This window comes from Oreochromis niloticus, linkage group LG12 (genome assembly GCF_001858045.2).
Source record: "Oreochromis niloticus isolate F11D_XX linkage group LG12, O_niloticus_UMD_NMBU, whole genome shotgun sequence".
Taxonomy (NCBI): Eukaryota; Metazoa; Chordata; class Actinopteri; order Cichliformes; family Cichlidae; genus Oreochromis; species Oreochromis niloticus.
The window spans coordinates 29,501,567-29,571,861 of record NC_031977.2 but is presented as its reverse complement, the minus strand read 5'-3'; the positions used below and the strand labels follow the sequence as shown (position 1 = coordinate 29,571,861).

Below are 70,295 nucleotides of genomic sequence, written 5' to 3'. Positions count from 1 at the left end.
AATGCTCTGAGGAACTCTTTAATCTAGCTTGACAAGCCATCTATAGACAAAGCAGAGTCTGGAGATGAGGGGAATGATTTGCCCATTACTGAGTGCGAGGTCAATGCTTCAAACAATTCCTTGATGACCAGGTACCTGGAGTGTAGAAGGTTCACCTGGAGTTACTGAGAGGTCTGGATATCGTAGGGCTGTGTTGGGTAAAATTACTTCGCAACATCATGTGGAGATGTTGGGTGATGCCTCTGGATTGGCCTCCCCAGGGAAAGGCCATGCCAGCATACTGGAAAGGAGAGTTTATCTGTTAGTTGGCCCTTGGATGCAATAGGAACAATGCGGTTTTCATCCTGGTCATAGAGCACTGAACCCGGTCTTTAGCCTCTCAAAGATATTTTAGGGTGTGTGGGAGTTATCCCAACCAGTCTACATGTGTTTTGTGGACATTCATCTGCATCCCTTGGAGTGTCCTGTCGAGGGGTGCTTCAAGACTATGGGGTGTCTGGCGTGTTGCTACATGCCTTTCAGGCTCTGTACAACCATTGCAAGAGATTAGTTCGCATTTCCAGCAATAATTCAGACTCATTTCTGCTGGTTGTTAGACTCCACTGGGGCTGCCCTATGACACCAATTCTGTTCATAATTTTTATGGGCAGAATTTCTAGACATAATCGGGTGGAAGTTGGAAAAGGTTTCCACTTTGGTGGCCTCAGAATTTCAACTCTTGCTCATAGGGTGTCATCTTATTGTTGTCTTATTGTTGTTCTTATTGGGTTTCTCTGTATTGCTGTAGGGTCCTTACCTTACAATGTTAAGTGCCTCCAGGCAACTGTTGTTGTTTTTTGGAACTTGCAAATAAAATTGAATTAAATGGATGGATGGAAAATTGTTCAGTTCATAAATTTGTCTATAGTCTTTTTTGTTGGGTGTTATCAGCAATGCAGATTAAAATTCAAGCACTAAGCTCATTGGTGCTCTTTGTTCAGAATATTAGAAGACCAGTTGCTCGTTCAGAGATTATGTTAGTGTGAGTAAAAGTCCCTATTTCTCTTAGATAACTACATTGTATATTGTATTTGTTTTGTCTGTTGTAAAATGCCAGCTGGAGTCACTAACATTTTAAATCTCTCCTATAAAAAATATCCTTAACTCACCCTCTCCGTAGAGTGTGCCAACCAAATTGAGATCCCTGGGGCTAAACCCCTTGTGATTTTCTATCGATTTCATAGGCAAAGCTGGAAAAGTGGGCAGATGTGTCATGCCATGCTCAGGGCTACCCAGCTTCCTCTTTCATTTCCTGTTGAGGGCTACTTTGAAGCCCCTTGTAGATGTGCAAGTTCCTTCAAATGAAATTGACTGCCTTATCTGAAATTCATTTGGACAGAGTACCTGTAAAATGGATAAGGAAGATCTGCACTGTATTTCTGGGGGGGGGGAGAGACAAAAGATGTATATTTATATGTTCCAGTAAGAGGCTTTTCTCTTTTTTGATTGGAAGAGAAGATTTCTGAAGGAAATGAATAGTTCAGCCTAGACTGGTAGATTACAAACAATCAGAGAAATACAGCATGTTTTGTTTTATTTTTTATTTTTTAGGTTAATCACTGTACAAGGGCCATTCTTTCATGGGCCAGCAATCTTAATGCTCATGTATTATCTTTAAGCTTAAAGAAGAAAGATCTTGATTCTATGCAAGATTGATTATACTCTTTCACAAACTTTCAATATCCTACAGAAAACTGTTATTATGAAAGAATTAGAAACAGACCAGATTTAAAGTGGAACATGACACATTGGACACGCCATCAGGCAGTCAATCTAGGTCTGTACCACACATACTGATGCTGTACTATGATACCATCTATATATATCTAGAGAGTAAAAAGATCTCATTATATGATTTCACCTTATAAACTTAGTAACTGAGTAACACTCAAATTTTAATTTTCGACTGAGATGGATTGAGAGACTTTGACTGATAAAGCATACTGAAATAACTTTGTGGTATATTGTGTTACATTTACTGAAAAGAAATGACTTTAGATGGTAATTGTCTTGAGAAATACATGAAATCTGATTGTGCTGGAAAAAGCACTGCATCATTGTACTCCTTGTGATGCTTTTCCTCAGACAAATACAATGAGAGAGAAGAGAGAGAGAAAGAAAAGATTAAGGTCCTAATCCAATCTGATTCAGACAATGACATCTCAGCTTGTGAACAACAGAAGCTTCAAAACCGCTTGGAATTTAGTGGCAAATCTGAACACCCTTAATATTTTGATTCGGAAATGAGTTAACATTTGTGTCTTAACCATTTCCTCTATGCCAGCTGAGGTAGAATCTTAGTGGGATTTACACATTTAAAAAGGAAAGGTGTCTTAGTTACCTAAAATGCCATAATCTGAACATGTCATAAACAGTTTTTTGTGGTTCAGCACAGGTAATATCCAATAGAAGCAGAAAGCAGTTGGCATAATGCTGGTAATAGAGATTCCACTGAGGGAAATGAGGCAAATTGCTTAATTCAATTTAGAGATTTGTCTAATTGACTTTATCTATGATGGAATCATATCAGATTTAGAAATAATCAGGAATGAGAGGGACTTTAAAAAAGAATTAAGAAAACTTGTTTGTCAGCTGACCTTGTAGTTTTTTAATCCGACCTATATTTACTTGCAATCCAAAGGAGAACAATGTGGCATCTTTACGTAACACTGACTTGCTGCTTTTCAAGGGCAAGTCAGGACAATTTGTCCTGCTGAGTGACTGTTATACAGTAAAACAAAAAGGCAACATAAAAAGACATGTGTTTGATCTCAAGGGTGGTTGAGTAGGTTGTATGCAGTGACCCTGCACTGTTATATATGACTAAGAATAAATCTCTGTCCTTTATGAATAAAATATGCTGAATAAGTCAGCCTGAGACAAAGTTCTCAGTAAGTACAGGACAGAGCTACTGTATGTGCTCATGTACATTTAGGAGTGACGGCAATTTAAAAAAAACAACATTTAATTGTACACCTTCCTTTTTGGATAACACATTACAAGGTCAATGAGTCATTCAACAACATTGACAGAGAGACACACAGAGATCTTTTGAGTGAAGTCCTTCAAACCTTATTGGATGGATTTTTGTACAAATAATACATTTATGATAACTATAAGAATATTAGTTACACCTGACTTGTTTAATAGTAAAATCACCAGTTCACAATTATTTCTTCCAGTCCTTTGATTCATGACTCACTACCTACAACATTTATGACGCTTCCATCTGCTTCAGTCGCACGTTGGTAGTAATAAGCAAATACTAGCATGTTAACATTTCCTCATAGTCCCACCTCTGTGAGCTCTGAGGGAGTGTTACATATTCAATCTTTTCTTTGCTATCGATGCTATATGCCCGATCTGTGTCTCTTTTGCTGGCTTTCTGCCTTTGATAAAAAGAGGTGTCTTCTGTGGGCTGCTGCTGTGAACACTTTCTCACTACTGACTGCCTTTGTGTTGCAAAGTTGTTACCTCTGAGGACTGTGAGCAGCATGTTTTCCAAGTACCCCAACATCTCATGGAGAGCTGGTAGTTCTGAAGGCAGAAAAGTGCCAATTTCACACCCATTTTGTCTTCCCAAAAGGTTACATTTGCTAAAGGTGAAGCGAGGATAGATCCTATCAAATTCCTGCCAGTGAGAGATTGAACCCACTCCCTGAGCTGGAAGGAGCCATAGTGGGCCCTTAGATTTTCAAACTTTTATAGCAGCCAGGCTACAGCAAGGTATTGTGACCTCTGATAGCTCTTACCTTAAGCTTTAAGTGGTCCTATGAGGTTGGATCTCATTTCTTCAGAACCCATCCTGAATTCTACTAACACCTCTTACCAGTTTGCGGTTATGTTTGATACTTTACTCAGAGTCATATCATGATATTGGGAACAGAGATTTACATAAGCAGCTTTGATTAAATGGGCCTGATGATTGTTTTATTGTTTTATTGTGTGAAGTAAACACAGGAACCTAGAAGGAACCTTATTAGGATGTCTAAAAGATTTTAGTATGAGAGAGTTAAACTTGGTACTTTACTATAGGCCTACCTCAAAGAATGGTAAGCCAGACGGGCAAAGAATGATGAGCCTATATATATATATATTTTTTAATGTTGGCTATGTAACCTTTGATATAGAAAGTCTTAGAGTCACCTTTAGCAGTCAGACCCGGGCAACAACACCCCCCCCAAGACAGTATTTTTGGAACATTCCAAAAGGTCCTGTGCTGGAGGGGTAGCACACAACAAAGGTTACCTGTCACCCTGGGATACCTTGGGTACCTTTCCTGGTGGCTGACAATGGAGCGGGACACCAGAGCGTTTGTCACAGCCTACCCAGTGAGAGGAAAGCAAGTGACCCATTCAAACTAACGCTGCTTTACCTTTCCCCTTGTGAAAAAAGTAGCACATCACTGTTCATGACCAGCTTTCCAGTAACTGAGGTAATGACATAGCTGAAGTTTGGATCAGAAGAGGTGCTCTGGCTTCATGTCTTGGCGGCTGCAATGCTGTGGGCTTCAGTTTATCTCTCCTTTTTTTCTGTGAAGGGCCTTCTGTTCACCCATCGGTTCCTACACTCACAGACTTATGTACAGCCTGAGAGGGAATAAAAACTGGATTCTTCTCCTTGGTGTTTTGTCTCCCAGACTCCTGTATATACTCCACACACTTGGAGTAAGCCCACATTGCTCAGCTCTGCTTAAGGTGTATTGCAGTTATTCTATTGTTATCATTGTCAGGCACCTGTGCCCCTTTCCCAGGAGCATGGTCTGAAAGGTACTTAATTCCTAATCATATATGTGGAGGTGGAATTGTACATGATAATGTGCTAAAATGGCCCTAGCATGAGAGACTTGGCAACCACCATTAATCAGCCACATTTATTTACAAGGCTGTCCAAAAGGGACCTACTACTGTGAGTACTGGCTCATTCCCTGTGGTAAAGGTGCTTAACCTTGTGGCTTCCAGAGTCTGAGGGACTATCCTGTGTTCCATGTGTCTTGTGTTGATCCAGTTTTCTGTCATCCCCTCGTTTTCCTCTTTCTTTGCCACCACTTGCGTGGATCATTGATGACGCGCCTTCTTACTTGTACTTTCCTACATCTTTGATGCTCATTTCAGGAAAGAGGTATGCAATGCCTGGAAAAGTTGAAGACTTATGTTCTAGATGATGTATTCTCATTTCCCCAATGCAACATCTTAAATTCTGCATTTAAACTTTCACCATCCTGTGAAACCTGGCAGGAGCCTAAAGGTGCTGGATATCTGGTAGTATTGCACTAAGACAGTGTTTTTCTGTCATCCCAGAATTTTTGTATAAATGCCATTTGCCTGGTTTATTTTGGATCTCTCATTCTCTCACTCTTACTGCCTAGGGCTGCATACAAACAGCCATTTTTGCTTGAGAAGAATGCTAGCAATAATAAAACCCGGAAATTCTATAAATCCTTGTGAAAGTTGCTTTAGTAACTTCCTTTTTTTCACCTTCCTTAGCAGAGAATTAACTTGAGCATTCTTTATAAAAGGAAAAGAAATAATACTGTTATTTCAGCGTCCTTGAGCCCAGGGTTCAAGTGAGTCTTAGATTCGATTTATCATGTTCTCTATTTGGTTCCTGCTTTGTTTATATTTTTCCAGTTTGACTTTTCATTAATATCTTGAACAAGTAATTTTTAGTTCCAGCATTTTTTTTTTGTAATTAGAGTTCCCGAGACTGTGATTAGACTTTATTATTTTCATTTACTTTGTTTTCTTTTTCAGCTATTCCCAGTGTTCTACTGTGTCAAGTTCTTTTTAATTGCTTCCTGATTTACTTTCTTACTTCCTGTTTCCTGGGCCCTAGTTTTATATTTACTTCCTGTCTACCATTGACTCAATTAGTTTCACCTCTGTTTCATTCCTCTGAATAAACTTCAGTATGACTGTGACCATTTAAAACACTGTCTTCTCTTTGTTGGAGTATCTGTTTGTCCTCCTTGTTTATTTCTTTTTGCCTTTTTACCTTTGTATTGGTTTATTTGATAGATTTATTTATAACCTGGGCAGAGGTTCATTTCCTGTTAATTAACGTTTTGTTGTTAATTAATGAGTTTGCATTTGGGTCTTCCTTTTAAGATTTATTGCATGTTCACAAAAATATACTGATAGCAATATCTAGGGTGCTACCACAGATTCTTGGAGCATGTGTCAAATTCATGCTACATACTGATACCACAAAAATACACAATGATTTTCACAGTGATCTCATTTAGTACACAAGTGTTATGATAGAGTTTATCTTGGCTAGTGTGAGAAAGTCATGTTCATTAGCTTATTCAAAAATTGGCCCTCACTATTTCACGTGCTGCATGCTTACAGTATGATTGACTTTATATCAATTTATTTTTACATATTTGTCAATATGAAAACCATTTCATACTCATAACCTGCCTAAAATTATTATATAGTATAAATGGCATGCAAGCCAGCCTTGTCCTACTACACATTTATCCTGTAAAGGAATTCATGCTCTTCATTCCGTATTTAGTGGTGAGTTAAACAAAATTACAATTACAAATTACAAAATTACATCCTGGATACATATTTTGGGGACCGTAAAGTTAATTAGGGGTGACAAACAGATAATGTAATATTGCATTCACAGGGGGTGATTAAAACGAAAAGAAAAAGAATTTGGATATATAATAAATCTCTTTCTTTTAAACATTCAGATGACAGTAATCACTGTATGTGTGACAATGTTTGTGCAAAGTTTCGTTGAGATTGGCTAACTTCTTAAGGAGGAGATAAGGAGGAAAAGTTTGTGTAGATACAGGTTCCTACAGAAGTGAAAAAGGTCATTTCACATGTGCAAATATAATTAATTAAGCAAAAGCTTCTTTTTTTCATGCCCATGCAGTTAGATTACTGTGCATAGAGAAATGCAGGAGGAAAAACCCATGGCTCACATCTGCTATCTTTGCTTATATCACAGTAGACAAGCTCAAATTCACACGAGAGAGATGCACCAAGCCTGTGTTCATTCAAGCATCACTTTTTCTTTCTGTATCTATCCCCCCAACCCCCCTCCTGGCTATCAATTGAAAAAGAGACAAAATCAAGGTCATGCAACGAAGCACGTGGAGTTGTAGGAGAATAAATTTCCCCGTTCTTATGCTTTCTCGACCCACTGACAGTCTCAAGGAATGTAGCCTTGTCATGCCAGGTAATATATGACTAGTGAAGACACATGGCATGTTTGCACGGAGACCTCCTTCATTTTCACACTCCTTTCTTGTGCATCTCACACATGACACTCAAATAATATCAGAAATGATGAGTCGGTGGGTGCTTAATTCAGGAGTCAAAAGCACGTCCAAATTGTCAATGTTTGAGCAGAGGAGAATCTAATTAAAACTGAAAATGGAACGAGAAGAGAGAGAGTGACTGAGAGAGGGAGGAAGTGAGTGAATCTGTATAATTACAGCTTAATGCAAACAACTCCACATTGTCTTTATTCCAATGAGTTAATGAGGTTACACACTAAAAAAAAAAGAAGAAAAAAAAACAATTCCATCACCGCTATTGTCTTCTACAGGCCACCAAGGAAAATGAGCTGTCACTCGATCTTAATGGCAACAGGGTTTTCACTCGGGCCAGAATTAATATCTGACTCCAAGGCCTAATGAGCAAGAGCAGGGGTGCAGCACAAACTCTTTGTCCTGCAAGTTTGGAGAAGGAAAGAAGAGAAAGCAAAAAACATAAAAATAAGGAATGAATGGTGCAGAATCTAATGGCAGTAGCGAGGGAATACATTGCTGTGATTGAATTCTTCTCCTCAAGGGCAATTTCAATTCAAATGTGCCTCATCAGCATGAGGATCAGAGAATTAACAGCATTCTCGAAGTGATTCACTTCACACTGCAAAACTGACATAATTATGTGGTAGTTGTAATAAAGTTGATTACAGTTCATTTCAGTGTTGGTGTCCAGCATCTGTGACTACTGTCCATCAGTCACGTGTGATATACAGTACATCATTATTGACTGTCTTTTGACATTTTAGTAATATATGCTTAAACATATTTCTTAGTGATAAACAGCTATTGCTTAAGCAAGCATGTATATACTGTGCACACACTAAATAACAACCTTTATTTATGGTTTCTGGTTTTGGCATGGTGTCTGCAGACAGCTGTTTCATCTCCGAGCAGCTGGGAATGTAATCTACAAATGTATAACCCCAATTCCAAAAAAGCTGGTAAGCTGTTTAAAATGTAAATAAAAACAGAATGCAATGATTTGGAAATCTCATGTTTTGTTCACTGCAGAACACAGAAAACATATCAAATGTTTAAACTTTTACTATTTCATTAAAACTATTTGCTGATTTTGAATTTGACACGAGCAATACATCTCAAAAAAGTTGGGAGAGAGAAACAAAAGGTTGAAAAAGTGTCGACTGAACTTAACCAATCAGCAAAAAAATGCCCCTACCCATTGTAAAATAATTTCATAATTATGTTAGTTAATGTAAAATTGTGAGAACTCTGACTATCTCCCCATCTACAGTGCATAACGTTGTCAAAGTCTCTTTGCGCAAGAGCAAGCCTGAAAATCAGTATCTGATGCCCTTCAGGCCCTCGGGCAGCACTGCATTAAGAACAGGCATAATTCTGCTGTGGAAATCACTATGCGTGATTGCCATTCACAAATTCGGGTTTTAGCTCTATCGTCTAAAGAAAAAGTCTTACGTGAATATGATCCAGAAACTGAAGCAAAGTTGAAAACTGTTCTGATGTTAGACAAATGCCAATTTGAAATTCTTTGTATGTACGCTGCCTCCCTGACTAATGAGAAGAGACCATCCGGTTTGTTGTCAGCGCTCAGTTTAAAAGTATGTATCTCTGATGGTACGGGGGTGCAGTAGTGCCTGTGGCCTGCAACCATCTGGAAGGGCACTATCATTCCTGAAAAGTATATAGCGCAACATATGCTCCCATCCAGATGATGTCTTTTCAGGGAAGACATCATCTGGATGCTAAATGGCATACTGCATCTATTACAACAGCATGACTACATAATAGAAATATTCAGGTACTGAACTGACCAGACTTTTCACCAAATGAAAACATTTGGTACATGATGAAACCAAAATACAACAAAGAAGACAAAAGTGACCTGCTAGAATCCTTTAGCCGAGAAGAATGGGAACATTCCTCTCCCAAAAATCCAACAACTGGTCTCCTCAGTTTGTAAGCACTTGCAGACTGTGCTGTTAAAAGAAGAGGAGGAGTTATACATCGGTAAACATGGCCCTGTCCCAACTTTTTTGAGATGTGTCATTGGCATCAAAGTCAAAATAAGCTAATATATTTAATGAAATAGTAAAATGTCTCAATTTATACATTCGATAGCTTTTCTGCTTCTATAGTGAATAAAACACAAGAACTGGGTTTGTATTTATTTTATATTATCATCACCTTGCTTTTATTTCTACTTTTTAGTTTAGTTTTTTTTGGCTAATTTGCTAAATAGAGTTCCCTAAATATATGAAACAAAGTCTGTTGCTATTTCTTATATTGTAGTATTTGAAAGAAAGATGTACAAGTAAATCATCTCTTCAAAACGCAAATTTCTTTTAAAAGTCAGTATATAAGGTAATTCAAGGGTTAAATTTTATATAACACCAATTCAGTCATTTTTCCAAGGAACGGAACCAGAACTTTCTTATTCATAATATTTTTCACATACTGCTTTTCAAAGTTAAAATGTGTATTTTTAATGTGAAATACACCAGTGACCAATTTCAGGATTATGAGACACTTAAAATAACTCACATTCAACAATTGGCTAAAAAAAAGGCAGAATTGCCTTGGATTTTCTTTACCTATCATATTTCACAGACTCATACTGTGAAACTCAGCCAGCAGGGATTCTCACCCCGAGGAGGATTTACATTTTCATTCCTTTTCTTTGCACATTTTATTTCTTTTTTAGTAAATCCAAGCATTTTTACCCTTCCTAACCCTATGCTGTTGGTTTGGGAAACTTTTAAAAAGCGTTATTGCCTACAGTGACAAATGTACTATTCCAGCTCACATTTAGACTAGCAATGGACAGATAAGGCAAAGAATATTTCATGAAGGTAACCACCTACATCTTTATAACTATTGTAGAATATTTACATAGTGTGGAAAATGTGGAAAACATAAGGAAGCGTTATCAGGCAGGGGAATGTATGAGCCATGGGGTGCCCTAAGGAACCTCCATGACCTTTTTCAAACTCAAACGTAACTTAACAAAAGTATCTTCAAACTGTTCATTCTGTAATCCAAAGTGTGTAAAGGGAATACGCTTTAGCTGTCATTCATATACTGTGATTAACACTGGCCCTGCTGTAGTTCCTGTGGCAGTGGAACACAACTAACTTTCCTATTACCAAAGGAAGTCATTTATGCCCCTGTTCTCCTTTTGATCTGTCAGACTTGGGATGAAAAGAATAGTAGAGTCTCAGCCTAGGGATCCACTGCCTTTGAGACTCAACAGCTTGACTCATTTCATTACTGTCATGAATTAAAGATCCCCAATCTCCTTTTTTTTCTATTCGCATGGCAATGATCCACCCTTAGTTAATTTACAGTCACTCGTTGTGCAAGGCCTCCAGCCTCAAAGCTCCCACGACAATTTACCTGCGTCCTTTTCACTTGCTGGTGCATATCATTGTGATATACTGTAATAGGGTTGGCAGAGGACTCAGTAGTAAGCGTGCATGTTGTATAATGAGCAGGGGAAGTGAGAATAATCACTTGCACAGCATCCCTAAGTTTGTAGCACGAGAAGACGTCATGACAACTGAACCAAAATAATGTTTTTACTGGAAATAAAATTGACTGGGGTTATACTATGGAAATGTCTTGTGACCAAGTCAACATTAAATGCTGTGACTTAATTAAGATCTCATTTCATGTGCAACTCATGTCTGTTTCATGATATTTTGGTTTGAAGACCTAACACACACTCAACATTCTTGCAGTTCCTGTTGCTGTTAATACTGGGAAATGTAACTTTTTGTCTGCTCATCGTGATTAGTATTATTTTTCTCTGAAAAGCTTCCAAAACAGCACATGAAAAAACAGCACACAAAGAGCATTTTGTTACCATTCACTCAAGGACACAAAATGCATAACGTAGAAGTGCATGGCAGGATTATCCACAAACATGTGTTTGTCCACATGGATGCATTAGGATAAAGCATGAGAGGCAGAGACGACTGTGAAAGGTGACAGCACTTCCTTTCTGGCAGGGTGACCTGGTTCTCAGCGGGTTGCTGAGGCGGCTTTGGACTGTCTCTACTGGCCATCTGGCCCTGCCGGTCTCCACTGTGAGCAAATACCAGGCTAGTGGCTCACTGACATATTCTGATAGTGTGATTCAATATTGGTGGTAGTTGTAAGCTTGGGATTAGCCTGCTGCATTCTCCATTACACTCAGCTAAACCACCCACCTGGCTGTGGTTTCCATTCACCTGCTCCCCATGGTAATCTTGTATCTTTTATGTCCCCATGTACGTACTATATTGTAATATGCAATGTTTAATCTTGCGCCTGTATGTGCTACGAATCAACAGTTAAACTGCTTTTCCAAATACAAATCTGAGATTGGTATGTGTAATTTGGAAATTATTATCTTTTATCAATATTAATTCCAGAATTTCTTAGTGAAAACTAAATATAAGAAATGTACCTTCTACTTTAATTTCAATAGCTTCTGTGCCTGTGCTTACAAATACATTGCCAGTGTTATTGCGTGCTGTATCTAAGGCGAGGTGGGACACATCATCTCGAGATGAGGTTTCTCTTTCTCTTTCTGTGATGGTGAAAATCAATTTTTGTGTCTGTCGGTAGGGGGCGTGTGATACCTATAGATAATAGCCCGCTGCTGCTTCTTCAATCCTCCAGGGTTTCAGCAAAACCCATCAAAGGTGCAGGCCAAAGACAAGGTGAATTGGTCTTCGAGCCAATCAGCGTTAACAGTGCAGTAGTTAAGTAGTTTAATCCTTCGTAAAAATAGAGGTTATCACATCCGATACACTGAAAAGGAAATTATAATCTTGGATTCTGTTGAAAGTATGAAGACATGAAAAAATATTTTAATTGGGTTTTCAATAGACATTTTCACTTAGCACAGTTTTGTTTTCATTGTTCTTTTTCTATATACAAAAGAAAACATTTCCAGAAGTAGTTAAGGGTCTCAGGTGAGCCTCAGGATTACAAATGTTATTCTAACGGTTCAGTTAACCAAGCAGATCTGAGATCTTTGTTTCTCTCGGCTTTAACAACTACACCTACGTCAGGACAGCCATACTGTGAAGTCCTCAGGAGGAAGCTTGGGTCCCGCCAGGAGGCCTGGCTCTCAGCCTGTCTTTTGGGGGTGTTTTCGTATGCATGTGCGTGCCTGGCCATGTCCGATCCAAATAGATTCGCCTCACGTCACCTTCCTACCCACCACCAGCCCACCACCCCTGCACATAAAACATTCATTAGTGCACAGCCTAGCACTGTAAGAAATGTCTCTCCGAATAAGTCATGAAGTATCAGATTCACTCTTTAATTCTAGCAATGACACCAGTTACCTAAAATTATGATTATTATTGTTATTTTCAGTTCAGTTTTGTTTGTGTCCAGTATTTTCTATAAATAGCCTCGGACATAAAATCTAGTCTTTCTTTTATTTGCCATGATTAATAGCCCATGCACTCAGAATTAGGAGGGATATTTTTTGCAGCGTGATACAGACCCATAAAACATTCATCTTCGAATTCTCTCTCTCCCTCTTTCTGTCTCTTTCCGCCAAACGCCCCTTGCTGCCCCGCCCTCCCTTTCCACCTCCCCGTGGTAAACGCACACTGGCGCGCACCAGTGCGGCCGACATCCGTGCTCATACCACACACTTTTTTTTCAGTGTACTTGGGAAATACAGAGGGGCAAGTAATCAGACTGGATATGTGCTGCGATTTCAAAAGATGGATTCAATACTCGGTTTTCGCTTGTGCCGTTGATTCTCCACTTCTGCGTTAACACTTTGAGCTCTTCTCCCGAGCTGTTTGCGCGTCCTATATTTGGGGAGGTGTCGACTGGTGCGTCGAGTCTACTGATCCCAAATTGGATGTTTATTGCTGACTGTTTTTGAATCTCTCGTCCACATGACTGAGCCAGGGTGCAGCTGGAGACGTGGCTCCCCACTCGGGAAGACCTACGGCTAAAGTTTGAAGGGTGCAGGGGTGCTTTAGTCTGCCTGTTTCCCGTCTTGCACTGGATTTGCAATAACCCATAAATTGCAATAATTAGCGGATTTCCTATCTATCTCCGTATACGTGGGATTCATTCTTGGAATTATAAAGCCTCTGGATTTCACTTTCATCTGAATCATGAAGACCGTTATTATTGATGGTGAGTACATGTCAGACAGCTGGACACCTTTGTAAAGTTTTCACATATATCAGACAGTAGGATCCCGCTGGGTTACTGCGCACTGATAAAATCCACAACGGTGCAGTGTCACCGCTCTGTGGAGGACAGACAGAAAGATAAACCAGGTGTCCTAATTGGAGTTTACTCCGTTCAACACCCCCGAGGTTTGATTAAAATAAGGTATGGCTATCAGCATGACAATAAAAAAGAATAGAAAGAAATCGAAAAATAAAGCCTTTATATACAATCAAATATAATTTTATTGTTGAAACGGAAGAAATAAAACTAGAAACAGAAGTATCGTTTCGGCTGTGGATGTTGCGGCTGTAAACGACCTTGAATCAGTGGCTCTTAATTGAGTCATAATTCGGATCTTATCTTGTTCGTGTCTTGCTTTCCCTTTTTGTATGCGTGTGTCAGTGAGAGTGCGCATGAGAGAGCGAGAGGCCGTGTATTGTTTGCAGTGGTCAATATGCTCTGCATGATATCGCAACTTAAACCGGGCATCCGCTTCAGCCCGTCTGGACGCTGTGGGCTGAGCGTTTGATGAAGTCTGCAGATGGTCCGCTTGGCGGCCCAGTAATACCGCTTCATTCCCCAGCTCCTTGGCTTATAATTGGTGTTTTGGTGGCATCGTCCCACTCAGGGTGCCGCCAAAGTGACAGGAAATTGGGCCTTGTAGCTTTCATGACTGGACTTGGAGCTATTCTAATGAGGGCAAGAATGCTTTCCCATTCCCGCCAGAAATGGTTAAGAATTTAATTTCTTGTCAGTTGTTTGAGTGTGTGTTTGTGTGCGTGAGGACACTCACTGAGAGCTAGAGGGAGGGTGGGAAGGGAAGGAGGATGTAGCACCTGGCCTGTCATTGTGTGTCTTCCTGCACCTGACTGTAACCCTGTGTTTCGTTTTGTTTTTGGGTTGTTTTTTGTTTTTTGTGGCTTTTTTTGTTTGTTTTGTTTTAGTGATCTAGTCATGTTTACTGCAGTGCAGAGTGAATAACACAGATATGACATGTGCTGTTTGGTCAGCAGCACCGAGGCTGTAGCATCCACTTGGTTCAAATAAGATATTGTGGAAAATCTTCATTTCCACTTCGCCCCACCCGTGCATACACTGCCCCAGCACTGTCACATGCAAACACCACTGCCACGGTGCTTATGCAAAATGCTGTACACACACCATCTTCCTCATGTTCATGACTTGGCTAAAACTGCAAGAATGGGGTAAGAAAGCTGTAGATTATTGTGGGGATAAGGAATAACTTTGCTTTTCACAAGTAGCAAAATCAAAGAGGCACATCTGCTTGTGCATTCTCTTTGATATGTCACAGGGTGATGCAAATTCAAGTGCACACCCCTTCATTGGCACAGAATGGCTCTGGGTCCCTCAGACCCTACAGGCAACTTTTCATTACCCAACTGCTGGCATGATTTAGCACCAGGCTTCTGACACACACCTATGTCTGATTTTTTTTTTTTTTAATTTATTTATTTATTTTTGTTTCTGCTGCAATTATAATTGGTATCCATCTCTCAGGCTCCTGATTTGGCTGGGAAAATATGGCCTGCCTTGTCTTGTGTTTAAAGTGTCACAGTGAGGAGGGACTTTAATTTACACTCTTTTTCACCCAGTCAGCATATGATCAAATGCCTCTGTGGGAAAGCTGTTGCTTGGGGGTGCCGTCGCTCCCTGTCTACTGCCAGGCAAAGCCAATGAAGCCCAAATGAATGGATAAAACCATTATAGTGGAACCCAACGCTTTCTCTTTGAAACCACTAAACATTTGGGGCATTTTTTTTCCTAATTAGTTAACTCTGTTATTTTTTGGCAATGCCTCGCCAAAAGCTCTGCCCCATTTTCAAAAATAGGCCACAAGATGCATCATCTGAGGTGGCAAGATGATTGTTCTGAATGCATTAAGCTATAAGAAAGTGGTGCTAAAAAACAAAACAAATAAACAACAAAAAACCAAAGCTGATTTGCATTGCAGCATTAGGGGAATCCAACATCATGATATAAACTGACAATAAGGCAAGGCATCTTCCGCACCCTGAAAGGGAATGTGAAATTGATCCATCTTTGTGTTTGTATGGATGTTTATACAAGCACAGGGGGAGGGCTGGAAGGGATAATGTGTGTGTGGGTGTAGTGTTCAGTTAGTTTATGGGGAGGTCTGGAGAAAGGAGAGGAAGTTAAGAAAATGAAATAAATGTGGGGTTTTTTTTGGTGTCTTTCATAATGTACTATATGGATGGTGTGGCAAATGAGAGAAAAATAATTAGGGATGTTATTTTGAATGCTGTTTACATCTGTGTGAGTTATAGAGTTACAATTTTTCTTTTTTGTCATATTAGTCATTCATGGTCAGCAATGAAACCAAACAACACTGTTGTTCTCTTGAGGTATTAAATGAGAAATGTGCACTGCAAAATCACAATACACCCACTGGTTACATTAGTGGTGCACTTTGCTAGTACTGGGTTCTACCCCCTTTTTCATTCACAACTTAATCAGGATGTAGATTCAGCAAGGTGCTGGAAACAGCCCCCAGAGATTTTGGTTGATATTGAATTGATAGCGTCATCCATTTGGTGCAGATTTGTCAGCTGCTCCATGATACAGATCTCCCGTTTCACCACTTTCCAAAGATGCTCCATCAAATTAAGATGATGTTTTTAGAGGCCATTTAAGTTAATTTAACTAACTACTGTGTTTAAGAAACTAGTTTGAGATGATTTAAACTTTGTGACACGATGTGTTATCCTGCTGGTCTCCAGAAGGATACTCTGTAGTCATAAAAGGACAGACATGGTAAGCAACAATACTCAGGTAGGCTGTGGCATTTAAATGATGTTCATGCCCAAATGGGAAAACATTACACCACCACTACGATAGGATGGACCCATGCTTGATGCCAAATCCTGATCCAATGATCTAGATGTCACAGCAGAAATCAATCAGTGTTTTTCCAGTCTTTCATTGACCAAATTTAGAGATAGAGTAAAAAGTCTCAGATTCCTCTTCTTAGCTAAATGGGGGTTGTACCTGGTGTGATCTTCTGCTGCTATGGCCCAATGTGTTCCAAAGTTCAGAGTGCTGTGCATTCAGAGATCCTCTTCTGTATACCTTGGTTGTAATGAGTGGTTATTTGAGTTACTGTTACTTTCCTATCAATTTGAACCAGTCTGGCCATTCTCCTCTGACCTCTCAGGTCAACATGGTGTTTTTTGTCAGCATAGCTGCTGCTCACTAGATATTTGTTCTATTTTACAGACTATTCTCTGTAAATCCTAGAAATGTTAGTACGGAAAAATCCCGTTAGATCAGTAATTTCTGAAATATTCAGATTTATATTTATTAAATATTCTTATTTTGATGTTTTGATGATACACCGGTCCAGAATCTCTCATTTTCGTTCTCTCAGTTGAGATGTGGTGACAGGGATGACCCATAGACAGGGGTGATAAGTTAATTCAAACCACTGTAACAGAATGTCCCCCAACATCATAAAAGAGCCAACTACCCCCTCACTGTAGGCGTGAAACATTGAAGGGTTTTTTCCTTGAATTCCTCACCTGTTAGAATAGGAGTCAGAACAGGGATAATAGATCAAGTTTTCATGAATATCTCCACGTCTACAAAATGTTTATGCTTGAAAAAAAGTAGGATGAAGTTGACACTTTTCCTGTTCCTACACCCTTATTTCAAATTCCATTATTTACAAATCAATATTCAGAATTCGACATTATATGATCTATACATGTTTAACTATATACAAGTCTACACTCATATACAATACACACATAAAACAATTTAAGCTCATAAACCAAAACAACAGCAAACTACATTTTTACATAAACTAAGCATAACTGGCAAAATCTCTGAGCTCCTTCAAAATAATCTCACAAAGCTCAGGTATGTATATGATAATGATGCATGCAAGAAGTCACTGATTTACCTCAACTGAAGGAGGTAAACAGAAGGTGTTGTTAGACTCACTTGTGCTGCCATCCCTCCCCCTTCTTTCCCTTCCTGCGTTACCCCTTCCCCAGCTATTTCAACATATCTCAAGTCGGACATGAAAAGCTGGAGCTCCCCCAGAGCAGAAATGCTTTAGCAGGGCGTGCTGATGTTGTTGTTGTAATCAGCTGTTTCGTCAGTGGTGTATTTTTGTAACAGCAGCTGTTTGTGATATGTGTGCTTTTTTTTTTAGTGTTCTTGCCACTTCTTTCACATAGTGACCTCTGGATTGCCACTGCACACAGGGTTTGTGGTTAAATACACTGGTGTCACCCGTTTAGTCATGGTTCCATGTATTTTGGTTGCAACCTTTAGTTTCATCACAAACAAATGTTTCATTCAAAGTAAATGAAATTTCAACATTCACCTGTTCAGCCAGATGCATATTTAAATGTCTTAGCAAAATATACTGTGTTAACTTTTTAATAATAGCTATTTAAATCTTGTTGAAAAGACTTTTAATCTCTCTAATTATGACTAAAATTGAGTTGTTCTCTTCATGTAACGCACTGCTGGGTGATGTAATGACATCTTTGGCAGAGTTGCTGAATTAAAATAATAACAAGATTTCACATGCAATTATAAATTTCTATAAGATCTGAGTTTGTGAAACGTTACAATAGATCAATTTTATCATCCAGTTTCTCAGCGTCAAAGGATAAAGATGTCAAAGTTTTATGCTACGGAGCTCGGTGGTATTAATGCCTTAGTTACAGTGACAGATTCCAGCAGGCTATCTGAAAGTGGATCTGCTATGTTCACTGCATCCTGATGAGCATGCTCCTTGAGGGGCTTCTTTTAATTGGCCGCGCCCTTCAAGTAGATCCGCATTTGTTTATACAGTACATGCACACACACATTCAGACTCCCACTGATGCGCACACGGGCATGCTGGCCTAAGATATCCTTGGAACCATCCGCTCTAGGTTATCCCAGTCTCACAGCCTTTCACTAATCTGAAAGACAGAGAAACTAAGTGGATAAATGAGCAAAATTCTATTTGTTTATACAGAGGAAGCTAAGGGGCAAAAATATAAAAAAGCAGTTGAAATGAAATACACTATTCCCCCAGATTACCAGTTCTTAATCCTCTCTGTGGGTTATTATTGTACTGTCAGAATATTTGGAGAGAGAACCAGCAAGAGAAATGCTGCAGTTTTTAACCCCCCACTCCCTACAAGTCTTTTTTTCACATTAAAAAAAAATAAATGAAAGAAATCACAATAAATGTAAGTGTTGGCTCTTGTCTTGAAGATGGTGTGGGGGAAGAAGGAGGGCCAAATGAATTAATGTTATGCGCGTATATGGTGTTGACGCAGGTGGAGTCTTTATGAAGGGATTTAGTTACATCTTTTTACAAAAAATAGAAATCCACTTTGACACCGTATTATAATCCTTTCAAGGTGCTTACGCATAACAGACCAGATCACACCTTCCACTTTTACTTTACACAACACTTTATAAAATGACAAGTGAAATTTGCACACAATATTCAGTTGTGTTGACCCAGCAGTGGTACATACTGATGGGAACCCTTTTTTCCCTGAACATTATATGGATGAAGGTCCTATGCACAAACCGAGCTGCCTAATTTGTTGAACACAGTGCCCATCTCACTCTGCTGCAGTGTCATCTTTCATTCTGTGGTGTCACAGTAGTTCTCGCTGCATCTTTGGAACACACAGTGCCCACTTTTCTGTTTGTGTACTGATGAAAGTTGCATGGATGCGCTAATCCTATTGCAGATGCGAAAGGGTGCGATGAGCTGCTTGAACGTCAGTGACGCTGATTATACCACAATGGGGAGGCTGACTGATGGCCTAGTAAATTGTTAATTAGACAGAGCAGAAGCCGCTCTTAAATTAGACGCATGAATGGAGCCGTTGTCAGCCTTATAAGTCAACCCTGCTCTGCTCCTTTTCTTGCAGGCTACAGTGACATTCAGATAAAGCAGCTGGCTGATCCAAGATGTGAGCAGTGTAAGGCGAAGGGTTAGCATAACAGATCAACACCATAGTGCATATATAGCTAGAATCAGGGTTTTCAGGTTCAATTTTTGAATATCATAGTTTTGAGCTGTAAAAATAACTACAAGGATTGGAGATATAAGTAAAAACATGATAAATCCTATGGTGAGTGATTCCTGCATGCACAGGTATTGCTAAATGACAAATTCCAGCTCCTATAGATCAACAGTTTAGAGCTTAATTGCTGCAGAGAAGGAGTTCTATCAGTAGGTGTCTTCAGTAAACATAAACCGACATATAATTAGCAATATAGTGCTTTCATATATGATATGCAATCTGCACACATTCATTACTGGCTGCTGTGCATTTCTACAAAATGTTAAACTCAAGTTTTAGAGAGAGAGGAAGAACTTCACTTTTTTTTTAATATCCTGAAAGAATAGATACATTCTTATTTTTCACCATATTCATTTCATAAGCGAGGTCCTTAAATTACCTCTCATCATCCTGATCGAGTCAGCCTGTGTTTGTCATTAGATTGCAAATTTAACAGATGGGAGCTGGTGTTTTGATGCAGAGTCTTACTGAATCTCTGGTACCACATTGTTGAGATGCTTAAGCTAGCGGGGTCACCTTTCTCTCCCTTTATGTTGGATTCTGTTCTTCCTTTATTTATCTTCATTCAAAGCAAAGTTCTTAACAGTCACTCCAGGGTGTTGTATGTGAAGGACAAATACTTTATAAGACTGCATATATTAGCTTTCTAAGGTGTTTGTTAGCAGTAAATACGCACCTTGATCCATCTATCACAGTCAGTGATAGATAGATAGATAGATAGATAGATAGATAGATAGATAGATAAATAGATAGATACTTCTGTTTGAGATAGTGGTAGAACAAAGGCTTTCAGAAATTCTGTGACATATTGTTCTTTACCTCATATTGCAAAACCTTCACAACAGTAATGCGTCTGCCTGTGAGCATGGTAGTTCACCACTGAAATATGTATGGGGAGCCCTTCAAAAGAAATAGGTCATTACTCCCCGACTCAGGGGAAATTGATCTGTTATAGATGTGAAAGCTCATTCTGTAGGTGCTAAACATATATAATGTGTACCTGTTCTGGCAGCTTTATACAAGAATTCCACAGTTGGGTTTTTTTTTTTCGCGTCTGATAACTTTCTTTCATACACAAATCGGTGTCCTCAATGTCTGGTGGGAGTAAAAGGATTTGTAGAGCAGGAAATGCATAATCCTGCAACTGCGGCAGAAGGAAAGAGTTTCTAAACATACTCACAAGCATAACAGTGGAATCAATGAAGATCCCACTCATCTGCTCCAAGAAGAGCACCCTATAACCTTCACTTAGAAAGAACAACACGACTCTTTATCTGCATGTAATTGGACAGGGCTGACCTCACAAAGCAAAGCAAAGTATGATGGAGAGGCACCTCTCTCCAAGCTAAGATGTAAGGTCTGTGTTGAAGAATGTTGACAAAGATTTAGGTTTTGCTCTCAAGTCATTTTAAGTCCAAAGTAGATTATTCTTATTAAAATGCAAATCTTACAAGTGTGCTACACTTCACCTTTTGTTGTTTAGCATTGTGTGCTGAATACATATACCTTTCTATTCCCTTACCTTATGTCTTTCTTTTACTTTCTCCCGCTTTTCTCGCAGTGTCTTGGTCATTCTTCTGTCTCTAACTCGATGTCTTTACCACGTACACACTGTGGCTTATATTTCTGTCTTCACTCTCAGGTGTAAATGCTGATTATCTCGTGTAGATATCAGGCCATGGCAAATTAAATGTGACCGCAGCTGGCCTGCCAGGACGTCCATTATAATGATATCTGTAATCTGCTGGGTTCAGGGGAAGCGGTGTCGAGGGGTTGGAAGATAGAGGGATGATGATGGAGGGGGATTCAGTATGGTTCCAATGGCTGGCAGGAAAATAGAGCACATGGATTTCCACCACTGATGAGGTTCAAATTGACCATATGTCATCCATGGGTTTTAAGTCCTATGATCAGAATAGCATCCAAGCCTGGAAACACACTGTAAGCTGAGGTTGTGTACAGTATGTTGAATTCATTATACTCTTTTATTTGGTCTAAACATTGTACCATCTAATAAATAAATAAATGGTGGTTTCAACTTTTAAACTTTGAATTTCCTGTCATATCTGTCAAGAGTGTATGGAGCTCTTTGTTTAACCAAGTGATCCAAATCCTGATAACTAATTGATTCCTTAGATTATATTAAAAAATACAGCATAAAATCTGCATTCTCTGACAGTCAATAGGGAGCAACACCTAGGGCTGAAAAATAACTAAAGATGTATAAATATATAAACGTAAACTTCATAACCTACGATCTCAGTTTCTAATTTCAAGTTTAAGTTAATTCAACATGATGGTTATTTCGTAAATAGATGATAAAACAGGTTATGCCTCAGGGCATTTACACTTTGTGACTGGAAAATTGGTAACATCATGAAATTGCCTAACTGGAGTCCAAAAATTGCTTTAAGTAAATTCATTTTTATGTACATACCATTATTTATTCCAGTTAGAGCTGCTGATAAAATGAAAAAACAAACAAACAAAAAAAACCCAAACAAGCATATTTTTCAAAGATTTTAGGAACTGCAAATATTTTCCCTCTACTATATTATCAGTCGGTGAGCTTTTGAATGGAAATTTATCCATTTGAAGGTAGTCTTGTTGATCATACTTGGGCACTGTGCAAAATTGAAATAACAGTATTTAAATCCCTCAGTGTTGCATTTTGACACAACTCTAAGTGTAGAATAGTGATTAGATAAGTGTGAAAAAAGCATGGAGTCCTTTGACATTGAGCATCAGACAGCACAAAGCAAGAATTGATCTGATGAGCGAACCAGAGATATGTCACTTTTGCGGCCACATCAGCTTGGCTGGCTTTCCAAACCCTCTAATCTAAAATGGTGCATGTTTTCACATGCCTGTACGTGTTCCCAGCAAAGCCTATCATCACAGCAATTATTCCGGGGGGAGAGATGAGAACTGCCAACACTCAATCTCCGAGCTGTAAACAAATTATGCCGAGGGGTCTTGATGATGGCTGTGTGAGAAACAAAATAGTCTAAAACCACTTTTGATGGTCCCACTGTGCCGTCTTGTGTCTTCAACCAGCAAGACTGTGCCATCGCTAGAAGGAAACTGGCTGGTTATAGCACTGCCTTCGGAGGTATGGTGTATCTGTGTAGTATTTTTTTTTCCACGATGTATTTTGCATCACTCATCAGAAGTACAGAACCCCTCCACTTGCTTGGATAATGAGTTTTGACAGATCAGTCCTTTCCTTTGTTAACATAAATCAAAGCTTGAAATTTGCACCTAGCAGTTTCAAGAAGTAATTAATAGAGATACAAATTGCCATATGCTTCCTTAAACATAATTTATTTTGACACAATGGCAATAAGTCAGAGAAGGCTCACATCACTTTATAATTAGTTAAACAGGTGGTGCCTTGTATTTTGATCTGTCATGTTTAAGCTCTTTTGTCATGTGGAATTTTCTGGTTTTCAATAAATCTTTCTGCGGTTTTGCTATAGGTAATTGACAGGTTATGTTTTCTCCCCCTCCAAAGCTCCCTAGGAAGGCATTAGCATATTGAGTTTCGTGCCTGACTATGAAGTGATTCCCACCATGCCTTTAAAAGGCATCGCATGAACAGGCAGCACATTATACCAAAGAGAAATATGAGACAAGAGAGAGAGCATTCTCTTCCTCCACTTTTTCTCTCAGCTCATACACACTTTAGCGATACAAGTTCAACACTTGCACACATACATAGCACATACTTGCATGTTTGCTGCTTGAATCCCCCCTCCCGCCCCCGTTACTTGCTGACTCACACAAGGTTTAGCAAACGGACCATATTTTCGGGAAGGGTGAGTGGTACATGTTACATTTCCATTTCCCACAGTTAACTCTGGAGAAAAAGCCATGAAATAGTTTCACCTTCCTCTCCAAGTTAAAGACACCTGAGCCCTCCCAGGTTTTTCCTTTGTTTATTGTTGTTTACTCTACCATGACACGGAAATTAGAGCTGGAAACTCTATAGACTCTATCAGCAGTTCACAATCACTCAGGATTTATAATACTTGGCTACTGGAAATGCACAGAAATTAAAGTGCTGTAGTACTTTCCGAAAGTCAATATCACAGTTAAAATCTAATGTCAACAGCCCACAGTGTCACAAAATACATTATTGAGCAAGGTAAATACATTATTTCTAAGTGCATGCAGTGTTGGGTTTTTTTAAAGCTTAAGAGTGGGACTTTTCCATTTTACACATTCATATTAATGAATGTTCTTTACATTTAAAGCATTGCACAATTAGTACATACAATGCTGATTGAGTCTGTCAACACCAATAAATCTCTAAACCTTCTCACGCTCAGTCTAAAAAAGAAAGTAACAGATAACAAAGAGAAATGTGGGCTTTTCCACATTATAAAAACACTTTATTAGCATTTATTTAGAACTCACACTGCCAGGAGCAGAAGGGGGTGATAAAAAATTCCAAACTTTTAGGATGTCAAGATGCTTTTCAGGGTTTTCACTCACATTAACATGAAGAAAAAAAGAGCTGTACTCTTAAGACGGAATTATACTTTCCATGTCCGCGAGGGTCTGCTCAGGTCCTAGTTACGTAAGTTTAGTCAACAGACAGTGCAAGGGTTTGTGCAGATGTCCACGTGCCTGCCTTTTTTTTGTGATCTCGCTTACTTGAATTGCATTACAGTTCCCAACTACGCATGCTCCCTAGGCAGCTGACTTCCAGCAGACACCAAAGAAGTATAACAGGAATGAATGCCTGGCTGTCGAGTTTTCACCTGTCCATGTCCAAAATGGAATATTATCTAGGCTTTGCTTCAAATGCAGTTATCCTTTCTGTAAATATATTCTTCTGGAAAACTATGGGATTTCTTTTTTTTTACATTAAATGTAATGTAATACATTACATAAAAATAACAGTGTGAATTGAAACCATGAATGCAACAACAGAAATAAGCTGTGAATAGTTTTCTATTTAAGCGTTTTAGTTGGGGGGAATCATAGCTATGGGCCCTCATAATAACATGTGTCCTGCTACATTTGTGATTAGTTCCTTTGTGAGATTTTTTGCTCTGTCTTGCATTTAAAAAAATTAATAAATAATTTTCAGTTCATGTAAATTACCCTCCATGCTTTGGCTAGCAGCTTTTTATTATCGCACAGGAAACTAGGTATTTAGCTTTGGTCTTCCAGGTTTTATGCTGAGCCTATCCCAGCTACCATAGGGTGAGAGGTAGGGTAATCCCTGGACTTTTTCCCAGTATGTATGTATGGCTAACACAGACAGTCACAAATACAGCCCACATGTACAGCCAAGTTAGAATCACCAATGAACATAACCCCACTAACTGCCTGTCTTTTGACTGAAGGAGGAAACCAAAGTTCCAGGAAGAACCCACATACACACAGGGGGAATTAAATTTCAATTCAGTTCAGTTTTATTTATATAGCGCCAAATCACAACAGTTGCCTCAAGGTGCTTTATTTTGTAAGGTAAAGACCCTACAATATTACCAAACAAGCATACTCCACACAGAAAGGCCCCGGCCAAATGGTGGATTCTAACCCAGAATCATCTTGTTGTGCGGCGCTAATCACCGCACCACCGTACTGCCCAATAGAAGTAATCTGAATACTTTTTATTCATATTGCACCAATTCAAGTTAACTCAGGGCATTTTGAAGCATCATAATACTTTACATAATTATAAAGGAACCCAACTATTCCCTTTGAGCAAGCTCTTGACAACAGATTAAAAAGTAGAGACCTCCATCAGACCAAGACTTAGGTAGGGTGGCCATCTGTCTTGATTGGTTGAGTTTAGGGGAAAGCAAAGAGAGAAATGATGAGCACAAGCAAATTATTAAAAAATCAAATAGCAACCAGTCCCCAGATTGGGGAGGCCTATAACTGCAGATTAGGAACATGCAGCTTCAGAGCCAGACACAGTTACAGAAGGGTACAGGGAGACAGAGGAAAGCACTACAGAAGAGTTAATAACACGCAATAGTGGTAATTAAGGGTTTTTAAGGGTTTTTATATAGGTTCAATAAGAAAGATCTATTCTGTCATATTCTATCTCCATTCCTTTTTGTAATATTGACCATTTTTGCTGCTGTTTTTTAACTCCCATTTTTCCATTTAAATGAGGTTGAATTAACCTCATTGAAAATGTCAACATGATACCAGGTATTGAACAATCTATCTGCCCTTGTTCTCTCAGCCCATCAGCTAGGCCCTAGTCTCTGTTAAATTCATTGTTATCTGCTGTGCTCCCTTTCTAGCCATCTGTCATGCAACCTTGCTGTAGTGTTGAAAAGATACATTTCATAGTATGTTCTTTTCCTCCCAGTCATGTTACCCAGCTATATTTTCAGTAAACCAGAGATATTTGAGGAAAACACTGGGGCATCTATCTACTAAACTCTTGAATACTGGAATATTACTTCAGATCACTGGCAGATTTTCCACTCTTCAGCAGCTAGTAGTTAGTGTTATTAATCTAGCTCGTAGTCTGCATTGTCAGTTCTCAGTTCATTCTCAGATTCTGTCAATTCTCCAGTCCTGCAAGAGCCCAGCAGTTGTGTTGAACTAGCTCAGAGTTCCCAAACTAGATTTCTTAGCATCAAAGAAGACTGAAAAATTCACCCCAGCCAAAGCACAAATGCCAAAGTTTGAACCACCCAACGTCCTGGGCTACCCTTGTCCTTCCACCAGTAAAGCTGGCATGGCATTGTCTGTCTAGACTGTAATGGCATCTGCCCCACTCATCTGGTGATTCTTATGTATGATGTATGATTTCTAAAACATTTCAATAATAAAGGGCTTTCTGTCTTATCTTTCAATGTTATCATTTTTAAACTCTATCTCAGACCTTTTATCACCATCTAATCACCATTTGTCCAAATCTTAGTTTATCAGGATTCAGGCTGCTCCATCAGCATAGGTGCTGCTACAGTAGCAGCTACACAGGAAATGTTATCCTAATCTCTTAAACATCTGGGTCACTGCTGGTCATCTGCTGCTAACATTTCACGACTCCTGATTCTGATATCAGCCTCTAATCACAAGAGCTTTCAGGTCTTAAGATTCCTGGGGTAAGATCAGCAGTTATTTAGTTGATGTTTATTGGTCACATTTGTCTATTTTCATCATATTTATTTTTGTTTGGTTCACCTGTTTCTCACTGTCTTACAGTCCTTTAATGACTAACCAGTTACAGCCTCTTGTTCTTCTATCTGCTGAGAACCTCTGGGCAAAGGCTGTCATTTCTTTTTCTCTGGCCTCCGACAGTCAATCAGAAAGCTTAATTTTTTACCCTCTGCCTCCTGACATCCTCTAACCAATCAATGGCCTCTTTTCTAGCCTCCAATGGCCACCAGCCAATTAAAGGCTCTAATTTCTCGCTTTCTTTGACCTTAAACAGCCTCTGGATGATCAAAGGCTCTATTTTTTTTCTTTCTGGTTTCCAACATCCTCAAGCCAATCAAATGCCCTCATTCTCTCTCTGGCTTCTTTTCAATCAAAGGCTCTTATTTCTTTCTTTCTCTGTCCTCCAATGACTGCCAACCAATCAGAAACCTACGTTCTTCATCTCTCTCTCTCTCTCTTTCTTTAGCAGCCTCTAGCCAATCAACGACTCCCAGTCCTCTGCCTGTGACCTAGTCAGCTAGCCTTCTTTGCAAGATTTCATCTTCGCAGTCTTTAATCTATTTCTGACTTCTTCTCTCATCATAATTGTAACTGTTCTTTAACTGTCATTTCTCTTGACTTTGCCCATTTCATATCTTTTCTACTCTGGAGATGAGATTTCCATGCTATGTTAAGATTGCCCCTGCTGTTCTCTTTCAGGTCCCGTTATAATCTCCTACCTTCTTCTGGGATTTTACACTATGATCTATCAAATTGTCAGTAATACTTAAAATTTTGAATTTTCACATTTTTGCTGTTAATATTGCTCTTTTCTTCCAAATGAGCCCCCTTTGCTGAAATTAAGTTTTTATCTATCTTAATTGAGGAAGACCTGTACTCTCACATATCTCTTGGTCATATCTACAATGCTTCATGGCTTTTTTCTCCAATACCTCTCTTTTCCCACAAATTTGAATTGAGCTCTAAATTTTAATGTCACTACTTGTATCCAAAAAACAAATCTATCTGTGAGCTCTGAGCCAATCAGCCCCTACTCCCACTCAATGCTCCTCCTCATTTCCACCTTATCAATTGTCAAATGTGCGCTGTCCAAGTCACCATCAGCCATCTGCTTACTCTGCTCCACCACCCCCGTTTGTTGGACTCTCAGGGTTCCAGTCTCCATTGCCTGTCTTCATCTGGGATTTGACTGCAGGATGTCACTTCTCATTGAAGTATAAAATTTTGCATGCTCATATTTTTGCGGCGAGGAAGGGAGGTGGTAAACGAGTTATGAGTAAATGTAAATGAACAGCCAAATTTAATGTAGGGACACTAGTCCCTTAAAGACTCATAAGCAGGTAAGAGAGCAAGTATACGTTCAGAAATTCTTTGGAGGTCAATTGTAGCATCACAGCATTTCCTGATGACAAATTCTATCCACACACAACATTATAATAGAGAACGTTTTATTTCAAAAGCTATAGCATCATGCATTAGAAACCATAAACAGCCATTAGCTTCTTCCAGTGTGAAAGCACTGCACCTCACCACTGGCTATTCAAGGCATTACTCAGCAAATGGAAACTGGAGACTGGAAACTTTATTGCAGATGAGTGGATGAAAGGAGAAATAGTTTACTGACATGAACTTTATGGGGCTCTTTTCTTCAAGGCTGCCTCGTTTACTGAATCTGCAGGGTTTTTACAGGGGAGAGCTTTTATTGGGCAAACATTGTCAAGCAAAGCTGAAATTATGTTGACGTGTTTGAGTTCGCAGTGTTACTTTAGATATCTTTCCCTCTTAAAATACTGAAAATATAGGCTCTTATCAGGTTTTGTTTAATTCTAACACTTCTGCTAAACCCGTTTTTTTGTCTTTCAAATCATTCCAAGGATATGTTTACTTTATAATTACATGAAGATGGCTCATTTTTTTCTCCTGATAACAGACCCTTTCAATGTTTCATCTGCACCAGTAAAAACTTCCACATTATGTAAGTGACATTGAAACAGCTCTTCTGTAATGATTTCTCTGCCAGTACAGCAACACACTAATTGTCGTTTTCATATCAGTTCAGTGATTGGGCGCTGTCACTATGTGATTTTTTTTAACCTCACAATGGGTTTATCCAGCCCACTGCCATTACTATGCAAACTATCCTCCTGTGCACCACCTTCTCAGTGAGATAAAGTTGGAGCCGTGCATACTGGGACTATATTACATTATCGACTCCTCATCCACTTAACAGGAGAATCAACTCCGTTTACAACTAATTAAAGCCATTAAAAGGGGCACACAATAATGCATTTTTTGCTCAGATAACAGAAGCACGGGTGGCAGTGGCAGCTGGGCTCATTCTACCGGCAGGTCAAGATGAGAACAATTAACTGCATATTAAAGTCGCAGCGTGACATGTTTGAGACAAGTGAAGATGGTGAATTGGGTACGGAGTGCTGATATGGGTGTCATCAAAACTGTAACTGATTGCTTCTCTACTTAGCACCTTTTAGCTCAAAAGCCCTATGTTAGGATCCATTAAAGAGATTCTATATCTGTAAAGAAACAGCATTAAATGTTTTGCCAATCACAGCATAAGATTTGTGGCTCGCTGTGTAACGTCAGTGTTAGTTAGTTTCCAAGCATTAGCAGCCATACTTGAGGAACACTCAGATACTACTGCTGCTTTTGTAGCAGTACTTTGGAGCACGAATAGCTCTTGGGACAAATTATAGGTTACATCATTAACATTTCCATAAAAATCCTTGGCAAGTTTTACCATGCATTATATGTTTCTACTTTATAACATTTTCATTATCTACAATTCTAATGGAGGCTTATGCAGGTTAAATGCACGAAAGACTTGCATAATAGCTGTGACTGTCCACAGACAGATGCTACTTTTCAGCCATTACAACAGCCTGCAGCCTATGGGCAAAAAGTGTTCTATATAACCTACTTTATATATACAGTACATATTCCCATCATAAAAAACTGTGGTGAAGGTCAACATTTTTTAAGATCCAGTGAGAAAGGTAGAGTGTGTGTCTCTTTACAGGGTGGGATGTAGGAATAAGCAGAAATTACATAAGTAAATATTCAGCGTCCAGATGTCGATTAAAAAGACAAAACAAAACCTGGTTTCTAACATAAGGAGCAAGATGAAAGGAGAGGCTTTAAGAGTTCCTCCACCTAAGGTAAGCTGTTACAAAGCTGAGTCTGCAGTTATCTCATATCCACTGTGCTCAATACAGGAAGAGAGGAAAGGGAAGGGAAAATAAGGGCTCGGCATTCTGTTGCCAGATTGACTCCATCTTCAAAGAGATATTAACATAGCACCAGTTTCCTTTTATCTTCCTTTAATTTCAATGATGCCAACCCAAATTAACATGACTGAAACTCAAAATATCACAAACACAAACAATGGAGAGAAAGATTAGGAATAACAAAGAGAAAGGTATGCATTTTGAAGACAGACTGCCTGCCAAACAGTGTCTTACTCCATCACTGAGCAATCATAGGTCATATTGTCTGAAATTCTTCATTTCGTTGACCTAGTCATGTCAAATGATGTGTCTATGATGACATATGAACTATTATTGGGCAAATACTTTGGTATTAGTAAATTCCAGAGGTTCTAGTTTTTTTAATAGGATACCCTGGTGACAGTACTGTTTTATTGGTAAGGAAAATGTGCTACAAAAACACTCCAAGTAACTGCTTTAATGACTGTTTACCATGTTGGCGACAAAGACTCCAGTCTTGCAGCTATTCTCTACACAGTTTGTTGAAAAATTATCTTCTGATGAGGCAATGTTTCATTCCAAATGTGGTGTGGAAATTAAAAAAGACTTAAGCAGCTTGTTTGGAATACCAAATAGAGATTTTAAAGAAAATTGAAATAAATCAGTGCAGTGTTCCTATAGGCTGCTTAGATCAGTGGAGAAAAGGAAATAGCCTATTCTGCATCAACTTTCATTGCACATGAAAACATGTCTGCAAGACAAACAATCTCACTGTCACTCCCACTCCTTATAGATTTAATTGGCCTTATGTGTCTTGGAAAATGTCCTTGCACATTCTGTTTGCATCTCAAAACTTGCAGTAAATTTTAAACATGTCATCTCAGCAGGACCAAATGTCCTCCTTCCCTCACTGCGGAGCTACCCAGCAGCATAATGTTAGAGATCGAGTGCCACAGCAGCTTCCTAAGCCTCTCAAAAGAAGATTTCGGCTGCTCGTACCCCATGCTACATTGCTGTCGCAGACATTGCATGTTTAAGATAAAAATAGGGAATAGAGGATCTTGGAAGATGATGTAGTAGGGCTGGCGATGGCACAGAAGATCAGACTGCAGTGGAGAACTCTGGGAACTGAGAAAGACGGAGTGAGGAAAAGCATGCATACTAATATAGCCCTCAGCATTCTTGTCTCTCTTTCACTACTTTGCATAGAGGTCTTTACTTCAACTTTATATTTCATGGTTTTCATTTAATGATGCCTCCTACACTATATTCCTCCTTTTGTATAACTTCCCCACTGAAGCAGTCATGAATCACAGAGCTGAGGCTTTTTTCCATTCTATGTCATCAATATGTCATCCTAATTCCTATACAACTACCTATACCATAGTGTCAACCTGACAGAGATGTTGGTACTGCATAGAAGTAATTTACCTAAGGTATAATGTGGGTAATAACTGACACAGCATATTGGCTAGGGTAATTAACTTAGAAATGATGGTAGTCACAAGATAAATGACAGTGTGTCTGTGGTATTTCTATCATTAGTTGCATACTGTACTATAGTGACAGTCTGAGAATGTGCTTAGCGTGGCTCATCTATCTGAGAAATGATGATGAAAGCAGATGAAAGTGATGGACGCTGGCTCCTCTGTCAGCTTGAAGGAGAATGATGTAAAGTTCAAATGCTCCTATGGTCATATATAGGCTTAGAATTTTTAGATAAACTCTTTTTTTTTTTTTTAGTAATGCCAATATTATCCACCCAGCCATTTTTAGCCACACTGGGACTAAACTGAGATTCCCAGACCTCCCTGTCCCCAGGTACCTCCTCCTCCAGTTCTTCCAGGGGAATACTAAGGCCTTCCTACACTAGAAAATAGAAGTTGAGCATGCATTGAGTCTCCTAGTCGGTCACATAATACATCACCGAGGATGTATCCAATAGGCATTGTGGTCAAATACTCGAACGACCATAGCTAACAGCTTTAAGTGTGGAGAAACATTGAAAGAGCTCTCTCTAGATGACTGCACTCCTTATCTTATCTCTAACTTTGAGCCCAGACACTTTCAGAGGAAGCTCATTTTTGACGCTTGTATCTATGATCTTATACTTGCCATCACTAACAGCAGCCTGTGACCAAAGGTGAGGTTAGCAAAGCAAAGAAAACCGTAAACTGACAGCTGTCAATGACATATGAACTATTATTGGGCAAATACTTTGGCATTAGTAAATTCCAGAGGTTCTAGTTTTTTTTAATAGGATACCCTGGTGACAGTACTATTTTACTGGTGAGGAAAATGTGCTACAAAAACACTCCAAGTAACTGCTGTAATGACTGTTTTCCATGTTGGCGACATAGACTCCAGTCTTGCAGCTGTTCTCTACACAGTGTGTTGAAAAATTATCTTCTGATGACGCAATGTTTCATTCCAAATGTGATGTGGAAATTAAAAAAGAATTAAGCAACTTGTTTAGAAGAGATTTTAAAGAAAATTGAAATACAGCTTTAAGTGTGGAGAAACATTGAAAGAGCTCTCTCTAGATGACTGCACTCCTTATCTTATCTCTAACTTTGAGCCCAGACACTTTCTGAGGAAGCTCATTTTTGACGCTTGTATCTATGATCTTATACTTTCCATCACTAACAGCAGCCTGTGACCAAAGGTGAGGTTAGCAAAGCAAAGAAAACCTTAAACCGATAGCTATCAAATGATGTTTCTATGATGAACTGACAGCTCTGCTTTATGTTTGGCATTCTCGTTACCAAGTGCCATGCCAATTCATATGTCAGTCTTCCATACTGCTCTTCTCCCACTTGAGACAGGAACTCTTCCGCAATCCAAAATGGACAATCCACATAATGTTGATGAATAATAGATAGTCCATAAAACTGATAACAATACACCCATCACAATATTTCGAGTAAAAGCTTTGAAAAAAACCCCACTAGAACTGGCAAACATAAAATATACAGTAAGGAACTTCTAACCTAGCAGTATAGCTGTAGCCTGTCGCTTTTTATAGCTGTTTAAGTTTTAAATAAAAAAGTTGTTTCCAGCTGTCGATGCCGTTCTTTATGATATCATTAGATAAACTGCAGTTTTGGCTATCGATCTTTAATAGTAAGATGTTAATACATATATTAATAATGTTGTAATTCATATTTTTTAAATGAATTTCATAATTTTGTTTTCTAAACAAGCAAAATTAATTAAAAAAGAATATACACTTTTGTAGAGCCCAAGGTGGCCTTTTTGTCAATTAACAGGTGAAAGCTGAACTATATAAATATAGTTCTGTTATTAAGGAAATATGCAGACTCTTCAGAAAATTAGTTTATAATTAGTGTGCCATTGCTCATAATGGTTCATATGTTTCCAATTACTCAAATTCAGCCTGTAACAAATGTATTTTGAAAGCCAAGTAGAAATAATCCCGATGACAACATTTGTGAGTTTTCCATAGACTTTGGAGCAAAGCCAGTTCAACTGTTTGGACACGCTGAGTCATTTCTCAATTTGGTATCAAATGCCCATCTGGAGGATAATCATACACACAAAGTCCATATACAAGATAACAGTAACGTTTTACAATTGGCCTTGTTAGCAATGAATTACTTTCACTTTGTTTAGCCATTCTTCAGTATATATGATTTGTTATATTCTAATGACTAATAAGCTCTAGTAAAAGCAAAATTAGTGGAATGCACCTTTATGTTCAGAAGACTCACTTCTCTTTGACACACCTTTCAGGACTCACAAAGTCCCATAAAAGCACTGAGTAAAACAGCAATACTTTACTATGTTTACTTGTAACTTTCATATTAAAATGCTTTGCCTATTTACAAGTAGAAAGAAACCCAGCCTGTGAAAGAAGGATGGTAGTTTTGAAATGATTACAGTGTGACAAGATTTGACTTGACTTGTTTAGGAAAAATAGCAAAATCCAAATGGCAGTACTTAACTATTGGGTTTGATGTTGGATAGAAAATGTCAAAATATGGCCCTGAAAAAGAAAGTAAGTCAGAAGATGGCATGGTATCTCAGGCTAAATATGTTCACACCACCAACACACAGTTCCAGAGTTTCCCAACATCATAAGGCAGGCTTTTAGGTCACTCACAGACACATATTCAGATTTTGGTTGACATGCGTAGTCAACAGGTGCAAGAACGCAACAGCTGCTGCTTGCCTGCAATGATGCTGCCCTGGGGAGCCCACTGCCAGAGCTGGTTTGGGTTCATCACACATGCTTTTTTTCCCCTTCTCTTTTCTTTTTTTTTAACCGACTGTAGAAGCCATGATTTTAAAAAGGGAAAGCAATAGTTCTGTTCCCAAAGATGGGGTAAGTGAACTGATCGTTTGTTACTTTCCTTTATTATTCAGGCATCTACATGGCATTTGTTTCCCGAAGGCATGAGCTGATATTGGTTTTTGTAAGTGATTAAAAAAAACCCAACTGAAATAAAAGAGTAAATGGCAGAATTCAGCAGATTTTTGGTTTTCAGTAGCAATGGAAAACCCAAACATTAACACCTCTTGACCTCTTCAAATAAGACAGATGGATAAGTTCTCCACTTAGCTCCTTTGGTGCCTATTTAAGAAGCCGCCAGTCTGTGCTCCCTGTTTCATCTGAGCCACGGAGGGACAATGGCTATTGGAGTTCAAATGATTGATGTGGTCTCATCTCTCAGACTGTCACACGCTCCTGATGAGCAGATACTTTATCGACTTCGTATTGGGGAGTGTGTCTAGCCTTACTCTTTTAAAGACCAGAATCCAAACGGTGACCTCAACCCTGATCTTCAAGGTGTTGATTTAAGTGTAAGGTCGCATCAGATAAGTTCTCCTTGTAGGAGAACATAGTCTCGAGGATAAGGTAGAAATCATAAGAAATAGTCCTGTGCTCTGTACAAGATGACTGACAGAAAAAGAGATACTAGCGTTTGAATAATAGCATTAGCTAAGGTGACAAGATTGCACTGATATTTGCTTTTGATGTGGCATCTTATTTTCTTTTTGGCTCCTTTCTGCTGTAAAATATATCTTGGTCAGCTTACACTGAACAGCAAGCTTCTTATAGAAATTGCTCTCTTCTTGTATGCACATCTGAAAAAGCCAAAGTAGAAGCTATTTCAAACACAAACAGGCCTGATATTACATTTAAATATACAAGAGGATTTCCTGCTGTTGTTTGCTTATCCTTGCTTTGTGATTCAGTTTAGGAAAAAAAAATTAAAAACTGTAATCCACAAAGTCTCTCTTTCCTTGCAATAAGGTGATGGCTTTGCATTTTCACTCTTAAGCTCTGTCGGCTGTATCAGAGAGTGGCCTCTACAGAGGAAATTGTACAAACCCGTGTAATAGCCCACTTCGCTTATAAAGGGCAGGTGCTTATCTTGTCCGTATAAGATCCTGGTCAGCCTCGTCTGTTGTACAGAAAATAGGTCATAACCTGCATGTTCAGCTCTGTGTCAACCAGCCATCTCTAGGTTGGCACAAGCTCTCAGGTGGAAAAAAAAAGAAAAAAAACTGAGGGAATACTGTGGCAAAATCATTAAATTCAGTCCTTTTTAATATGAGTATCATTCTTTTCTTTTGGTGGCTTTTTCTCCCTTTAGTATCACGTACAGCGTGAGAGAGTTATAGCTGAGACAACCAGTTTATTCCACTAAGAGATGCAGAAAATACTTAGATAATAGGTCTAGTATCAGGGTATTGTCAAAAAAAAGACTAAAAATTGAAGGAGCAAGGCAGCAATCAGCAACTTTTGATCAGCATTGATTAAGAATTTTGGTACACTGTGCTACCAAAGCATTCGGTTTGTATTTCCGTTACTATGAAGATCTCTCATATTCCTTCCTCTATTTGTGGCATTTCTTTTCTTGTCATTTTAAATAATCTCTTTCATTTTGGCATTTAACCTAACACAACTCTGAATCGTAGAATTTTAATTGTGAAATTATACAACCGGAATAAGCAGCTTGTTTTAACACAGGCTGTTATTGCATGTAGGTGTTTCCTGCCATAAACCAAGAATTGGCCCTCGTGAAACAAGAGTTTTGATTGGAAGCCAGCATAAACAGTCAGGGTTTCCAGTGTATTTATTCACAGACTGCAGAGCCTTGGGAGAAAAAGGAAGAAGAACTATTAAAAACACCACAGAGTAACATGGCAATAAGATTGCACCATTTAGGCCCAAAGGCATATATATTAATAATCAGAAGAATTATGACATTCTGAAACAAGTGACACGAGCAACATGGTAAGGAAATGAGGCAAAGAGCAATGCAGAATTGTATCCGCGCTAGAGATTATCACAGCGCTGTGCTGATATGTTATATGATGCCTATTTTGTTCAATTATATTTCAGTGATTTCTAATGTAGTGCTTTATGGTAGTTGAGTCACATTAATCTTACAGTGTCTCAATCTAATTTTGTTTTTATTAAACAACAGTATGTCATTTCTGTAGTCGGAGCATGTTCAGTATGAATGGTTTTGTGTGTTTTCTTTCTTGATGCTGGCATTTCAGTGTTGAATCATCGCACCTTATTAAATCAAATCTGCTGCTGGCAATACAAAATGGAGAATTTCGAAAGACGAGAGGAAGAAGGTCTCATTAATGGATTGCATTCTTTTTTTATCTTTCAAATAATGAATCTTTCTATTAATGTAGTGCTGACTTTGATGTCGATCCACAAGCGTATACACCATTAGTCATGAAACTGTCTACTTCTCACCATATTTTGCCTTTTTTTCCCACTGTTGCACATAGTTTTTTCATGGCTTTGATTCCAGACTGCTTTATTATTTATTAACATACATAAACCCATTAAAGAAAATGTCCAGAACGTTGGAGTCGAACTGTAACAGCATGTGTGCCTGTATGCATCTATGCAGACAATTCCAGTGGCTGCGACTACAGTACATCTAGAACCAAGAAAGAAAAAGGCACAAAACAGTAATCGAAACAAAAGAATGTTTCTTTGTTAAATAAGCATCTTGAAACAATATCTGTTAAAACAAATTAATGATAATAAAATAATATTTTTAAATTGTATTTTAGTGGGTTTAAGAAACTGAATGTCTTGCTGTGATTTTCTAATACTTTCCAGTGTGTTGTTCTGATGTCATAAGGGAGTGGAATGAACACTAGGGGGCAAGCTTAAGCCTTTCTCACATGTCCAGAGCATATTTAGGCATTTGAGTCTCTTCTTTTCTCGTCCATCCTTTAACACCTCATAGTTGTGTGTGTCCACCACGTACGTGTTTGCTTCACAGAAGAATGTGCTTGTGACAGTCCGTGAACTCATGTTTGTTTGTGTGTTCGTGTGTGGTGAGCCAGCCACATTAATCTTAATCCAAAACTAACGTTCGTTAGGCCACTTAGTATTCTGATTGAGGGACATTGTTCGAACGTCTGGCATCTTGGATTAAAAATGAATTGCATTCCCAAATCTTTCCTTCTCTCTTTCTTTCTGTGTGACCACACACAATGTCAAATCTCTGTTGTTGCCGGCTGTGTCTACAGACGTTCTAGTGTTTCCCTCCTTATTCTCCTCTGCTTGGATAGTCTGTCTTTGGTCTTTTCCGTTGCATAGTGGCTACAATCTTTCTTTCTCTCCCTCATCTGCTGCCTCATCCCACTGGCTTCCTTTCTCCTGCTCCTTTGCTATGAAGAGTCTCTCTTATTGCACGGCAGCTCCTTTGCAGTGTCTGCCTCAATTTGCATCATTCTTTGATGTGCAGTGTCAGCTCAGGCCTCCTGATCAAATTCTAACAGCTGATGACTGCTTTCATCCCCTGTTTAGCTGCCCTGCATTTGTGAAGCAGCCTCCCTGTTTCCCACAATTCTTTGCTAGTGCAGGAGTGGTGGCCGCCTGTGTCTGCTGGTCTGTCTGCTGTGTTGGTCTGTCTCTTGTTTGTTGCCAGGGATTGGGGAACAGATGGTGTGCTACGTTTTCCCCTGCAGAGGGTGAGTTCTACAAAGTGCATCATTGTGCAAAATGGGTTTTGCTGCACAAATTTCTTCTACACCGTGTCATATTTGAAAAAAAAAAAATCATTACTACTCTATTATACACTATATACAACTTTCTCTTTTGGTTTCTTTACAGTGTAGTCTTTTTAACTTGTTTATCCTATTTATTGTATTAAGAAACATTTATATATATGTCTATGAACATCAAACAGCAACATTTTTTGAAGTCTTTGAGTGAAACCTTAAAGAGCTGAACATCCGATAAAAACTCAAGAGAGGCTTGGGAATTTCTTTGTGCTAAAGTAATGTTGGATCTACAGTTATTTGACAAAGTTCTTTAGAGATTATATACTTCAGATGATCTCCCATGACAATACTGTGTAGCAAGAAATAGATTTACAGGAAACCAGCACCAGTTCAATCATGTAGGCAGGACTCCCCTCTGGGAGGATGAGTGGGTTTAGTATGGATGGTAACTCTCAGGAGGCAGCTCTTCCTTAATACTACCAAGGTAGATTCATTCATTTCCTACTAATGATTGTCGCCACTGATATTACCAAAGCACACAAATGGCAGTGATTGGCAGATTGGGTGATGTAACCTGTAAGCCCTATCATACAGGCCAGCTGAACAGTGTCACTCATAGCAGAGTGCGTTTTTACGACAAAAAAAAAAAAAGGTGTCTGGGCTAGTGCCAGCCACTGTGAAGCAAAGATTAAAACTGCTTTTGCTAATCATAACAAAAACCATGGGATTAGTCATTGGAGATAGAGTCAAGGTCCTTGCCCACACAGCTAATTGAGCTCTTATCTTGGCATAGACAGTAATACCATTAATCACACATAGCATGTCATGTTCACATGGATATGTGGAAACTCCATAAGCTCCCAGTGAGCTCTGAAAGTCCACAATGCTTTGTTTTTAAAAGCCCCAACAGCTTTGTGAATGTTGTGAATGTGTATGAAGATTAGCATTTTGGTTAAGTTGAGTTGCTGTAAAATCGGAGAACCAACATTGACACATTAAGATTTGTTGATTTGTGTTTATATTTTCAATTCATTGCAGCGCTCTTGCATTTTGCTTTGCTAGCCAAACTAAAGGCAATCTCATAATTTCTTTCTTAGAAAGACACGGAGCATCTATTTTCCTGTTTACTCTGCTTCACTGGAGGTCATTTACCTTAGTTGCAGCAGAAGTGAAAGCACAAACATAATCTATTGTTAACCACTGCAGTTGCTGCACAGCTGCTATTTATAGATGCCCTGGAGAAATGCACTGCATACCTGTGAAGATGAATGTAGTTACAGTACTTTTCTTTCCCCTCTGTCATACCTGATTCAAAACTATTTTGTTCTTTGGAAAACGTGCATAACCATCTTCCATTGTCTTGTCAAATTTTCCCCAGGAGAGTGCAAAGTTGTTCTTGTTTCTATTTCTTTCCTTTTCCAAATTACACAAAACTTTAATTGCCAGCCAATGATGGGGTCTGTGAGAAAGCCCTAAAACATGAGTGCTCACATCAGTGTGGACTAGTAAATTAGCATGACAGTGGCAGGTGGCTGCGTTGGGAATATGGGGGTGGTGGTGGTGGAGGAAATACAGATATGAGGCGAGCACAATGATTGAAATCCCGGCTGTCAGGCGATGTGGCACCGTGCTGAAGCTCCTCTAAGCAGAATGCAGTCAGTAGGAGAGTCGACTTTAGAGGTTTTCAGATGAGAGGGGATCAAGCGGTATTTTGTCCAGCGTCGTCTGTCTTTCTCTTTTTTCTTCTTGTTTTTCTAACAGGGCCACATGCTCAGCAGCATGCATATGTGAACAGCATGTTAAACTACCAGCTAATACAATTGCATAACATGAACAGAACCTGTGTATGTAAACACAAGCAATCAAAGAATGTTAAATAGAAAAGAGGATTAACTTAAGAGACTTGATGGCTTCTTAGGAGTAGTTTCTGGGATGTAGAAATGCCAAAAGAGCATCTTAGAGCCACAGTTCTCACAGTTTGGCCCAAGGACCACTGGCAGCACTTTGTATCATTTTTCGTGACCCTTGACTGTGACAAGCAAGAATGCAGTATGTAAATTATAGTCATCTGCAGTTCATATTCGTGCCTTTCAACACACATAAAAAAGATATAACAAACACTGTGCTAAAGTATGTGTGCATTATTGTACATCATTATCACATCTTGCACCAGTTGATCTCAACAAGTCACATGATAGGGTGAGGAAAGGTCTATGGTAAATTAATATCGGAGAATATGAGAGACACGGTTTGGTTGATCTCCGTCGGGCGTCTTCTGGTTAGAGCAGTAGTTCAGTGGAGCTGTTATATCACCACTAAGGAATGTCCAATGTCACAATGTGTCAAAGATGAAACCTTGCAACACCTCCTGTTATCCTGCTATAGAACGGTAGAGATTAGACAGCAAATGGCTAAAGTGGGCTTTGATATTGACAATAATATAAAAGCTATAAAGTATGGACTGTTTAAGGAAAAGATGCATGATAATAAAAGACGTCTTTTTTGGCTGATCATGTGCATTATCAACACCCACATTTGGAAAACAAGAGCCAAGGTGATCCTTGAACAAAAGATGATTGGCAGTGTGGCTGTTTGCAAGAATATTTTTGCAGATTTGAGAAGGAGGAAAACTCTAGAATGGAAGAATAATAGTCCTTTAGCTTGGGATCTTTTAAGGATATGATTAATTTTGAAAAGGCTTGAGTATGGTTTTGGTGTTATTAATTGATATTTATATCTATGTATTCTTGTAAATTTTCATGTGTATTGGCATATACTTTTTAAGTAAATACTGTGTGTTGTTTTTTTGATATGTATTCCCATGAATTTGGAAAATAAAGGCTTTAAAAAAAAAAAAAAAAGAAAGGTCTCACAATGGTTTCACCCCAAACCTCAGCTGATAATGACCCACACCTCGGCTCATGGGGAGCCACATGATCAATAGTGGGTCAACGACCTTCTTAAGGGAAAACTCCGACTAGGGCTTAAATACCTGGGGCTCTCCACCATTTAGACTTAGAACTGAAGAAGCTTCTCAGATGGGGAGGTGAAACTGGTCCAGCTGCTTTTCTTTCCAAGCTCCTTAAAACTCACGGATCATAAGCAATTTATTTTCACACACATCAAATTCCCTTAAAGATAACATGTTGTATTTAGTGAGTTTTACAGCAACTTACTAATAATTGTTTGTCATCTTTGGTGAAGTGACTCAAAAAACTAAAGTAAATTTGCAGGTGTCAGCTGGTAAGATATATGGTGTGAGACAAACACGGACCTGGGATTGAGGTGGCTTTTGAGTTTTGCATATATACAAATTGAACCTACTGAACCTACAATGTGATGCAACTAATCAGATAAATCTCAACACAACACAACGGGCACATAACATAAAACAATATGAAAATTTTTCTCACTAAAATCAACTTCTAAAATAATTTACCAGCTACATTCAAAGACACTCAACATTTGTAGTATTCTTGCAGTGGTAGATCAATTAATTTTAATCTAAATATTTGTGCACTGTTTAATTTTGGGACGTATTGGCCATCTCATTTTTATTTTATCCAACAGTTGCCTCGAACTCATATTCTTATATTTCGGTGCTGTGTGATTCTAAAACTGAGACTAGCATACTTTCTAAAATTTATGTAACACATAGTGATTGCCTCGCTTTTAACATTCAAAAACGCTGGAGTGTTATAACCTGAAAAAACGCTAATAGCACTGGACTACTGATTAAATGGTAATCTCACATTTTGCTGCATTGTGTAGAGCATTAATCAAAATTGTTGGGGCATGGATGTACCAAGAGTACCATTAAAAGGTCTGCAATGCATTTCTATTATTCAGACATATCAGGCCCATTAGCACAAGAACTACAAATGGCATTCATATTACAAGCCACCGAGAGCTTACAAGATGGAGCTCGAGGGAGAAAGGAACAGCTGAAGGATGCAGTTTAAAAATACCAGATTGTTTTTCTCCAGGGCTGGAATGACTCATTACCCAGGCAGCAAAGCAGGAAGTCTTGTCAGTTGGGTCATCCCACACTACAGTGACACGCAAATTGCGCCAGCGCATCATTTATAGTGTTACAGTTATTTTGGAACTGTGACAGCAACAACAATACACACATATACTTGTATGCAATCTCATATAAACAGATACACACACACATACACACCTGTGTTGGAATCCGGTTAAGTGATGTGTGCAAATTGCTTTAGGTTTTTGGATTCTGGGAGGTAAGCTAAGGTCTCAGGTGGCCGCCATATGCTGGCGTGTTTATCCACTCTTCTCAACTCGTGACTGTTTTGTTCAGAAGGGAGGGGTGTAGGCTGACCAACCCATTGCTCGGACACTGCAGCATCACTGTGAGCCACTAGTGGTTCCTCACTCTGGTCTTATTGGATAGTGTGATGCGATGCAAACCTGTGTGCATATAACCAACTTTCCACTTCCTCTCTCTATCTCTGGGAGCAGCCCAGAAATTGAAGAGGTTAGAGGGCGTATTGGGGGCATACTGACATGGCACTCAGCCTTGGATCATCCCTCACCTGGGAGATAAAGAGCAGGAATGATGAGTTCCCAGCATGAACTGAGCTTTGGGCCAATGCTCGACCTTTTCAGTAAAAAAGGTTACTGATCCGTGGAGGCCTCTGATGTAAAGAACTGCCCTTATCAGGCCAACAGGGAGGATGAGGTGGAGATAGTAGACAGGCTGATGTGAAGAAATTTAACTGATTCTGGGTTTGGCTAATGTCTCTCTGTTTTCACCCCTTTTTTTGTTTTCTGTCCTTCCTTCCCTCTATACTTCTTATCTGAGCTCCCCTGCAGGAAAATCCATTTTCCTGCACTAGGCCGCTTTGTCTATGCAGGGTGCGGCGGTACTGAGGCGGGTGGTAAATAATGCACATCTCTTTCCCCTTTCATTATTCCAAAGGAGCGAGTGCTCGCTTTAAGACGCTCTGTGAAGTGCGCTTATTAAACGAACCAGGCTACAGCCATTTCTTTTTGTTTTTAGGGGTCGAGGTGAGGAAAAAATGTCCCTAAAAAATATCTGTTGGAAAGGCCCATAATCCCATTTTTTCCTACTCATTGAAACTAAAGAAGATTCTAGATCAAGGCCTTTGCAGAAGTTGAGATCCTAGAACGGGGTGGGCAATCTCAGTCCACGAGGGCCGGTGTCCCTGCAGGTTTTAGATGTGTCCTCGAACCAACACAGCTGATTCAAATGGCTAAATTAGCTCCTCAACATGTCCTGAAGTTCTCCAGAGGCCTGGTAACAAACTAATCATGTGATTCAGGTGTGTTGACCCAAGGTGAGATCTAAAACCTGCAGGGACACCAGCCCTCGTGGACTGAGATCGCCCACCCCTGGCATAGAATCAACAAATACCTGATCTGTTTCAGAACAATAAGATGGTTAACTCAGTGTTTTGTGTTATGACATTTACATCAGAAAGTTTGAAAGGCTTACTTATCCTTTGTCTATTTTGCTTTCTCACAAGCAAAATATTCACTTTGAAATGAAACACTAAGAATTTATTAGAGAATGCCCCTTTTAAGCCATTCCAATCATTCTGTTCATATGCAAACAAATGTGGTTTTATTATTCACCTCTTATTTTCATGAAGGCCTGCAACTCCACTCCATTTGTATTCCATTTTCAAGCAAATTGCCAGTGGTTGTCATTTTTCTTTTAAGCACAGTGAGTTTTCTAGCGTCTGCTTTGCCTCAGCATATACTGTAAATGGCGAGTCGACGGATGCTGGCCAAATTCCGCTTCAAATCTCCAGTTTTCACATGCTTTGGGTTTAAGTGGAAGGTCTAGGATGAAGAATGAATCAGATGTATGCGGAGGCAGGGGAAGATATGAGATCCTATACCTCACAAATGTCAAAATCCACCTACATCTGCTCACAGACAGCATTGCTGCCTCCACAATTATTTACCGGGTTCTCAATAGTTTTCATTGCGCATCTAGATTCCAGTGCATTCCTCTGACAACACTATTTTTGAAAGTATGGCCAGTAAAAATCCAATGCGATAGGTGCAAAACATTGCTAAGAACACTGCTCTTGTTACAGGGCAGAACAGCAGAAGTAGGCCTCATGATATTGGCCGTAATACATTTGCTTGCAGGAACTGACTCAGAAGATGAAAGGAAGGGAGAGGTTTGTCTTTTTCAGGTCAACATGCCTCCAGGGCTGCCTACACATCCAAAATAGATGGATCTACAAGGAAGCTGGACAGAATTAGTTAATGCTTGCAGTCATCCACCAAATTTATGTATTTTATCTTTTTCATTTTCCCGTGATTTCTTATAGATCATGGCAGACATCTCTGTAGTTCCTTTACTGTGTGTCTGATGAGTCATACAGAGGGAATAAAAATGAATTAACGAATAAGTGCTTGAGATAATGGATACATAATTCCTACCCTAAAAGATCACATACAGTGATTGGATCTGCTGTAAATGGTTGGAATCAGTTAACCTGCTGACATTACGGTATGATTCAATAGTGTAAATATTACATGCCTACATACAATTACACAAACCCAGTGTTTTATATCATGCAGCAAACTGGACATTAGCTGCCCCCCTCATCTTATTTTCTGGAACTCCCATATTCATCTTCTTCCTCTTGGGATCTCATTGATTTCCTTTTCCTAGAGGGCAATTAAATGTCATTAAAATGTCATTAAAATGTCATACCTTCTTTAAGAAGGCATGGATCTTACATCCCGCACGATTGCCTTTTCATCTCTTTCAAAGGTATACTTTCCTGTGTGTCATATAGCTGAACAATTTGTTGCCAGATGACAGCTTGATAACTGCTGTGCTGTATGACAGATATCACAGCGAGCTATATCATTTTGTCTGTTGAGCCTTCTGTGATTTTACTGAGAAAAACAACAACACATTCCAACTTACACTATTTTGAATCGTAGTGTTGTGCTGTGGTTCAAACATGCTGGTCAGTTGGGGCCCTGTGTAGACTTTAAATGTTCTGTACCTGCGTGTGGCTTTCCTCTCACAGTTCTAGTGACCTGCTGTCAGCTTATTTGGTGACTCTAAATTGGCTGTAGGCGTGGATCTGAGAGCAGGTATTTGTCCTTCTGTGTTAGCCCTGTGTTTGAATAGTGACTGATAAAAAATTAAATATTAAAAAAACAACAGCATTAATTCATTTTTATAACATAGTGGAAACAATTTATGAAAAAAGGCTAATGTATTGAAAACCTAATGATGATATTGTAAACATGCTGTTAAAAATACATTTTTACATATTCAACAACAAGATTAGCAGTCATTTGGGGCTTCAAGTTATTCGCCTGGCTATCTATTGACTGCAACTCCAGTTATTATTCTCCTTTTATCTGCCTTTTGCTCTTCACCAGCGCCTAAGGGAAAAATCTGTCTCTTAAGCTGCTAAATGCTCTACCATGTTCCCAGAGCTGCCTACTGTGACTAAAAACACTGCTGATGAGAGAAGTGAAACTTAACTTGCAGACAAACTATTTGAATTTGCTGAGGAAAAAAGGCTTGAATACTCTGAGTCGAAGGGGGGAAAAAATCAAAACTCAGTGATCATATTCTCTGGGAGCATAACAACAAGAAATTCTTCACATTGTTACACAAAAATGATTTATATTGCTTCAAAATCTAGAACTCTGCCTCCAGTACCATTTCTGAGGTTTCAGTAAAGCATCTCTAACTGATGAGACTAGAAGATACCCCTGCCTCAAAATGAATGAAGTGAAGTAAATGAGCTGTTTATAGACAAATCACCTAGTTATTTGTAGGATTACACCATGTTTTCAGTTTAATTATATCACCACTAGTGGAGTGTAGGACACATTTAACAAAAAGCAAACCAGTTTTTAGTAGTTGACAAAAGTACCAAAAAGATTTAACAAAACATGAAATTAACAGTAACCAAAAAACACAAGGAATAGCAGTAAACAATGTGACAATGTACTTAGGAAATCGAAACCTCAAGAAATAAACAAAAACAAAACTAAGAACAAAGAATCACAATGAAACCAAATAGAAAATGAAGTAATAAAGACAGAACTCAAAGAGCACACACTAGACATGATACAAAAGAACACAGAGGCGGTAAACAGATTTTTAAAGTAATAAGAGAAAGTACTGTAATATCCATCAAATTGGCATCATGGGAAATCAAAACTTAAACATTATTCAGACATCATCAATAATGAAAACAAGCTGAAATCACAAAATAACAAACCAGAATACAGAATACAGTGTACCATTTCAGCTTGAGTGTCTGACATATTACTGCTGTGATTAACTTTTTTAATCTGCTAAAAATAAGATTGTACATGTGGTTGATAGCAATTGTTTGCTCAAATCTTCTTTGCATTTGTGTATGTCTTAATAGGAAGATCTAGTCCTGGAGACAGCTAGTGTGATGGGGAACTGTCACAAAGTTCTTTGACTGGTATTTAGATGTCTGAGGAATTAGTACTGATTAGTCATGTAATGATGTTGCAATGTAGTGATGACTAATGGATTGTGGAACATCAACATCTTGACAGGTGTTGCGTTTAGTGTGAGATGGTCTGTAGTTCAAGCAGGTTGTAGAGGATAAGCCTACGCTTGAAGCCACTGAGGTGTTCGTTGGCGGGGGGATGCGATGTCTCTGGTATGAATTAACTTATTAAATTTGCTACAGTCCAATAACTCCAGCCGTACTTATTTTGTCCTTTACAATCTTTATTCCAACACCATTTAACATAACAGCGCAGCGGTCACAAACTTGCTTCCGCCCAAACAACAACACCTGGCGTTAATTATATGTGTCTACCTTAAATACCTTCACATAAACACACCATACCGAAAAACTCAAAAGGTGACCTCTAGCGGCATACATAAGGTGTCAACCCAAAAATGGCTCCTACACGGGCCTTTCTTCTTTCCTAGTTTCAGTGTGAGGTGATTGAAGAGGACACATTTGCAACCAGCCTGCATAGTCAGCAGGCCAGTATAGCAGAGTGCAATATTGCAAAAGTGGAGAAGACTGAAGAAGGTTAGATAACACATTATGGCAGTAAAAAGGGGTGTCAATAATGGTTTGTCTTCAGAAGTATTTTCAGCCTCATTTTCTCTACCTCTCACCCCTAGGCATTGAAATACCTGTGTCATTCATTGCATTTTCACATGAATGAGAAATCTGCCAACTGAAAATACCACTCTCTGCTGTACACCCACCAATGAATTACCTCAGAGTGACTAAAGTATATCTTTGCAATTTTTCTATCATTGATGCAAGGGTTTTGCAAGGTTAAGTTGAGCGCCTGTGTCAAGAACAAAAACAACAAGGTGGTAGGAATTCTGAATTCCTTGCTGGTTTTCCCTACAGCTACTCGTTTCTTCAAAGCAATTCTCCCAAACAACTAAATGGATTGCTCACAGAATGACTTTTGTTTTGTCTAGACTGGACAAAGATTAAGCGCTTGTTTGATGCATTTCCCCCCCAATTGTAACTCACACAAATGCAACAATTTATCTAGAGTTTGTTTCTCTTCAACAAGCACAATCATTGCTTGTATAAGAGGGCATCTGCCAAACATAGGAATTTTGTAGTAATGAAGCCATCAGAAAAATGTTGAGTGGTTAATGTTTGCACCCACTTTACTTCCAGCCCTGCTAAACACAGTATACTATTCTTTGAGAGCTCAACTTTGCCCACAGCAAAGACAGGCTGCAATGACATCAAGCTGTGCAACCACTTATTACTGCATGTTCTCAGCTCGACCAAACTGTGTTTCATCATCTTTAGATGCAGCAATATACAGGGTCGCCTTTGGGTGCTGTCACTGCTTTGACACTCTCAGAGCAGAGCAGAAACTTTCTGTTTCTAACACTTAACGTGAGATGGTGTCATTATCTGAAGCTTTCATTTGCATGGGCCGTTATCCTTTTCAGATAATTGAGAATAATATTGCTAGTGATGCGTTGTTTTCATGCCACCGCAATACATTAAATGTGATTGTAGCAGTCTCCATCAACTTGCACATGCAGGCCATGACTTGTTTTTTTTGGAGTGGTAAATATTTTATTGCATTCAACATGATGTGCATCCACAATAGACACTCTGGAAACAACATAACTTATTTCATGTGAAACATCTATGACTGGCTACATTGCAAACAATTAAATACAAAAATCAAAACAAACACAGGTTGGACCATGCAAAGTACTTTCTAAATCATAGCGGCAAACCTTAGGAAACATCCATCCATCCATGGTTAGATGCATTTAAGAGTAGCCTAACCTAACAGCCATGAATGATAAAAAAATATATTAAAAATTACTGACAAATGCAATTGAACAAACACTGCACTCAGTGTTTTAGTAGTTTGGCTCTAAACTGATACTGTTGTTTAACCATTGTTTTGAATTTCTTTGCAGAAAAGATTTTCACATTAATCCTCTGAGGTACTTCATGTTTGCTCTGTTTAAATCCCTCAAAAAAGAATGCATCGTAAATGTTGTTAACACCTGCGCTAAAGTCTAGCTCAGAGCAAAACAACATCCAGGCACATGGGGCATGTACTGTAGCTGCTACCCTCATTTATTTTCTTTCCAGCTATGTGCAGATAAGGTAAAGCCTCATACACTCTGTTAAGCAAAAAACTGCACTACTGGCAGTCTGCGTGGCACAAACCCTAAAGTAGGCCATTCGGAATTTTTGGTCTTCTGTGGCTCAAGGAATGCATCTGGACTCCTCGAGTCCCCCAAAGCCAACCCCACCACACACACAAACACGCACACTGCTAGCATTATTTTCAGTTAACACTACTTGAATTATGCATTTTGCATGGTTTCACATGAGAAAATTGTCCATGTCTGTGACATGTGGGGGTGGGTATAAAGCTGAATTTGAGCCATTCTGCAAAACCTCACGGGTAGACTTGACTCCCAACGCCTTCCATGAAACATTTCATAGTGAGCTGCAGAAGCACTGAGGGCCACTTGGTTTGCTGCCAACATACAGTAGAGTTGTGAGGAATATGCCATTTCTGCCCCCTAATCCAATGGCACTTTGCCACCACCTTACAAATAATCAATTTTAGTGGCATTCGAGCATATCTAACTCTATTTTAGCTATCATTAATTCAACTTGGAAGGAAAGGTAGTATCATTTAGTAGGTAAACTGACTGATAGATGCAGGAGCACTGTAGAGTTCCACAATCGGTGATGCAAGAAGTATCCATCATATACTTGGGGATATGCCACCAATTGTACATGCCGTTGACTATTCAGTATTTATCAGAATTTGAACACAGCACTGCTTAAAAGGAACTGAATAATGTTTTTATGGCTCTCAAGGAAACATTAAGTCATGTCCTCTTACATTTTTGTTGCGTAAGCTGATGTTATAGTTTTGTTATATGTAAAATGTTCTTGGCCTTTGAAGTACAAAAAAGCATAAAATAAAAGTAGAGGTAAAAAAGAAGTGCTTGAAAATATTTATTGTTATAGTACGTGTGCACATGAGTATTTTTATTTATCAAGTTACTTTCACAGTGGTATACAGCGCTGACAGTTTGCAAATGTTGAGCCTTACACAGTCTCGAATGATATCCTGTTGAGTGACGATTTGAGCAGCTGTGAGGTCAGTGCATCATTGAAGGGTCGATGGTAATTTGATGGCAGTTGTTGAAAGGGAGAACTCTTCACCTCCACTTTCCCTTCCACTTGCTTGCCAGTCAAGCAGGGATTCGATCCGACGGCCCTCTGATTGCAAGCTCAGTCTCTAACTGTCAGGATATTGCCAGCCCACTGCCTTTTGTTACTGCTGCCATTTCTCAGTGGTTTGACATGACCACCTATTTGTCTACCACAGTTAGGTTTAGTCAGAAGTATTCAGTACATGATGCATTGCCATTTATTTTAAATTTCTCCAGGCAATAAAAGAATGTATGTAAATGCATATGCATGCAAATCTATGCAGGCCCACCTTTTTACATACACACACCGTAGGCTGGCTCAGTTTTTCCCTCTGCCTGCCGACCTCCGGTTCCTTCAGTTATTCATGAGCCATCTGCTTGGGCAAGTGCTGTGTCAGATGTGTGTCAAACAGGACCTCATCTGTCCCCATGTTCGTCTTCTAATTGTGTGTTCATCTGGTTGCTAAAGCTGCCACTGGTGCCCCAGCAACACTCTATGGTTAGCTGAGAGACTCCAGCTGAAGTCTCTGGTCCATCATGCCCTAAATAACCTGTTTGATCTGATGTGTGCATCTTTATTTAAGATTATAGCATCTGGTTCATCAATGTTGTAAGGACAAGCACAAATCTGTCTTTGTGTGTTTGTCTGTGTATTTGTTTTGACTTTTTGTGGACATTCTTCTGGGAGGTTGGTTGAAATTGAAACAGGTTCACATCCGGATGCAGAAAGAAAGAAAACTTTTTCAATAATAAATACTAAATTGCCTTTTACAAAACTTTAAAAGTAAATGTTATACTATTTACTGCAGGTTATGTGGAAAAAAAAAAAACTTTTGGAATATATAAGTGAAGAACTTGACTTACAAGTAAGACTAACACCATTGAAAACCGAGTAACAGATGAAAAGTGACTCTTTTGAAAACTACTTTCAGTGACAGAGTGAATATAGTAGCAATAAAAAGGTCAATGTGGACTTCAGATCATAACTTTTTTCCATATCAATATGCCCTTCCAACCAATTCCTCTGCAATTCAGTGAAGCTCTTGAAAGTGAAGACCATTTCTTCTCCTTAATAAAACTTTTCACAGGCTTATGAAGGAAAAGAGGTTCAAAGCAAACTTAAATGGAATATCCTCCGGTTCTGTCATGACAGTGGGACTATAGGCTACCCTGTAATTCTTGCTTTTCCTAAAACACTATTTTGTAAAAATCTCTACAGCAATGAAAGTTTTAGAATGTATCCAAAGTTTAAACAGACAAAAAGAGAAGCTTTGCAGAGAGAAATGTAATTAGTTTCTTCATATAAACGTTTGTTCAGGTTCTTCACATTCATAGTGTGTTGTACATCGGTCTTAACCATCAAATCATGTAAAGTTATGTTATTTATGTAAAATAGTTAATGATGATGATGATGATGATGATGATGATGATGATGATGATGATAATAATAATAATAGATTAAAACAGAAACCACTTATTCCATGATACACTGGAGTAAATGGCAATAAATAGAATGTGAATATGAAAGGGCCAATGACAACAGTGTGTTATTAGGAAATCATAATGATTTGTGTTACAATAAAATCTTTCACAGCTTTAGCCATGTTAGAAGATTAACATGGTTATAGCGTCTATCGAATCAAATAAATGATTTGCTGTCTGGAAAAAAAGAGTAACAAGAGGAAGGCAATAAAATAAAGGGCAAAGATATGTTGATTACAAACATTTATGATAAATCTAAAACAAATGTATGTAAGAAAGAAATTTAGTAGACAGAGCTGTCATATTGTTTTGTAATTAATACCAGAAGGAAGGGAACACAGAACAAAAATAGTCAACCCCTGAGGATAAATTAACACAGAAAGACGTAGTTTCATAACACTTACTTAAAAGGTTGATACAGTAGAGTTCAAAAAGTCAAGATACACTTTAAATGACAGAGGGAAAACAAATAAACGCATAAACAGCATGAAAGTAGTTTTGTCTTTAAAAAAAGAAATAATGAATTCGGAATGTTTTCTTAGTGGTACAATATAGTTTCATATCTATGTGTTCACTTTTCATAACAGTTTTCTGTTTGTGATTTGTGAGTATGCAGTGCCTCAAGTTATTGCCCTGTATTACTCTATAGCTCAGATTGTCATTTCTAGTTGCATAGGTTTTGCTAAAATTGGACTTCATGCAGCTGTCATATCAACCCTGTATCCTAAAAAATGTGTTCCCATACAACAAAACTGCATTTTCAGTTACCTTTTAAGGGTAGCATATTTTCTCCCTGCAGCAGTATGACTTTGTGCCAGAAAGGTAGCAGTTCTCATTATAAAGACAGACAAATTCTGTATTCAGAAGAAAAGGGGATGGTGGTGGCATCAGTAAAAATGCTGAACTTTCTCCCAGATCAGGGTTTTAGTAGGCACAGACACCAAAACTACTTGGTTAGATTTTGGAAAATATCATGGTTCAGGTTAATATATACACCCTTTCACAACATTAACCACATCTTTAAAGCTTCTTCATCATTTTTACCATGTGGCTTAAGTCAGAGATACAGTACGAAAGCAAGAAAATGTTTGTCAAACATTGTAAATGTATTTGGAAATGAGAATTTAATTGGGAAAATGTATCCGTGAAAAAAATCTGCATTCAATAATATAAACTCTTAAATCAGCAGCATACATTTTTGCAGAGTAAATGGTGAAAACTAAACCCTAATCCCACTCTAATGACATCAGAAATTTGATTATGGAAGCAGTTTATTTTATGTGAACATAACCCTACTGTAATTTTTAGGAAAGAGGTCTAGTAGTATCATGTACAGCTTCTCTTCATATTGATATAAGAAAAATATGCATACAAAGAGGGATTCATGGAGCATACATGACCTTTCAGTCAGGGACCATTGCTCTCATATGCAGTTCTTCTTCTCCTTCTTCTTCTTCTCTTACCTTTCAAAACACAATAATGTATAATTTCAGAAGGAGGCCAGGAGGTCCCTCTGGAGAACTACTGTGATTCATCTTTGACAGAGACATCACTTTCACTCTGGGCCAAGGGGATAAGACTGTCATGTTAGCTGTCCCTGCCCAATCCCCAGCCCTTCAAAGCAAAGCCACCGTGATGAATCTGAAGCACTCTGAATTTGCTGTCCCAGTATGCCCTCCGTGTTCCTTTTAAGGTCCAGAGCATTTAAGTGCATGTTGTATTTTAAGACAAAGGAGCACCAAGAGTTTGTTTAAAACTCCAAACATGCCAGAGGCACATGAAAATGAGTGAGAAGTCTGGCTAAGTGACTTCTCACTCATACAATAAGTAAACAAAGCAGTCTGCACCCACTCATACCTCTCTTGCTGACAACTCTCTGTTTTTGCATTCCAGTATTGTATCCTCTAGCTACTACTAGGGTACTGATACCAGTATTTTTGGATGGGAGTTGGCTGCTGATATTGTTTATCTACAACACTGACTGTTTTCACGATTTTATTTCTCAGAATATTGATTTTTTTTCTTTTATCACAATCAAAGTATTTTTTGCATTTCTTAGTATGTTTCAGTCCAGGTTTTAAAGACTGCCATGCAAAAAGATGGGTGAATAAAGTCATACTTTCACCTACAGGATAGCAGCCGGTGAAAGAGACACTGCGAGACTAGTTTTTGTAGAATACATGGATCACCCCAATAATGAAAATGTAAATAGAGGTGCTGGTCTTGGAGGAGAGAGAGAAGGTGAAATGATGTACTTGACTCGGGTGTCTCTCAAGAGAAAACAAAGAAGTTTGTCCGCGCTTAAACAGACTAGAAGGTTACTATTGTGCAATAATATAGCTCTTAGAAAAGAGGCTACTGGCAGGGTATGAAAGAGGGAAAGCTGTGCTCTGAGCCATGTTTTGACAAAAGAGATAGTAGAAGATTAAGAGTTGAAACCAAAGCTGGCAGAAGCTGATAAGGAATGGATTTTTCACCATAACCTTGTTGTATTTTGTGTCAACAACTCAACAACTTGAACTCAACAACAACATCGGGGCAGCTCCAAAGCATACTTTTTTATGTAATGTTTCAGATTATTGTGTATGACTCTCTGTAGAGTGAAAGGTGAAAGGTCTGACACTGATACACTTTGACATCAGGTACTTGATTATGAAAGTGTAACGTAATACAAAGCTGCCAGGATGCTATGACTGTCAGATTCCTGGTTATAATGTAATTGGTCTGATCCAGTGAAGATGCGTTTTGGAGTTCATGACATTGTGTGGCATATGCTATCTTTCAACAGATGCTAACAAAGACAAGACATATTATGCAGAGAGCTGAGGAGCCCAGGCTTTGACATGCAATGCGTGGGTGGAAATAGCCTGTTAATGAATAGACAGCAGAGAGAAGGAAAAAAATGAAGACGGCATAGGAGATACACGAAGCGTGCTGTGCGATAAAATATTGCTATTGTTAGGCAGTGCTGAGGGAAAAGTGCTGCGATGCAGAAAGAGTGGAAAGCCTTGACAGCTTTCCGGTGGCAGTCTGACGGCTGAGCAGGGAGATTGCAAGGAAAGTGCAGCAGAGGGCTGCTGTCAGGCCACACCAGAGCTCCGTTTAACAAGGTCCAGAGATGAGCTGCACCACAACACATTGCAAGGGAATGAGAAGAGGGAGAGTGAGGCTGGAGGGAGGGCTGACTAACGCTCATGCATTTTCCAGAGGCTCACTACCTGTCATGCCTGCAAGCCTGGGATTCCTCACATGTGCATGAGAGCAGAGATTGGAAATCCTCAGTAAGAACAGGAGCTGAAGAGGATTCAGAGATTTAAAGGAGTACCTGCCATTACATGATGATACTAGACATGCTTGTGACACTTTGACACCTTTATCGCTACGTGAAAGATATATCAGCCCCAGAAGATACTTTATTTTTACCTCAGCTGTTCCTACAACAGAGTAATGTCAAAAGTCATTGTTTACATGATTGAGCCCACTTCAGTCATTGTCGTGTTTAATAAGTTCATGCTAACAGTGGCGTCAAGAATATGATTACTTTAAACATGGATTTTTACAAACCTTGCGGTGTGTCATATAATATGTCTTGTACATTCCTGTAGCCCATTTCCACCGAGAGCTTCTTTGCAAGTGTCACATTAAATGTCAGTTTCTAGACAATCAAAACATCTTTAGTTGTGTCCCCCCTATTAGAGCAAGCTAATTCCATATAAAACACACCCACCCAATTTTAAATGAGACTTCTTCAGCTGCTTAGGTCTTTAAGTCATCAGAGTCGTCAGGGAAGCAATGTGTCCCCGGATCCAAATAACATGACTGCTGAATTTCATGCTGAATCTCTGTTACGAAGAGGATTAGGTGTTCTGTAGTAATATGCTGAATATTATACTTCATGCAATTAAATATTTTGGAATTTGTCTGTTTTGTAATTTGCTGGTGTGCACTGTCACATTAACTGGTGGAGTCTTGTATTGCTTATATAGTAACATCCTGTCACAAAACACAAAATTATCAAGTAGAAACTTCACAACTGTTTCAGCCACGATTTTCATTGCTCTGCATCAGGCTCGTTCCTACATTTGCTGTGTGATTGAAATGTACTTATTATTCAAGGGTTTTTGTATGTTACAACCTGACCTGGATACATTTGTTTTTACATATTTTAGTAAATCTTTCTGTTACGTTAATTACTAATCCACTGATGATTTTCTGTCTCCTTAGGGGGGCGACTCCTTTTTCTGGTGATGTGGCTGAACCTTGTGCCTCAGACTGACAGCTGTCCTGCCAAGTGTGTGTGCTACAGAGAACCCAGGCCCACTGTGGCTTGCCAACAACAAGGACTGTTTTCCATCCCTACTGAGATCCCTGCACGGAGCCAACGAATATTTCTCCAGAGCAACAAGCTGACGGTGGTACGGTCCACCAGTTTCAGTTCTTGCCATAATCTTACTGTTCTCTGGCTATACTCCAACAACATCAGCTACATTGAGGCTGGAGCCTTTTATGGCTTGGAAAAACTGGAGGAACTGGACATTGGAGACAACAGCAACCTCCGCACCATCAGCCCAACAGCCTTCCGGGGCTTAACTAAGCTGCATACCCTTCACCTGCACAGGTGTGGCCTGTCAGAGCTCCCTGTTGGGGTTTTCCGAGGAATGTTCTCTCTACAGTACCTTTATCTGCAGGACAATAACATTCTAACCCTGCATGATGACACTTTTCTGGATCTTGGTAACCTCACCTATCTCCACCTGCACAATAACAAGATCAAGATAGTAACAGACAACATGTTTCGGGGGTTAATCAATCTGGACCGGCTGCTGCTACACCAAAACCGGGTTATTTATGTCCAACCCAGGGCTTTTAGTGATCTCGGTAAGCTGAAATCCTTGTTCTTGTTCTTCAACAATCTTACCGTCTTGACAGGGGAGACCATGGACCCACTGGTTTCTCTCCAGTATTTGCGTTTAAATGGGAATCAGTGGATTTGTGATTGTCGGGCCAGAAGCTTGTGGGACTGGTTCAAACGTTTCAAAGGTTCTAGCTCTGAGTTGGAGTGCAATGTCCCCGAGTTCCTGGCGGGAAAGGACCTTAAACGACTGAAAAGCCAAGACTTGGAGGGATGTGTGGAAACGCCTCAAATCCAGACCAATCTCTTTAGCTCCAAGCCACAGTCTGGAAAATTCCTTTCCACTGAAAGCCCTGTGGGGGACACCATCCCCAGGTGTTGCCTTGGAGATAATGACAAGTCCTCTATCCTGTCTGGAAAGAGTCGCCAAATCACTAACAACCCCCTCAAGGAAAAGGAGAACATGTCCAAAACTAAATATAAGGATCCGGAAAGAACAAAAAATGAGACCCAAAACAAGCAGAATGATGGACCACTGGGAACCTTGTCGAACACCCTGGAAAAGTCTTTGGAAAACTTAAACCCTGACCTTATAGACAATCTGGAATCATCCACAGCATCAAACAAAAAGAAAAAGAAGTGTTCCAAAAAGCCAAAATCAGACACCCACTGCATCAAAGGTCGGGGTTCTAATTTGCAAGTGCTGCACTTTCTCTTCATTCCCATGACCTGGATATCTCTAGCCATGTCTTAGGACTCCCGCTTTCCCTCAGAACACTGGACTCAAGAATGTTGATGCTCATGACAATGATACAGAAGATGCAGTGGCATCTAAAGCTGGCAGTGACTAAAAAGAGAGGAGTCACTTTGACCCAACATTTCTGAGGAAAAACAATAATGAAGACGTTAGAGTACATTTAACAAATGGATGCCTTTACAGAACACTACAGATCTAATGTAAATAATGAATTGGTGCCCAAAATTGTTTGTTCTCTATGTACTCAACTGTACTGTGTCTAAGCTACACTTTGGAGACTCCTCCCTTTCCCTCTCAAAAGCTTTTACTGCTTAGACAGACCACTGGAAGAAAAAAAAGAAAACAAACATAAGAAGAAGAACACTCATACAGGAAATCAGAGACAGAAAGCACACAAAGAATGTTTGGTCTGTTTCATGAAGATAAACAATCTCTCCCCATTATTTATTCAAAGTCATGCATTTGTTGAGTAATGTTTTGGTTTTTTATGTTTATAAAAAAAAATGTTTTGCCTCCCCTGATTTAGTTATATTTTCATGACAGAAAGGATAATGGATAGCATTTACCAAAAAAAAAAATGCTATCAGTTTGTTCATGGAGATTGCAATGGAACCATAGATATGCATTTTATTTTACTTGTGTACAAGTATGAATATATTATGAATAAAAGTTCTTATTTCTTAGATGTTGTTATTGTGTGGTGTTTTTAAACATACAGGAAAATTACTTTCTATGCAGTTTTTCTAGATTTGAAGTTTAAGTTTTAAGATATCATTTGAAAAAAAAAAATTTTTTTTCTATTTATTATAGATGTTGGGAGGGGGTACAATCCTTATCAAAAAAGAAATGGAGGAATAATTAAGGATTTGGAGTCAACCAGGTTCAACCAGGCTGTGCTTGTTTTTTGCTCATCTTCTTCAAGGTTTCAGCACTGTGATGCTGGAAACAGCCTAAAGAGAACCTGCTAGAGCAACAGTGCATACATGTAAAAAGCATATAAAATTATCCTGTGAGTGACATAGTTTTCCGACTTTTTTCACTCTATTTTTTTCAGCTAATGGGCCCGTGTATTTTGACTTTGCTGTCATAATGATGAAGTAATATTTTTTTCAAAAATTAGTTACAATGGAAATGAATTTTTACACTGTTGTTGTTGAATTATTTCATCTTCAGTTCCACAGTGTGTCCATGTACCTACGATTTTCTGAAAAAAATCACACAAATCAGTGGATAATCTAACATACATGCATGCAGTATATCTACAAGTCCTTAATGATTGCTGCACATGTAGTGTGATGATGTTGAATGATTCGCTCCAGGCAGCTTACAAAATTCAGAATATGATTAGACCTAGTTTTGTATATTACATTGCCACATCCCTCATCATTTTGATTGAATTATTAAGCAATGTATGAAAATGCTGCAAGAATATTTAAAAAGTGACTCCTCACATCACAACCTTGACTTTGAGAACAGAAGAGACCCTCAAGGCGTCTTATTAAGAACTGCTTTGCTTTCTTCACATAGAAAATACAGTATGAAATATCTGCATACAGAATAATTTAAGCTTTGAAAGGTCTCCTTGTCATACAGCTCTGCTGGGGCTAGTTGCCTGTGGTAGGCCCATGGCAGCTTATGCACAAGGCCAGGATAATGTGGAGTTATATTTATCACTAAATTAAGTCAAGATCTTATCATCAGCCCTAAATCTCTTTTTGCAAAGTAGAAAAAGTAGAAGGCAGGGACTCCTGCAGCTTTCAGCTGTCATTGATTAACCCTAAAATTTAAAAGGACTGAATGGGGGAGGTGAGAGGATATTGATCTTAAATAGGAATCAACAGGGAAATCAACAAAGCCTTTCCAAAACAAGCTGGCTGCCCTATGCTGATACACAAGCAGCTGTAGGCTGAAAGGGTCCCAGTAATTGTACATAACTTGATCAAATCTCATGTGTATATCTAGCCAGACAATGATCACAAACAAACAAAACCAGTGTTGAAAGTGGACTTTTACATGCCAGTGATAAGTATGGGCTGATAGCTGATGACAACCATGTAAATCGCTCAAAGGCCCCTTCTATAACTAGAACTCTAACATATAAACTTTTACATTGGCAGATAATTTTTTGTATCTTTATTGTTGATTAACAATATATGTTTTTAATATTTGAAGAGGATTTTGGACATTTGAAAAATAGAGGTCATAAGGCAGCTACAAGGCCATTTTTAATAGTATTTGCTATTATGCAACTTATTTTTCAGATATTTAAAAAAGTAAACATGCATCCCAGATTCATCTGCCACGCTGTCCATGCATATTTAATAAATACAAATTTGCAATTAGATATACTTTTGTAAACATTTGCAATCCCAATAAAACAATAAAACTTTTAGCACTAGAATTTAAAAAAGGTATACATTGGACATGCCTCATATCAATATATTTACAGTCCCAGTTTCTGAGATTTTGGCTTTCTGTGTTCAAGGAAAGGAATGTAACCTGTGTCATTAGCTATGATTCTGCTTTGATTACAAAGCACTGCTCATGCTAGCACATGCCACATAAGTACTAGACGGGTTTTCTTTAAATCACAATTTCTGCTTTTTCAAACAAAACATATCTAGTGCCCCAGAATTAATTATTATTGATCTAAGTCCCCTTTTACTTAAAAGGCATTACTTGAGTAAAAATATTATGAAGTGGCTTTGCATCAAGAGAACAGTTGTAAATTAGCTTGATCATCAGAAGCATTTTCATTCTAGCAAGCACCACGCCGGTGGACTGGAGATTTGAAAAAGAGACTCATGCTGAGAGGAAGCTGCAGTTTCTCTGAGCACAAAAAATTGGAACACTTGGCAAGATACTATGATCCACCCTTAAAAGCACATTTCATTCACGTTCTCTTATCCCTTTACATTTACTTTCCCTTAAGAGTTCTGTTTTTCATTCTGTTCTCTCTGGATTTCCCTTTGTGATTTTGTTTGTTGTAGCAAGATTTTAAAAACAGAAAGTTCAAAATTTGAACTGTTGGACTGCAGCTGTATATAGCCACTCAAGACAGGATCATTTCAATTTTATTTCAGCTGCTCGCCAAGGGGACTAAAATCCCATCAGCTCTGGACTCTTTACAAGGCCCTAAAGTTCCCAGTAGAGGCTGTGAAATCTGCAACTGTGCAACGTTGAGGCTGTAACTCCATTTAACAGTGTCTAGAATCATGATGACCTGGGCCTGCAGGCTTCTGCTGGACGTCAAGAACTTTTTCATCAGATGCTGAAATCCACCCGTGAGACTGACTATATTTCTAGGTCTGAGTAACAGTTCCACCCCCCTTTTGCACTGATGAAGGGAAATGAAGCTAATTATGGGCACTCCATCTGCAGCGAGGGTCCGGATGCAACATGTATTAGAATCTTGGCTGGGAATCAAAATAACTGCAGGCTATGCAAAAAATTATGTTAAGGGAAAAATAATCAGCAAAGCAAAATGGTGAATTTAGTCACTATTCTTCAATCTGCAGCTGACATTCATGTAAATAATGCTTGCAAAAAGATTGCTACACTATATATAATATGTATAATATAAATATTTCTAATGCTAATAGCAATAATATTAATATAATAATACATTCTCCTTTTTTAAATCAATCATTAGTAGAGTATTTTTGGTAAAAGAAATGAATACTCACTGTTATCCAATACACTATTAGTATCTGCCACTTCTTAAGTTGAGTAACATTAAGTTCAACAGAAAAAGACTTGCTAGCTAGATACATTGTACTATAATATTTAAAAAAAAAAAAAAAAGAAAAAAGAAAGAAAATCTAGAAAAAATGAGTGTGCACAGCCTGGCTGCTAAAGCTCTAACATTGCAAATATTAAATCCATAAATAAAACATTGTAAAATAATATTAATAGAGAATTATATTTAAAAGATAATCCATAATTAATTATATAATTCAGTAAATTATTAAAACCTCATCTTAAATGTTGTTTCTTTATTATCTCCAAAAGAAGGGCAGATAGAGGGTAGTGTGAATTTCTCATTAGTTGTCCTAATTAAAATGAGCCCTCTGATGGCTGTGGAAAAGCTGGAGACATGTGATCAGTTGAAGTGGGCAGAGGCTGTTGAGTATGCATGAATCAGAAGTAACTATCAAAATTATTACACCATCTGTGGTATGGTTGGAATAACAGGATAAAAAAAAATGAAAATGTATAAAAATGTCTTTAGTTACTCAACAATTACATTCATCAAAAGTCTTGACATAAAGCTGAAAGACTTCTTCCATCACATGTTGATTATTCGAATGAAAATCCACTATACAGTACAGAAACTACAAAAACTATGTCACTGACCAAAATGTTATTAACCCAGCAGTATGCGTTTCTCAGAAATGAGTACTTTATGATAACATAATAATATGGTTATGGTAATGAATACATAGAGTTTTTTTATGTATTCATTGTTAACTTAACAGTGATGGTTACAGACGTATGATGGGAGAATAGGAGTTTTTTGTTTTTGTTTTTTTTTTCCAAGAAAAAGAAGAAATGTAAACAACATCAACCATCCCAGGCTTTTTGTGAAAACACTCATTTTGGATACATTTAAATAGCATATTTTTGCAAATGTGTGTAACTCAACCTCCATCAGTCTAGGGTGTATTCAGATTTGTATGCACTGAAATTTGTAAATATGTAGACAAATTTGTAAATGGACACAAAAACATGGATCTGCGATATCTGCACAGTCTAAGCATTTTGCTCCAAGAGCTGGAAACATGAAGTCTTGAGTTAAATGTGACATTTGCTACACTTCTGTGGTGGCAAATCTGAGAATATATTTTAGTATGTGTGGAAATTTGTCTGTAACTCCTAGGTTTTATGTGCCATACCTCAGACTCACAGGCTTAAGCTTTTGGGCTGTGTACTGCTCTGCTCATTAGCGTCAGACCCGTCTTGGTCTGCCCACACTATGCCTCAGTCCTGTGTGCAAAGAAGGCTTGTGAGGCTTCCTCTTATTTGGCGTGAGATTTGTTTGGGCAGTGCTTTCATACACTGGTTATATGGCTAAAGTCACTGCTGAGTATTGTTGGAAATTCTGTAATTGCCATTTGTGTGTAACTGTAAATAGTCTATTTTTGCTAATAATGTTGTCACTGTAACCATGATTAATCTTCGTGACATCTTTCACCCTAACTGCCTATGCCTTTGCTGTGGGTTGGCTCTGCTCAAGGAATTTGCTGTGAAGGTTTTAAAGAGTTAAGGTCAACTAACTATGTGTCTTAACAGGGAAATAGAGATTTACATCTTCATTCCTATTGATCATATTTAGATTTCATGAAGCAATGTTTATCCATGTAAACTTTCTTCAAAGGAAGTGAGCTTAAAAGCAGTGAAAACAACCAATCCCCGCCTTTCTCTGGATGTCTCTTTATTCACTGAAAATAACCCGCCTTCAACTTCTAATGCAAATTCTAGCAGACGCTCTATGTCTCCTCCAGAAAACACCAACCTTTGATCATAAGTAATAAGACATTTTTTTTCCTTAGCTTCAGTGAATGTGACTGAAATATCTGAGCTCATGGCTCGAGGCGAAGGCTTATATGAGAAAGTTTAGACTGCTCACTGCAGAGGAGTTCCAGACTTCGACAGAGGGTCTAAAAGTGTTTGCGTTCTGCTCTGCATACTAACTGCCCTGACTCTATCACACTCACTTTTTGTCAAATCTCACTCTAATTTCCCCTCTATTACTGTTTATTTATGTCAGTCTCTCCCCCTCATTCTCACCTTTCTCTTCCAGCAGTCACCTGCTATTATTCGTATTGGAAAAAATCTACTAAACATGGGTGATATTTGTAAACTTGGATGAAAATGCATCAAACGGTCACATGACTTCACTACCATTTACAAGAAAATATATTCAGCAAATTAAAATGCTCATTGAAAATGTAAGATGAGTACATTTCCAAAGAGTAATATGTAAACTTACATATAAACATATCTTGGAATTGTTACTCAGGAAAAGTATTTTATTACACATTACTTTTGACATTACTTCCTCATTACCGTTTAAAATGACCTGAAACGCATTGCCACATAATTACCACTTAACAATATAAACCTGTCGGCTACACACATACGATCTTTCTTTAAGTATTTAGATATGAACACAAAGCCGACGACACGAAGCAAAGTTGAAAAAGCTGTCTGTGCAGACACTTGTAAAGAGAGTCAGTGTTCTGTTAGCAGTGTAATGCAGTTGTTTCTGTCCTGGATACAGTTTCCACTTTACCCTCGTGCACTTGTCCTTTTGTGCAATAAAAGTATTGTCCATATCTCCACTCCTGACAAACTGTATAACTGTAGACTGGTCCATCATTTCTCTCTTCCCACACCGGAGCTGAAAAAGGTTGATTGTAGCGCAAGTGCACAGGAAAAAAACAAAACCCAACATATTTATCAAATTGGTTTTTCTTTCAGTTTAGCGCACAGATAACTGAAGAACCTCTGTAACATAAGAAATGGCATAATTGTAACTGTGATGTAATTTCTGAATTTATTAAGTGCTAACATGTTACATTACAGCATTACTGAAAAATGTAATGTGATTACACACATACACACTTATATAAATATTTATATAACATACTACATTTACTATATTTCCATTTAATACCATTCACTAATCAGCTTAGTGAACATTTTGAACATTTTCAAAGGCAAGTTTTTAAACATCTGTCATACAGTATTGTGGTTACCAGCATGCAGTCTTCTTATAAGCTTTAAATGGCATAGTTCTGGCATCTTGGCACAGTACCACTAGGTATTGACCAGTGTAGCTTTGCTGTTGCATCTAATGATGTGTGTGTCTGCACGTGCGATGTTTGTCAGAGGACTGACTCACAGAAAAGCAGGACTACTTAAATTCTACAGAAAAAACTTATACTTACATGAAGTAGATGAAATCCAGACATATAATCAGACATACCATCTATATTCATATTAGCTGTAAGTCAGTTATTTAAAAGCAATTTACACAAGTGTATTGCTAGCATGTGGTGTAAGCTGCTTAGAAATGTGTACCAGTGTGACAAACCTCATGCAGTCTTAGTTAAGTTTATGGAACCCTGTGACTGGACTAAATATAGAATTCAATACATTCTTTGTGCTGTAAATTGGATCTTGTAATTCAACTGCCCTTCACCACTTTCGGTGTTCTCCTGAGCCAACTTTAGAATTGTGACTGTATTGGCTTTAGTCCCCAGAGCCCACTCTAAAGGTCATATCAGCAGGACCTCCATCCTGATCCTCTTTTGAACGATGAGGATCATCGTTCTATTTTTACCATTAGTGCTATCATAACGTGAAATGCTGCTAAGGGATAATCTTCAAGGGGGTGGACTGAAAATGAAGCTTTCAACATCCAGGGAAGGTCAAAGTCTAAAGGGTTATCACAGTACTAGTCCTATACTAAAAAAGATGCAAGATGCGCTGTGTGTTAGGCACAAGGCTGGAAAACATTCCCCAAATTTACAAGATTTATCATAGAATGTGAGAAATATGAATAGACTGACATTAATACTGAGAACCTTTGCCTGCTGAGAGTTGTCCTAGCTGACTCACACGCAGGCTTTAGCTTGTTATATCCATGATAAGTCTGTACATTATAAAACCATTTGACTTCATGGCCAGGATAGAGGTGAGCTGTGTATTTCTGAAGGGGATAATCTAGGGAACCATTTATGTAGGCTGAGCTGCTCATTATTTCTCAATCACACCAGGATTTGGGAAGGTAGAGTGGCAATTTGTTTTTAGCCCTAATTCTGCCAAATTAATGCTGCATGCATGTTCATACCCAGGCCTGAACCTAGGGATGCAGAGTTCTCACCAAAGCTACAGCTGGAAGCTACAGAGCTTTTGCAATAGATTAGGCCGATTTCCAATAGGATTTGGTACTGCACACCTCATGAAAACACTTTGTAAATGGGTCCATCTAATGATCCAACTTAATATGATTAGAAAGAATAAACCACCCATATGCACATGATCCCTTGTCCCGCACCCCACCCTCATTTTGCTCCCTTCCTCTCTATGCCCCCAAATAAAATAAAATCTTTTTTTTTCTCCCCCAAACAGGGTCATAGGCAAAAATGATTCTGTAAAAAAATAGTTTCTGTTAGCAAAGAGAAAGCCCCTAATATGTTAGAAAGTTAAGAATGCGCTCCAAGATATACAGGAAGTATTTCCATGTTTCCATGAAGTCTTCTCTTGAATGATCAAGAGAGGGCTACAAAACTACAACTTCAGTAAATGCACCATCAATTGCAATCCCCTCAGTAAGCATCGCTTGCAGTTACCAAAATTACAAGTCTTTTGCTGAATAGTCTGTATGTTTTGAAAAACAAATATTAAAAAAATTCAGAAATTAGATATAAATTGAGTAAAAAAAGCACTGTCTCTGTCCAGTACTGAAAAGTTTTTTGTATTGAATTAGCTTTAGATCTTATGGATTATGTTTTTAAATCATACTACAGGATTAAAAACTGTCAGACTTTTCATTGACACCAGCCCGCATCAAAATCCAAGGGTTACAGAAATATAACCACAGGACTCAGTCAGCATAGAGTAACATGTTGCATTAATGTACTGTCTGCTGCTAGGCCATCTTCACAGGTAGAGCATGCTCTTAACTGGGAGAGCATGGCAAACCGACTTACTTCCCTCAGGGGTTTAGAGGGACTTATGTCCAATTCTTTACACTTCCATGGGTCCAGTTTTCGCTCACTAATGGAGTGAAACATGTTTGAGTACTAAGTAGTTAAAAAGTTACCTTCAGCCTCGCAGGGGTTCAGAGTCACAAAACAGTAAAAAGAATAAAAAAAATAATTTTTTCTTCTTATTTTGGTTTACTATAAATAATTCTATTATTTAAAATATGTGCTCTTTAAAAGCCATTTGACATCATCTTTTTTTTCTTCCGCTAGTTTTAATTCACATCTTCAATTTCCAGGATAAGTAAATGAAGCCCTCGTTCTGTCAGTCATAAATGTGTTCAGTGTTTTATTCTATTTCTCAAGGGGGTTGACTCTCAGTTCTGCTTCTCCAACTGCCAGTAACCTGCTGGTGCCTCACCACAGGGTGACTCTGTCCTGCTGTTAACTCGTGTAAATATGACTGATTCCTTTTAATCCACACAATTGTGTACTCATTTGTCGCTGGAGTTTGCCTAAATCTCTTCATTCTTGGATTTAGAGAGTAAAGAAAGCAGAAAGAAAAATTGAGAAACGAAGGAAGAGAAAAGGGAAGAAGCGATGTGTGATGCTGTTTATTGCTGGAGTAACTCCAGCACAACCTCTCTCATTAGTCTGTTCGTGATTAAAAACTACTCTCAAGCTGATATCATTAACCTGCCCACACAACCATACACTCTCAATGGGGCCTTACAAACGAGCTAAAAGAAATGAGCTTGTGCCTTCTGTATGAGGTCTAAATTCCCCCAGTTTATTCACAGTGACGTCAATATTATCATGAATGGTGTGCTAAAAAGTAACAGGCATACAGTATTGTGCAAAAACTTTTTTATATTTGCCTCCAATAAGCAAGATTTTCATGCAATTTTCTTAAACGGGTCTAGAGCAATAGGTCTCCAGGCCTTCGTTGGACATTGACTAATATCTTTCTTTTCTGTTAAGCTTCTTAACACTGACCTATGAATCACTCAAGCTTAATGTGGTACCTAACTCAAGGGATGAACCAGGCAACTTGGCAAAGAAGCAATTTTGGATTTTATCTTTAAAGCACTTGGTTACTAGCAGCTTGCTGCAAAAAACACAGTTTGTTTAAATTTCTTTAGCTGAATCCATAAAAAAATGCTAAAGATAAAACATGGGCATGGTTTGCATTGTCTCTTTAAAAAAAACTGAGAAAACTAGAAAACAAACAAAACAAGAGATGGATCTGGTTTGTCAGGGTTTTAAAATTCTTCTTAACTAACTTCAGCTATCCATCTACTGTTTGCTGAAGCAAATCATCAGAAATGGTTCAGTGGAAAAGTGGTTGTCAAGAAGCCTTAAGGAGGGAAACAGAGAGAGAAGGCTTACGTATGCCAGATTACTGAACTAAAAGTGGCAAAAAGCCAATACCATAAAAGCAGACCTGGATAGGAAAAACAGACATAAAACACTATCAGCCGTGGACTGACCTCCCCAGAGCCTGGACTATGGCATTATTGAGAGTGTAGTATAATCTTAACAGAGAACAGAACAAAAGGGAGCCAACATCAAAAGGAAAGCTTTCGAATGTCCTTCAGCAAGCTTGGAGACCTATTCCTGAAGAACACTTAAAGCAATTACAAGAAAACTTGCTGGAGAAATTTCAGACTGTGTTGCTGTATATACTGTATTAATAATTACTGAGTTGGCGTATACACTAAACAGCCTTTAACAGGAGCAAGAGAGAATTTGCCATCTATCAGCGATTATAGTAGATGCTATAGCCTTTTCCCACTGTCACCATTTATAATCCCTTCCTATGTCCCTTTATCTGATTGCAACCCCAGTCACAAGCTTCTCGGTGTGAGATTACAAACATCTGGTGGGTGATCTACTCTCAAGCTGTTACGATAAACTCGGCAACAGAAAGGGCTTTTGGACAGCCAGGGGGAAATTTAGTGATGAAATATCTCATGCAATTGACGTCCTAATGTAATGCTTCGTCATTGCAATAAGATCCACCACCTAATGCCTTGCTGGTGTTGATATGTGATTAAAAAGCGTAATCTGAGAGGTCTGTATAGGCTGATATGCAGTATATCACTTCACAGCCAGAGTTTCTCCTGTTGGCTGCATTTTTTATTGAGTGTTATCTAGTCTACTAGGATGTCGGAAATGTGTATATAGACAGAATTAGTGAAAGGGGGGAAAAGGAAAACTGAAAAATGATAAAGAGAAAGAGAAAGTTAAAAGAAAACACTGAAATTGTGATGAGAGGAAGAATTATATGCTCCTCCTGAATTTTCTAGTTTATATACAGCCATTACCCTCCACAGATCAAAAAGGCTGTTGAATCCCATCCAAAGCATCTGACACGCAGGATCTGGCAAAAGATCAAACCAAGCACCAAATAGAGAAATGAAGCTTGTTAGAAAGTTCTTACAGGGTTGGGTTGTTATTCAAAGTTAAAGTGAGCATTAGTGGAGTTTTCATTGCATTTTGTGTGCTAAATATTCACATTTGAATCATTTAAACATCGCTTAATGAAAGTTGTTTTTTTTTTTACTCCAGCTATGTGAATGGCTGGTAATGTAGTTAGATTGCCGACCTTTCCCCTACAACAGGATCAATATTTTCACTTTTTAAGTTAATTATCTTAACAACTGCCAGATGGTTTAGTATAGATTTGTCTCTGTGCAGCAATATTTGTGAGCCCTCTCTTCAATCAGGTCACAGATGATCCAGTACTTTGAAACCTCAGTTGGAGTTTTTCATTCAGTGCTAAATATCAACATTGCATCAGCTTAAACAGCTATTTTATTCATCTTAGGCAATAAATAGTTTCAGTATAAACATAAGCTTTAGAGAAAAAAAAGAGTAGAGATCTACGGCATACATTGTGGTTGCAGATTCCAAGTTTTCTGTATGACAGTGTGCTAAAGGTTTAAAAACCTGGAAGATACATCACTAATGATTTCTGATGAGGGGAATAAATAATGAGAAATCAGCCATCATCATGGTCATGATTTACATCACAATATTCATGTATTAACCCCAAATGTAAAAGAATAGTGATTCTGCATTACTAGTTACAATGACAAGTAAGCAGATGTCCAAAAAGCGACTGTGACTTTTAGCAGTTAATCACTTCCCCAGTGCTAAATCTGATTCTCTCTGTTGTGTTTTACATCTCCTTTCATCAGTGCTGCAAAAGGACAGCTGCACCATAAACTGAGATTTTACACTCTGGGCAAACTGTGACTCAAGCCAAAGTAATGCTCTTCAATGAGCACCTGAGATAGAAATCCATGCTCTCAACCCACACTCCTTCATTTCCTTATAACAACTTCATAGACATCCAAGAAACAGAATTTCATTAACATCAAATATAAATCTTGAGATTTCGTGTGAGACTTGACCAAGAAAACTTTCAAATGAATGCACCTGCTAAGGCACCCTGCTATTTCTCTATCAAATTTTTACTGTTCCCTCGTAGTTAGCAATGACTTCAGCGCACATAAGTGGAAATGAGATTTACTCCAAAGACTTTTCAGGAAAGGGGAAATGAAGGAGAGGCAGACATGGGGTGAGAAGGAAAGAAACATTAATAAACAAATTTGTGAATCCTCCATGTCTCTATCATCCAACCCTTTCTTTTCTGTTATCCTCACCCAAATCTAACAGCTGGTGGCACAAAAAAGAAGAGAGTTTGTTTTGATGTTTGTGCAGAGTTGAGGCAATTTATTGGACAGGGATTTAGCAAATCAGAATTCATTGCAGAAACTTTCTGATCCTGGGGGTTCAAGGGCTCTGGATAAACAAGACTGATTGTTTCAGAGGCATGCATATATTACCCCTATTTGAGCCCAAGCTATTTCACACAGACAGCTATGGGAATATAAGCCAGATTCATATCGAAGGATTTTGCAGGAAAACATGGCTAGATCAGTGGATTTCTTTATGCAAGGCAAGCAGGCACTGGGAGACATTTCTTACAAATTGCTCAAGCCTCGACACATGACAGACACAATGTTAAATGTCTTGAGTCCTGTTCAGAAAATATAGATGACAGAATAGTTTGTTGGGGGCTAAAATGAAAAGAACAGCTGTCATGTTCCTTTTTCATCTTAAATGTTGATGATGATGGCTGACAGCAAAACACTGAAAATATTAAGAATGGACTCAAAATATCACAGCCATCATCACATCCATCCTTTAACATGAAGTCAGGGTCCAGAGAAGGGAGCATCTCTAATAATAGCATGCAGAAGGTGCTGACAGGCTGAATTCACAGCATTCTGCAACACACCTCTGAGGACAAGAAATTATGTGGGTCACATAAGAAGTGCCCTATTAGTTCATCAGCTTCCCACTAAGGCTGAGCCTGCATTTGAGATCCTAATTTTCCAGAGAGCATAATCTTGGTGAGGTAATTTAATTTGCAAGCTCTGTCACAAGCAAAAGTCCCCTTTTAGAGAAGTAGAAATTCCCTTGAGTGGCGATAAGGACAATTTTTACTGCCCCATTGCGCCAAATATTTAGTATACATGTTAAAGGGGACAGCGTAAATGGGGCTGTTTATCAACACCAATGACCCAGCGATTACAGGTGCTCAGATTTCTGGCCCTTTGAAACACGAATCACAAGTCTTTGCCTTTTGTGAGTTCTACGGTCGTCCGTCCCCAACACTGCTCCACCTCACAGACACCACATTCTCCAATATGCATCTAATTCTTACTGTTTATTTAACTCAAAGAGTTTAAAGTGTAATACTTTAAAGCATTTTTATTAGGTTTTATTGTGTTGTGAAATTGTGAGCTTC

General features: G+C 38.6%; 1 protein-coding gene across 1 annotated transcript; it reads left to right on the top strand.

Moving 5' to 3' along the window:
• Positions 1–12,879: 12,879 nt before the first annotated feature.
• Positions 12,880–57,182, top strand: rtn4r (reticulon 4 receptor). Its single transcript, XM_003454178.5, has 2 exons — positions 12,880–13,462; positions 55,375–57,182. The coding sequence occupies exons 1-2, from the start codon at positions 13,441–13,443 to the stop codon at positions 56,754–56,756; spliced, it is 1,404 nt and encodes a 467-aa protein (XP_003454226.1). The 5' UTR covers positions 12,880–13,440; the 3' UTR covers positions 56,757–57,182.
• Positions 57,183–70,295: the final 13,113 nt, after the last annotated feature.

What these genes read in the sequence shown, in the direction of transcription:
- rtn4r (XM_003454178.5), top strand. Translation starts at nt 13,441, where the DNA reads ATGAAGACCGTTATTATTGATG. An exon ending in GAAGACCGTTATTATTGATG is followed by an intron (nt 13,463 to 55,374) that starts GTGAGTACATGT and finishes CTGTCTCCTTAG; the next exon opens with GGGGGCGACTCCTTTTTCTG.